This window comes from Elgaria multicarinata, chromosome 6, assembly GCF_023053635.1.
Source record: "Elgaria multicarinata webbii isolate HBS135686 ecotype San Diego chromosome 6, rElgMul1.1.pri, whole genome shotgun sequence".
Classification (NCBI taxonomy): domain Eukaryota; kingdom Metazoa; phylum Chordata; class Lepidosauria; order Squamata; family Anguidae; genus Elgaria; species Elgaria multicarinata.
Window position 1 is genome coordinate 109,980,241 of NC_086176.1, and position 65,811 is coordinate 110,046,051.

Here is a 65,811-nt window from a genome sequence, read left to right on the forward strand (position 1 = left end):
AACACCTTTTAACCTTCTCCTGTGTGAGGAAAAGAAAAGAAAAAAGGTTAGAATTATCAGTTTGTCATAGAGCCAGGGTGGCCCATAAGTGGCTTAGGCCCTAATGAGAAGTGCAGCTTGACTAGGCTCCACAGCCCAGTGGGCCACCCGGAAAGCGACAGATTATGTGGGCATCAGGGCAGCAGAAACAAACTCCATTTTATCCCTGTAGCCATGATGGTGTTATGATTTAAGTGAATTTAAATTGCCAGTCTGTATCTTAACGCAGCTGTCAAGCATAGAATGGTGGTTAGGACCAACGAAAAATGTTAGTTGTGTGCTTCACAACTGAAGTAATATATACACATACCCATCGATGAAAATGTCGATGAAAATGTCCAACCAGTGTGCGGCTGCTTTAAAGAAGGCAAACTCCATCTTAGGCATTATGAGAAAAGGAATTGAGAATAAAATGGCCAGTATCATACCGCCCTTATACAAATCTATGGTGCGACCACACTTAAAGTACTGTGTACCATTCTGGTCACCACACTTAAAAAAGGATATTATGGAGCTGGGAAAAGTATAGAAAAGGGCAATTAAAATGACTAAGTGGCTGGAGCATCTCCCCTATAAGGGAAGGTTAAACCAACTGGGATTGTTTAGCTTGGAAAAAGGAGTCTAATGTTAGACACGATAGAGGTGTACAAAATTATGCATGGTGTGGAGAATGTGGACAGGGAGACATTTTTCTCCCTCTCTCAAAATACTACAAGCCGGGGTAATCCCATGAAGATGATTGGTGGGAGATCCAGAATAAAGGGAAGTACTTCTTCACACAGCGCATAGTTAAATTATGGAACTCACTACCACAAGATGTAGTGATGGCCACCAATTCGGATGGCTTTTAAAAGGGGTTGGATAAATTCCTGGAGAAGGCTATCAATGGCTACTAGCCCTGATGGTTGTGTGCTGTCTCCAGTATTCGAGGCAGTAAGCCTGTGTGCTCCAGTTGCTGGGGAACATGGGTGGGAGGGTGCTGCTGCACCATGTCTTGCTTGTTCATCCCTGGCTGATGGCTGGTTGGCCACTGTATGAACAGAGTGCTGGACTAGATGGACCCTTGGTCTGATCCAGCAGGGCTCTTCTTATGTTCTTAGAGGGGGCCCATAAAAGTCCAGGGTCTAAAATGATCTAGCTGTATCACTACCTGGAAAATCTCCAGATGATTTGCTGTAGAACGTCAAGACTTCATGACTCTCAATCATTTAACCATAGCAACAATGTTAAAAAGCCTCTCTTCTACCCCCCTCTCATTTTCTAAATTAGATTACAGACATGAAGAAATCTTTAAGGGGGGATCAGGAGTGCATGGGGGTGGGTGGGTGAAAAGACTGTGAGCTCAGTTCTGCTACTGAAAACACGCTCCCCTTCTCAAAATGCAACCTGGTCCTTACGTCTGTGTATCTGCCCTCCTGAGCTGCTATTTTGCATCTAGTTCCAGTTGGTTGTCTTGAGATTGTTCTAAAAATAAATAATAATAATTAAGATCCAGAGGGCCTGAAATCTGTCCATCCCTGCCATAGAGGTTTCATACTTCATTGTTGCATCTCTCCCTGAGTTTTGTATGGGATGCCTTCACATGTTCACATGCATGCACTATGCAACTGTGAAGCTCTTAGCCACTGTGGCTTAGTGGTGCCTGACTACTCATTATAAAGAGAAACCGTGCCAGGAATACTGTACTACTTGACTAGAACCATATGACTTCTTTCTTGGAATCCCCTGGAGCCTGAAGACAGCTAGAGGAAACGCTAACTTCCAAGCAGAGGGCATGGGTGCATAGGCGATAAATGTCTTGATCTGTTGTAGGTGGTGATGTGTTGTTGGTTTTTTGTCAACCAGTCTGTAATAGTTCTCAAACCCTTCTCGATCCTCCCAGAGTGCAGGACATGGAATAATGGGCTCAAGTTAAAGGAAGCCAGATTCCAGCTGGACATCAGGAAAAACTTCCTGACTGTTAGAGCAGTACGTCAATGGAATCAGTTACCTAGGGAGGTTGTGGGCTCTCCCACACTAGAGGCCTTCAAGAGGCAGCTGGACAACCATCTGTCAGGGATGCTTTAGGGTGGATTCCTGCATTGAGCAGGGGGTTGGACTCGATGGCCTTGTAGGCACCTTCCAACTCTGCTATTCTATGATTCTATGTAGCAAACAATGGTCTGTATCCAACGTTAGTCCTACTTAGAGGAGACCCATTGAAATGCATGAGACCTAAGTTAGGCCATAGCTAGACCTAAGGTTTATCCCAGGATTGTCCTGGGGTCAAATCTGTTCATCTAAATGCCACACAGGGCATCCAGCGCTGTGAACCCAGGATGACCTTAGGTCTAGCTATGGCCTTAGACTAACATTGGATACAACCCTATGCTTCCAGAATCCAGGCACTTGTTTGGTGGAGAATAAAATGGCCTCTGTTGTGATAAAAGAGCAGGTTATGATAATACAGCAGGTGTAACAGACATGCCATTTTTGTTTTCCAGATTTAACTTAGACATGTTAAGGTCTCTGACTCAGAAAATTTACAGCAGGAGTGGGCAACCTGTGGCCCTCCAGATATTTTGGACTATGACTCCCATCACCCCTACCCAGTGGTGACGGATCATGGGAGCTAAAGGCCAAAACATCTGGAAGGCCACAAGAAGCTACCCACCCTGGTTTGCAGCCTGCAGCTAAAAGGCAAGTCATAGATGAGAGGGCTGGAACAGGGACTGTGATCCACCCCTGCCTGTATTATTGTCTGAATCAAATGGATTCACATGGATTTAAAACTGATTGAGAGGATACCCAACAGTTGAGCTGAAGACTTCAGTTCATTAATTCTGGAGTAGGGTGCGTGTGTGGTGTTCTAGTATAACTCTCTCTTTAATTCTACTTCTCTCTTTGATTATGTTGGGCATCAGCCAGAACATGGTTCATGCACAAGTGCAAGGACTCAAGCAGGTTCAACCAGTGCTAGGTCGCAGAAAGCACCTGTCAGTTTGTTCAATATATAACACTGTTGGCTCTGATAGCTGGCATCAAAACAAGGGTGAAGTCACAAGGAGTGGAATCTATGAGCTCATCCCTAGATATGTAATGCACTAAGCCTGGAGTCAATCACTGGCCCAGTTCTTACTGCAGTGGTAGATCTGTGTCTGGGCTGTCCCACTTCAGACTACAGTTGACAGATGCTCTTCTGTATGAAACAGTTCCCTGTACATAGAAAACTACATTCCATCTCCCTGAAATGCTCTGGAAGTAAGGAGGGGAGATATGGTGGAACATTCGATCTACTTGAGTCCCAGTGTGCAGTCTGAAATCGTATAGTCCAGGGAGGGAGGCCTCAAGTGGACCACACTTAGGATACTGTGTACAGTTTTGGTCAGTACATCTAAAAAAGATATTGTAGAGCTAGAAAAAGTGCAGAAAAGGGCAACTAAAATGATCAAGGGACTGGAGCATCTCCCCTATGAGGGAAGGTTACAACAGCTGGGATTGTTCAGCTTGGAAAAAAGGAGGCTAAGGGGAGACATGATAGAGGTGTGCAAAAGTATGCACGGTGTGGAGAATGTGGATAGGGAGACATTTTTCTCCCTCTCCCAAAATACTAGAAACCAATGGGGTCATCCCATGAAGCTGATTAGTGGGAGATTCAGGACAGATAAAAGGAAGGACTTCTTCACACAGCGCATAGTTCAACTCTGGAATTCACTACCACAAGATGTGGTGATGGCCACCAATTTGGATGGCTCTGAAAGGCGGTTGGATAAATTCCTGAAGGAGAAGGCTATCAATGGCTACTAGTCCTGATGGTATCAGAGGCAGTAAGCCTGAATAAACCAGTTGTTGGGGAACATGGGTGGAAGGGTGCTGTTGCATCATCTCCTTCTTGTGGGTCCCTGGTCAACAGCTGGTTGGCCCCTGTGTGAACAGAGTGCTGGACTAGATGGACCCTTGGTCTGATCCAGCAGGGCTCTTCTTACGTTTTTATGTTCTTATGACTATAGTTGCCTCTACCAATACAAGTTGCCACACACTAGTAGCCATAATTATTAACTTATATGTACTAATTATTGCAATTCTACAATTATGTGTTAAGGTAGATGTTGGTGTATGGTGTGGAATTCATTGGCCTGACAATCTCGTGTGTGTGTGTGTGTGTGTGTGTGTGTGTATGTCTGTCCTTAAAAACAACAGCCTAGTTTCTAGGCCTTATGATTGGAAAGATAAGTTTGAAAGATTAAGGGCAATAACAGGGATATTTCAGTAATGAGGGAGGCAGACAGTGTCTGTCCCCTGCGTAATTCTTTGCCCACACCTAGGACTAACAGAAGGGGGATTTCTGCAGTTTAGAGATCCTGGAGGTGCACCCTTGGGAATATGCAATGCATCTTCGCAAGGTAGTTAGGAAAGCTAGTTTTTAACATGCTACAAGTGTCTGTGTTGTTTTGATGCAGCAGACTAACAGGACTTGCTATTCTGAGATGTGTTCTGATTGGGGCTATAAGTCTCAAGTTTACAACTTAGGCACACTTACCTGTGAATGACATCTACTGAATACTGCTATAGGGTTCACTCCTCCTGAGTAAACATGCACAGGATGCTAACAGTGAGCTACATTATGAACTGTAGGTTGGGGTGGGCAACTTGTGGTCCTCTATATACTTTTGGCCTACAACTCCCATAGGCCTTAGCCAGCATAGCCAATAGTGAGGGATCATGGGAATTGTAGGCCAAAAGTCTGGAGGCCTCAACAGGCCCACCGGTGTTATAGATTATCAAGCACTTCTTTTAGTATCTTAAGGAAGGCTCCAACGCGCTGTGTGTGTGTGTGTGTGTGTGTGTGTGTGTGTGTGTGTGTGTTTATCCAGTGGAGGCTGGTGGCTCCTGTTTCAGTAGGGCTGTGTATCTGCTCAGCATTTCCATCAGAACTCTAACAGAGCTATCCAAAGTGCTGAACCTTACCCCAAAATGGTTTCAGCACCTCGGATAGCTTCTTTGGAGTTTTGGCTGGTTCCGACTGAACCCCAGAGCGGATTCACACACAGAGAGGCGCCCCACTGACATAGGAACCCTTGTTTGCACATTCATTTCCATCGCTGTAAGCAGGGCGCTAGTCCTCACGGCCTGCTTTCTTTCTCCCCTCTGCAGCTTGCCCAGGAGCCTCCCGGGGGCCCAGGACCATGGCCAGCAGCCCCCTGCCGGGTCCTACCGAGCTCCTGCTGGCGGCGCCGAGCAACGCCTTCGCAGCTGACTCCCTGAGCCAAGCGCAAGCCCCGCCGCCTGCCCCGCCACCGCCGCCGCCGCCGCCGCCCCGCGGCTCCGCGCACGCGGGCGCCATGAAGCCCAACCAGGTGGGCCAAGTGATCCTGTACGGCATCCCCATCGTGTCGCTGGTGATCGACGGGCAGGAGCGCCTGTGCCTGGCGCAGATCTCCAACACGCTGCTGAAGAACTTCAGCTACAACGAGATCCACAACCGCCGGGTGGCGCTGGGCATCACGTGCGTGCAGTGCACGCCGGTGCAGCTGGAGATCCTGCGGCGGGCCGGGGCCATGCCCATCTCGTCGCGGCGCTGCGGCATGATCACCAAGCGCGAGGCCGAGCGCCTGTGCAAGTCCTTCCTGGGCGAGAACCGGCCGCCCAAGCTGCCGGACAACTTCGCCTTCGACGTGTCGCACGAGTGCGCCTGGGGCTGCCGCGGCAGCTTCATCCCGGCGCGCTACAACAGCTCGCGGGCCAAGTGCATCAAGTGCAGCTACTGCAGCATGTACTTCTCGCCCAACAAGTTCATCTTCCACTCGCACCGCACGCCCGACGCCAAGTACACGCAGCCCGACGCCGCCAACTTCAACTCGTGGCGGCGCCACCTCAAGCTCACCGACAAGGCCCCGCAGGACGAGCTGGTCTTCGCCTGGGAGGACGTCAAGGCCATGTTCAACGGCGGCAGCCGCAAGCGGGCCCTGCCCCAGGCCTCGCAGTCGCACCACCACCACCACCACCACCACCACGGCCCGCCCGGAGGGCCTGGGGGCGGCGGCGGCGGGGGGGCGGGCGGCGGAGGGGGCTCCTCGGCGCCCCACTGCCACCCGCTGGGCTCCGTCAAGGCCGCCGTGGTGGGCGTCGGGGGCGGCCTGCTGAGCCCCCACCTGCTGGCCGCGCCGCCCCCGCCGCCGCCCGACCTCCACCAGAAGCGCGCCCGCTTCGACGACGACGACGACCTCCAGGAAGCGGTGGCGGCGGCCGCGGCGGCCGCAGCCGCAGCAGCCCACGGCGGCGGCGCCGGCAAGGCGGCGCGGAACTACCCGGTCATCCCGGTGCCCAGCAAGGGCTCGTCTTTCGGGGGCGTGCTGCAGAAGTTCCCCGGCTGCGGGGGGCTCTTCCCGCACCCCTACGGCTTCCCCGCGGCCGCCGCGGCTTTCAGCCTCTGCCACAAGAAGGAGGACGCCGAGGCGCTGGCTGTCGGGGGGCAGGCCGGGCCCGCCGGCCACAAAGCGGCCGCAGGGGGCGCCCCGGCGGCCGGAGCCGGACTCTCGGGGCTCTTCTGGCCGGGCAGCCGCAAAGACGCGGCCGCCGCCGCCGCCGCCGCCGCTTTCTACCCGCCCTTCTGCATGTTCTGGCCGCCGCGTGCCCCGGGAGGGCTGCCGGGGCTGCCCACGTACCTGCAGCCGCCTCCGCAGCCACCCGGCTGCTCGGCTCTGGCCGGGGAGAGCCCCAGCCTGCTGCGCCAAGCCTTCCTGGACCTGGCCGACCCCGGCGGCAGCGAAGGGGGAGCCGTGGCCGGGCTGGGCACTCCGCCCGCGGCCGCGGCCCCTCAGGCCAGCAGCGGGAGCAGCGGCGGCGGCGGCAGGGACGCGCGGGCCTTCGACGGCGGCGGCGATCCCGCGTGTTCCCCCGCGGCCGAGGGCGGAGGCTCCCGCGGCCCCGCGGCTCCCCAGCCCCACCTGCTGGAAGGCCAGCCCCGGGGCAAGGGGGCGCCCTCCTACCACCATTCCAGCGCCTTCCGCCCGGTGGGGGGCAAGGAGGACTCGGAGAGCCTGGCCAAGCTCCACCATCACCACCAGCCGCGCACCTCCTCCTCGCCCCCGCCGCCGCCGCCGCCGCCGCCTCTCTTGCTGCTGGCCCCCGAGCGGGAGCCCGCGGGCTGCGATCGCCCCGTCCAGCCGCCGGGGCACCGCCTCCTTTCCCCGGGGGGGACCAGCTGCAGCTACCCCAGCGAGGACAGCAGTGAGGAAGAGGAGGAGGAGGAGGAGGAGGAGGAAGAGGAGGAGGAGGAGGAGGAAGAAGAAGAGCCCGAGGTGGACGTGGAAAGCCACAAGCAACCTGAGGAGGAGGAGGAAGAGGAGGAGGAGATGGAGGCGGCGGCGGCGGCGGACGGGCGGGGAGAGCCGGAGGCCGCCGTGGGGGCCAGCCGCTACCTCCAGAGCCGGGGACTTTCGGAGAAGGCGGCCGTCCGGGACAGGTCGAACGCTACAGCTGCCTCGGCGGGACCTTACCCTGCGGCCTCTTGCAGGCCGGCTCAAGAGGAGGAGAAATCGGGGGGCCTCAATGCCGAGCAGCTGCTGCCCCTTCCGCCGCCGCCGCCTCCGCCCACCTGCCCCCCAAAAGCGGGGAGCAGCGGTGGGAGCAGCCCGGCTCACCATCCATCAGAAGAGGAGCAGCCGCCGCCCCCGCCGCCGCCGCCGCCCCCGTACAAAGATGTAAATACCCCCCTCCAGGCGCCTCGAAGCCAATTATTTTTATTGAAATGCACCTCTAGGCTGAGTCGCTTCCAGATGCGGGAGGAGGAAGATGGATCGCGGAGGGTCTCCCCACCCCACCCCCCGTCCACTACGCCCCCCCCCCCCCCGCCTCCCCCAGAAATGAAATCTACACGGCTTTTCCGCCATGCTCAGAGAGGGAGCGGGCCGCCGTCGGCTTTCATTGCGCAAAGGGTCAATTTCTCGTGTCAATTTCCATCCGGTCTTCGGCAGCACGGCTCCCCTGATCCCGGGCTCGCCTCCCACCCGCCCCACTTCCCCAAACACCTCTTCTGAGGGAGGGTGGGAGAGGGGTCTGGAAAACGGGGGCCACGATCCAGCCCAAGTTAAGCCCTTTGTTGCCTTATTGATTTCATAGAATCATAGTATCATAGAATAGCAGAGTTGGAAGGAGCCTACAAGGCCATCGAGTCCAACCCCCTGCTCAATGCAGGAATCCACCCTAAATCATCCCTGACAGATGGTTGTCCAGCTTTTTCACCCGTTGTACTTCAATGTTAGTCCGTTTAGAGGAGAACCGTGGAAAAGGAGGTACACTTAAGTCCCGTTCATTTCAACGGATGTATTCTTAAATGAATGGGATTTAAAAATAGATCCATTGAAATGAATAGGAATTAAGAATAGATTCATTGAAGTGAATAGGACTTGAGAGGAGATCCATTGAAATGAATGGGACTTGATAGGAGATCCGTTGAAATGAATGGGGTTTAAGAATATATCCATTGAAATGAATAGGACGAGAGGAGATCCATTGAAATGAATGGGACTTAAGAGGAGATCCATTGAAATGAATAGGACTTGAGAGGAAATCCATTAAAATAAATTGGATTTAAGAACAGATGCATTGAAATGAATGGGATTTAAGAATAGATCCATTGAAATGAATGGGGCTTGAGAGGAAACCAGTTGAAATGAATGGGACTTAAGAGGAGATCCATTAAAATGAATGGGACTTGAGAGGAGATCCCATTGAAATAAATTGGATTTAAGAACAGATGCATTGAAATGAATGGGATTTAAGAATAGATCCATTGAAATGAATGGGACTTAACAATAGATCTGTTGCAATGGATCTACTCTAAGTAGAGCTAAGACAACCCAATGAGACAGCTTTACATACCTGCTTAGCTCCTCGTGCTGCTTGAAATCGATGGGGTTTTAAAAGGGTTAGGCTGGGGGCGGATCATGCTCAGAAGGCTTCTCTCGCACCTGATAACGTTACTCTGAAGTAAATATCCCCATTGTTTCTAAAGAGACTGACATCCCCTCCTACCCAACTGTGGCTGGGCACCATCCAAGCTGCTTCAAGTCCCATTTATCTCCATGGAAGTGCTAAGCGACTGCTTAAATCCCCCCAATAGAAAGCAATAAGATGTAGAAGTGATTAAATCGAGTCGAGCCCATTTCCTCGACCGTGAGGTGGTCCTATCATGTCACTGCCTATTGGGCACAGACCCGAAATAAGGGGAGGGGGCGCTTCGTATTTGCAAAAGTGCAACCCACGGATCTGGTTTCACCCGCCTGGTTTTGAAACAGCTTTTCTGGCACCCATCTAGCAGCTGAGCTAAACCAGCTTAAATCCATTCCGGTTTTGTTGGGCAGAGACCCTATACCCTCTTACCTAGGAGCAAGCTCCGTTGTATGCAATGGGATTCACTTCTGAGTAGACCTGCAGGGGATCGCATTGTCAGGCTGCAGTCCAATACATACTACTTACCTGAGAATAAACTCCATTGGAAAGAGGTGGGACTTACTTGTGAGTAAGCGTCCTTAGGGCTGTGTTCTTCTCTGGCCTCTCAACACACTCTGCCCCATTCTGAAGTAGCCCCTCTAAGTTTAATAGGGCTACTCCGAAGTTCCAATCCGCATAATAATTTCAGCACAGGTTTGTCTGCTGCTGCTGCTGCTGCAGTTTTATTTTTCAGAGCTGGTAAAATCTCTGGAGCCTCTACATCTTAATCACACCTTAATCTTAAACTCCTATCTATATCTTCCATTGATTGTTAGTTCTTACCCACAGCAGTTGAGCCTTCTGGTGGGATCCCTAATCTGAAATCTCAATCTCAATCTCAATCTCTCTCTCTCTCTCTTTTCATGCAGAAAACTAGCCTGTCAGGGGGGAAGCTAGGCTAAGATATTTCTCCCTGAAATGCTAGATGTTGGTGATGAGGATATTGGCATGAAGAATCACTTGCAATATATCAGAGCCTAGAAACAGGATTAGTACCTCTTCTATCGTCTATGACAGTTGTACTATAGCTCAGGCAGGAGTAGAAGATGATTCCGGTTCTACTCTACTAGAAGATCACCAAAGGTTTCCAACTCCCAGTGGTTTAACAGCAGCAATAATATAAAGTCCTTTCCCCCCCCCTAAATTAAGCTGCTAAACTCAGGAAAACTTGAGGTGGGGGCAGGGAAGGAGGAAATTTATGTATGTGTGAAAGGATTTGTGTATACAAGGTGCCGAACATAAATTCTTGGGCTGAGCACGTACACTCAGAGGCACCTTATTCCACGATTCCATGTATACCTTCCAGAGTCTCTCTTTGGCGCTTGGCTCAGGTTGCTGGACCTCAAGGTTCTAGCAAAAAACGAAGTAGATCTCCCAAGTCTGGAGCTGCCCAGTGCTCTACCCTGTTCTGCGTCCATGATCTAGAATCCAGAAGGATCATCCCAGCCAAGTCCAAAGTAGTCTGTGGTTGGGGATGACAGTTTATATATAATTATGCATGGGGTGGGAAAAGTGGGGAGCAAGAAGTTCTTAGAAGCATAGGGTGCTTCTAAACAAAGGGTTGTATCCATAATAAATCCCATTCTTTCAGTGGGTCTACTCTTAAGTAGAGACAACCCTGGAGATGACCCCAGGCTTTTATTGTACAATTACCCTGACTCAAAGACACTGAGGGACTTAGAGTAGACCCATTAAAATGAATTGGGAGAATTCAGGGTTGTCCTCAACGTTAGTCCTACTTAGAGTAGACCCAATGAATGGGTCTACTCTATGTAGGACTAACATGGGGACAATCTTGATTTCCCTCCCCCCCCCACACACACACATAGTCCAGAGGTCTTCCCATTATAACCCTCCAGTGCTTCCTCGCCTTCTTCTGTCTTTTTTCTTACTATCCCACCCCAATCCATTAAGGAGAAAAAGTTGGAACGTCTACCCAACGCCTTTTGATTGGGAGCAGTCAAATCTGTTTGTCCGCTGGAAGCCCCTACAATGCTAGAATATTATGGAGTCCTCCAGTAAAATCGATTGTTGTGAGATCCAGCATAGACCAAAGGGGGGGCGTTCTTTACACCTCGCATGACTGGCCTATGGAACTCTCTGCCACTTGGTGTGGCGATGCCCACTGGCTGAGAAGGCTTTAAAAAGAAATGAGACAGATCGGTGGAAGAAAAGTCTACCAGTGGGTGCTAGTCATGAACGCTGGATATGCAATCACCAAGTTCAGAGACTATTTGTTCTCTGAGTATCTCTGCTGGAAAACAACTAGGGGATAGCTCTGTCCAGTGATGCAGCTGGTAATTTTACACACTGGACTTAATATTCTTCTGGGGGTCCTGCTTTAGACAGCCATGGGCATTGCTTCAGTTCTGAAGCAGACAAGCACACACACCCCGCCACAGCCAATTCCATGCTTTGCAACTGTGTCTGCTTTCCTCATACATTAGAGCAGGAGAGGGCAAAAGGTGTTTCTCCAGATGTTTTGGGCTTCAACTCCCAGAAGCCCCTGCCAGCATGGCCCATGGTGAGGAATGCTGGGAGTTGAAGTCCAAAAATGTATGCAGATCTATTTTCTGCCCATTCTTGTGTTACAGCAAAGACAGACAGAAAGACAGACCGAGAAGCCTCTAATTTTTTTGGCGAACTCTGAAAATAATAATAATAATAATAATAATAATAATAATAATAATAATAATAATAATAATAATAATAATAATAATGTGAACATGTGAAGTTTTGTATTTTAAGCTCTTTTAAAACATAGCATACATCTTGTAAACCGTCCAGAGAGCTTCGGCTTTGGGGCGGTATATAAATTTAATACTAAATAGACGAATCAAATGGAGTTTGCTTCTGCTGACCTGATGCCAAAGGAATTTAGCATGACTTTTTTCCTGTCTAAATATGCAAAAGAGTGCACTTTTACTCGTCATTAAGCACCATTTTATGTTAGAATTGGTTAAGACTTTTTTAAAAAAAAGAAAGCGAGAAGGAAAAGGATGCTACACCAGGTAGGATCCGCCCCCGTAGACACCTGACAGACCAGGTGTTGACGTTAGGACTGTTTGCGACTGTTTCCCAATACCAGTCGCCCTCCCGGTGGTCACTTGGCTTCCCTCTCCCGCCAGCTGCAGGGGGACTAAGGCCACAGCTAGACCTAAGGTTTATCCTGGGATCATCCAGGCTTAACCCCTGCCTGAGCACTGGATCCCCTGTGTGTCACCTAGATGAACAGGTTTGACCCCTAGACGATCCAGAGATAAACCTTAGGTCTAGCTATGGCCTAAGTCGCACGGATGGTTCTACCGCCTTCACACATCCCGCCCGCAACTGATGGGCTACTGTGGAAAAGAAGATGTAGCGCTAGATGGGCGTTTTGATCGCATGATCCATTCAGGGCTCTTCTTACCGACCGCCTGTCGACTTCAGAGGACGAGTTAAAGACCCGCTTAATCGTCTTCTGTAGGAAAATCCTGCAGGGGTGCCGCCTGATCCTTTGAATGGTTACTCAGAAGTACTTTCTATTGCGTTCAATGGGGGTTCGCTGCCAGGGAATATGTGTGCATAAGAACGCTGCCCTGAATTATTTTGGTTGGTTGGTTTGTTGATTGTTTGTTGGTTGGTTTGTTGATTGTTGATTGTTGATTATTGGTTGGTTGCTTGGTTGACTGTTGATTGTTGGTTGGTTTGTTGATTGATTGATGCATTGTTCCCCATATATATATATATATATATATATATGGCACTCAAGGCGGTTTACAATCATCAGTGAAACCGGATTAAAACAATAATAAAGCAAACGCATTAAAATACAAAAACACAACGTTTACAATAAAAGAGACCTAGACTAACAATCCTATACACACAGTTGGGAAATAGCTTTATTAATACCGACCAAAATGGTCCTAATAAAAGTATTGATTGACCGTAATAAAGACATTGGCTAATTGTGGTTTGGGTTTGGGTTTCTTCTTCTTCTTATGGACCAGGGGGGCTCTCTTTGTCTTTTGAAATCCTATACACAGGATCTGGGAGTAAGTCCCATTGAACTCAATGGCCCTCACTGTTCTGAGTAAACCGGTATAGGATCGCAGTGTTAAATATATTTTGGGTGGGGGAGTTAGAGAGAAATCCCCTCGGTCCGTTTAGGGCTCCCCTTCAACAGTTCTTCGTAATCACTTCGTCACTGGTCGTCTTTTCTTTTTACCTTCTGCTAGTAGGGATCGGTAGCCTTTAGCTAGTTCACAGATCAGGGGGAAGGGATCCCCTCTTTGGATCCATCGGTTCCCTTTCCCAATCTGAGCCCTGAGCTAACATATATTCCCTTGTGACTAGAAAGTCCCACTGATTTCAATGGCACTTCTCTGGAGTAAGCTCCTGCATGAACACCGCCTCAGAAGAACCGCCTGTTGCATCAACTCAAACTGTACAGATCAGAAATATTGGGCTGAATCGTCATTCTTATGCTCAATGAAATCAATGGATTGTGACCAATTCGTTGTGCCCACCGCTAGTCTACCTTAAATCCCGTTCATTTCAATAGGTCTATTCTAACTTAAATCCCATGCATTTCAATAGATCTACAAAAGTAGGACTAACATTGGCTACAACCCAATGCAACTTAAATTAGCTAATAGGCCCCTCTCTAAATACGGCTAAGTCTGGATTGAACCCTCCGTCTACAGTAGTGGGTTGAGCAGAGGTTTCCTCGAAGCCCCCAGAAACTGCATGAAAGTAAGCGGGCATCCTGAATTTTGTCTGTTTCCCCAGCATCAAGTATATAAAGAGGTATCCTGCCATGATACATGGAGGCTTTCATAGAGATGGTGAATAACAGCCCTTGATTTTTCTCGGCCATGAGTTCCTCTAAAACCCAGGGGTGGGGCAACCTGTGGCCCTCCATATGGTTTTGCACTACAACTCCCATTATCCTTGACTATCAGCCATGCAATAGTCAATCAGCCATTGACTATCAGCCATGGGGCCGATGGAAGTTGGAGTCCAATGACATCTGAAGACCCACGTTTCGCAGCAAGCTTGCCCCCTCGAAGTGGGGGCCATGGTCTTCAGTGAACGGGATTTTCTTCCGAGTAAACACGGCGAGGCACGATCCGGCGGATCAAGCCCCTCTTTCAGCCCTATGCCGCTTTCAACTGAAAATGCAAGGCACGCTCTCCCATTGATTTCAATCGGGCTTTTCGGGAAGGGACACGAATTGGGGAAGAGGACTTTGGTCAGGACAGGTTTACTCGGAAGTAGGTCCCACTGAGGTCAAGGAGAGTGTGTGCTTTGGCATTACAGCATCCATATTGGGCAGGAACCCATGGGAAGCAATGCAAGCCAGTGGAGAAGAACCCAGTGGAGGCTGCTGAATCCATTCTGAGTTTCAGTCAGAACCAGCGAGAACTCTAAACGAGCTATCCGAGGTGCTGAATCCACCTTGGGTACAACACTTTGGACAGCTCCTTTAGACTCCTGGCTGTTTCTGACTGAAATCCAGGATGCATTCATCGCCCCACCAAATTCGGAGCCACCAGCCTCCGTATGAGAACCGCTTTGGGTCTATCTTCTTCACCTGCGATCACGCTTAAGTGAGACCCCACTTTCCCCATACAGGCGACTCGTTTGGGGCAGTTGCTAATCTGTCCCCCTCAACACCCGGAGGACATGGGAATCGAACCTACATCCCCCGTATTACTGACCGTTTCCCCTCCCCCTCCCCCATACTCCCGCTGTCCTTCCTTTGCTGTTAATTGCTCATCGATGGAACTGGGTTTTTTGTTTTAATTCACGTTTGTCTGTTTGTTTACATGCTGGCAGGTCCAGAAAAGCAAAGAAGGAAACCAAGTCGTCGTATCCACCAAGGAAAATAATTTCTCAGGCAAGACACGAAGGGATTTGTATTTTCTCCTAGATCCATGGTGAAATTGACTAATACTCAATTGTGGGCCTAGATCCGGTTGGGGCCTTGAATGTTTGCCACTGAAATTGTCGCAGTTGAATTTGGTTAGGGGAAATGCTCAAATCCGTATTTATATGTGTGTAAGATTAGATTGACTAACACATACTTAAAATATACTTATCAATATGTATATCAATTAAGTTAACATAATCATTTGTGGATACAGTTTAGCAACCCAATATCACAAGTCTTTCTTTCTGTTTGCCCAGATCATTAAATGCAGGATTGTATCTTTCCAGTTTATTTGGGTGGGTGGGTGGGTGGGGGGAGGAAATATGTCTTGATGCTTTGGAATATTTCGTTTTCATTTTGTTTTCTTTGTTTTTAGAAAAGAACAAGGAACACACTTTTTACATCACAGATTCCGAACATCCAGGAGGAAACTTCTGGAGAAATATAGCAGGTAAACGCAGAAGGGGTTGATTGCAGCTTTAGCCTAGCATGTTTACTTAGAAGTAAGCCCACTGGGGTTGATGGGGCTGCTCCCAAGTTCGTGCACGTAAGACTGCAGCCTTAAAATTCCTAATCAAATGACTGAATATTTTGTAGAAGGATTAAAAAAAACCAACTATCTCAGATAGATATAATAACTAAGGGAAAATGCAAATTGGGAGGGGCGAGAAGGTGTTAATAGCAATAAGATTATTAATTGCTGGGCATATTTCAGCAGGAAATTTCGGAAATATATCAGGTTACACAATGGAGCAGGCTGGTGGGGGAAAAAACATAAAATGACAATAATTGAAATGTTCTCTTTGAAACCTTCCATTAAAAAGGATCACAGCTTATTGCTTTTAATATCTGTCAGAGAGACATTAAAGGTGTTTTATGAGATCTATGGCAACATTTATATTATCTCCGTGATAATGATCTCTACACAAAATGTATAATACATTGACAAAAATTACATTATACAAATTAAATGGAACCACCTTTTACTGATTGCTAAATGTCTCCAAGGGGTTTGGGGGGGGAGGGGGGAGGGAAAGACGTGATTAGAAGTTTTGATACTAAGTTGTCTATTGCCAGGGAGGGTTATAAGGAAAAGGGGTTTTTGTTTCTTGGGAGAGAGAGAGAGAGGAAAAAAAGGGAATCTAATTTTCCATTTATGTAATGCAAACTGTCTTGGCTTTGACTATTCACGGTTAATTGACTGTCAAACGAGGTTGTTATCCTGGGGCTATGTCTGCAAATTTGCCTGTCAAATGAGACAGAGAGAGCAAGCCTGGGAGAGAGAGAGAGAGAGAGAGAGAGATGCAAGTGGAGTCTAAGGCTGCTGATGAAAATGAGATCCTAAAGAAATTTTATATAAGCAAGTACGATTCAGAAACTAAAATTCAAAAAATAAAATTCTGATCCAAGTTGGTTGCACCTTTGGCCCACTGCAAATGGTGACTTTCTTCAAAAGAGTTTACAGGACTAAAAAGCCCAGTTTGAACGGGGCTACAGGAGGAGGAACAGGGAACAAAGTCCTTTTAAATAAAGTGAATAGATGACAAAAAGGGAAATTGACATTAGAATGAGATAAGGGATAATCTGGCCTGATTATTTCCAGGGTGTTTTGAAATGGCTCATCAGGGAGCCAAGTATCAGCAGGAAAATAGTCTGGAGTAAATTATTAAGAAGATTATGTATGTTTCTTGGCTCCTTGTGCTGCAGCACATTTTGATAAAAGGGAGCACATGTTTAGGTGGAAAACGCAGTTCCAGATCCATACTTGTCTTCCTGCTTTATAGCATTGTATGTCATATATGAGTGAGATTACTGGAGATAGATAAACACATAAACACAAACACACACACACACACACACACACACACACACACACACACGTGCGAGGATACCTCAAAAACAAGAAAGAGTCTTGTGGCACCTAGAAGACTATGGAATGTATTTGGGGCATAAGTCCACAAAAGCTTACGCCAAAATGTATTTCTTAGTCTTTAAGCTGCCACAAGTCTCTTTCTCATTTTTGCATCAACGGACTAGGAATGAATACATCAAAGTATCTAGTGACACCTTAAAGAATAACACATTTATTATGGCATTAGATTTCAGATAGAACTGACAAATCTGATGGTATTGAGTGTTGGACTGGCTGAAGGATGCTGGGAGTTGCAGGACTTCTTTCTGTATCAACGTGAATGGAATTGCACCTTTAGTAGCTAGTAGAACCTCCTTGAATTCCTGTCTGCTCCCAGACCCAATACAAACTCCTCATCCTTTTCTTCTAAACCAGCCCTCCACAATGTGGTCCCCTCCAGATGTTTTGGAGTAGAACCCCTGAACATCCCTGAACATTGGCATGCTCGCTGGTGCTGATGGAACCTGGAGTCCAACACATCTGGAGAACACCAGGATGGGGAATGCTGTTCTATTTATTGGCACATTTGGGTCAGCATTTAGTTTGTAAGCTTCTCAGGAGAGATACCTGTCCTGTTGCCCTCTTTGCACAGTGTTGGCGCAAGATTAGGGATGCCAGAGAAATTCTGCAGCAAACCAGGTCTTCCCCTGTCAGTTGGAGTCCGCGAACCTGTGGACTGGTTTCCTAACCTTTGGGAATTTTGCACAAATTTCATCATAGAAAAAAACCCTGCCAGAAATGTGCATTTCCCCCCTAGGCAAAATGTGAAAATGGACATTTGGGGGGAATGTGTGCATCTGCACATGGGCAAATTTGTGCAAATTCAGAAACTGAAAAAGATCCTATTCTGTCGAAGGGCATATTATGGAGCAAAGGGTGCCTGACCATCCATGGAACACAGATGGGACAGATTTTGTACAATCTGTACATCCTTACACAAGATACATACTTAATCCAAAACTCTGTTTGACCCCCCCCCTTTGAAGCTCCCCTCTTTTTAAGTTATGGTTTGCCAGGTGGACCCTGAGATACTCAGTGGTAGTGCACCTGCCCTGCATGCAGAAGGTCCAAGGTTCAATCCTCAGCATCTCCAGTGTAAAAAGGGTCAGATAACAGGTGGTGTGAAGGACAACCACCTGAGACCCTGGTCAGATCAGACAAGACAATACTGGGCTAGATTGAGAAATAATCCCGCATGCTTCAAAGCAGGTTCCTACATTCCTATGCACATAGATCTAGTGTCCATATTTTCCATTATACAATTTTGTGTACATTCATAGACAAAATAATCCACAAGCATGAAAAGGCCCTCTTGCTCCAAGTCATCAGATGAAACACTTTTCAGGAGTTGGGAATGCCTTCCCTTGAAGCATTCAGGAACGGGTTCAGCCCTCTGGCAAAAGATAGGCAAATCCATTTAGTGGCCCGGCAAGCCAAGGGCAGTTCCAAGCAGGAGAAGTCAATTGCCAGGCAAGAGCACAGTACTACCAGACCAGCAAAAGGGACATTCAAAAGGAAAGTCTGATCAGGAGTCTGGATGTCAGCAGCAAACAAGATCAGTCCAAAGAGTAACAACATATTGAAATCTGGGATAAAAGAGTCATTCCAGCAGCTAGTAAGTCCCAACTGAAAGCTTGTGAACTGGAGCTTCCAGAATCCCACCCAGGACTCATCTTTGGCCTATCAAAGCCTTCCAGAAGAAGTCCTCCTCACAAGGAGGGCCCTGTTTACTAGGAGTCCTTTACTCCCAAATACCCAGTTGATGCAGTTCTTGAGATGAGCACTCTGCCTCCACGTGGCGGCCTGTGCCATCACCTTCTGGAGCCGGCATGTTCTAAAGCTGGACAGATGCTTGGACTCCTCCTCTGATTCCACAGTCAAGGTATGGTTCTTAGGGGTCCTGCCTAGGTGTTCCTTGGGATCCACCACTGTTGAAGGGCCTGATATAGCTTCCTCATTATTGTCAGAGGTGTCTGGGGCCTCACTACAGTCAGGGAGTCCCACAAGGACTTTAGGCCTTGTAATGTCAGGATCTTCGTCTGAAGAGTCATCCGGGCATAGCCCTGGGTCAGGCAGGCATGGCAGTTCTGAGTTTGAGCAGGGAGAAAATTGTTCAGTCTGTTGTTCCAAAATCAATCAATCAATCAATCAGAGTTGAAGATGGAGCCAGAATTCCTTGGTGTACCTGCCATAATGTGGTAGGCAGGACATAAACAGGAAGAGGGTAAAGTTACTTCCCCAGCCAACAGGGACAAAGAGTTTAAAACCCAAGGGCGCAATCCTATGTGTATTTAGACAGGAAAAAGACCTACAACTCCCAGCATCCCCAGCTGTCAATTTCCATTTGAAAGGTCTGCTTAATGAACCACAAGTTACGTAGAGGATAACACAGGGATTTTCTCTTTCGTCTTCAAATAATTTCCACATGGTGGATGCCATGTGTTAAAACAGCCCTCAAGATACATAGGAAGAGAGTTCCACATCTCTCATTTAAATATTAGCTGTCAACCAATTAGATCATTTTACTTGATTAAGCATCTTCCTCTCACTTCATTGATCAATTCCATTTAAATGCCGGATTAAATTTTAAATATATTATCAAAACAACCCTCCATTGTGAGAAGGAAGAACCATCTTCAATATTTTCTCTTTCATTCCTGGGTACAGTAATGCACCAGAACCAAAGTAGTTTGTACATCAGGGGTAAGGAATCTTTATCAACCTGAAGACCAAATTGGTACCAAGCAAGCACATCAGTGCCAAGTGCCAGCCGTGGGCAGAACCACACCCACAACAGGCATGTGCCCCTGCCCATGTGCTTCTCTGGGCCCATTAGTGTACACAGATATACTCAAACACAAGTGTATTCTTTGCTCACAGACCCAGTAACTAAAATTCGCTTCCACCAATTATTCAACTCATTCAGTTGATTCATCTACCAATACAAGTTTAGTTGATTATTTATTTACTTATTTATTTATTACATTTATATACCACCCCATAGCTGAAGCTCTCTGGGCAGTTTAATCTACCAATTAAAAAAATCTAGCTCTCATCTAATTCAATATGGAAGAGCAGTGTTTTTGAGGCCCCTTGGCAAAAATGCTCTCAATGACTTCTGAGGGAGTCACCTCCTCATCGCCGGTAGACACTATTGTCGTCCGAATCAGCTCCCTGTGAGTAGTCATACGTGTCGACAAAAGAAATACTCCAGAGGTGGTTTGAAAGAAACTTTATGTCATGTCTAACCCTACTGCCCCTGTTTTGGAAGAAGGTGTTTCAGGTAATCAATCAGAATCAGATTCAGGACTAGAAGATGCAGCGCCAGACACCAGCCAGCCTGTACCAGTGAGGGAGGAAGCTCGCACGGGCGATTCCCCAGCTGGGAGTCAGCCCTCTCCAGAGCTTATCTCCTCAAGGCCAAATCCTACACACTCAGGGGGAAGTGAGCCTTCTTCTGGAGGTGAGCGTCCCGACAAGCTAGCTGATGCTAGGGTCCGCTGGAAGCTCAAATGCACGGGGGAGAAGGAAGGCATGAGAAAGTCGCTTTGATTACGCCAGAACCTGCCTCCAAACCAGGCACTCTGAAGTTACAGGTGTTTGAGAAGTGGCTTCCTATTCTTCTTGAGTGGATAATTGTCTTGCTTAGTTTGCATAGTTTTGCCTAGGGGGACGTTTCCAAGAGGTTAAGCTCCCTTCAGGTAGAAGAGACGTTTGTTGCTTAATAAAAGCTTTATCGATTACTTAGCAAGCCTCGTCATTTGCCTCCCATCGAAAGCAGGAGTTTCCTGAGAAACATGACATTTCCTTTAGGAATGAGTAATCTTTCCATCCTAGGGTAGGATGGCTCAGTTCAGCCATGTGGTCAGCAACCCATGAGGCAGGGAACGAGAGGAAGAAGGAAGTAGAGGGGAGGAGACAGGAAAGGGAAAAATGAACATCCCAGCAATCCCCTCCCACCTTTTTCAGGTAAACATTAACCCTTTAGCTCCAGGTTCAGTGACCTGTAGCCTGAGATCTGCTAACAGACGCCTTCCCAACCTCAGCCGCAATAGACACCTTCTCACCACAATTGTCACCAGCTGCTCCGGCTCCTCACCCGCTTTCACAACATTGTTCCTACTTGCTTGCTTGAGAGGCAGAGAACCAGGGAGCCAGTAGGCGATCATAGAATCATAGAATCATAGAATAGCAGAGTTAGAAGGGGCCTACGAGGCCATCGAGTCCAACCCCCTGCTCAATGCAGGAATCCACCTTAAAGCATCCCCGACAGATGCTTGTCCAGCTGCCTCTTGAAGGCCTCTAGCGTGGGAGAGCCCACAACCTCCCTAGGTCACTGATTCCATTGTCGTACTGCTCTAACAGTCAGGAAGTTTTTCCTGATGTCCAGCTGGAATCTGGCTTCCTTTAACTCGAGCCCGATCACATCTCCTGCTCCTCCTGCTCCACTTCCTCACCACCACTACTGTTGCCTGGGCCAGAGCAAGAGGCAGGAGAACAAGAAGGTTCGAGTGGTAAAGAGGAGAAGCAGCTCCAGGGGGTCTTGTCAGTGGGCCTCTAATGGTAAGTGGCTAGGGTGACCATATGAAAAGGAGGACAGGGCTCCTGTATCTTTAAAAGTTGCATAGAAAAGGGAATTTCAGCAGGTGTCATTTGTATATATGGGGAACCTGGTGAAATTCCCTCTTCATCACCACAGTTAAAGCTGCAGCAGCTATACTAGAGTGACCAGATTTAAAAGAGGGCAGGGCACCTGCAGCTTTAACTGTGGTGATGAAGAGGAAATCTCACCAGGTTCTCACCAGGTTCCCCTTATATACAAATGACACCTGCTGAAATGTCCTTTTCAATACAACTGTTAAAGATACAGGAGCCCTGTCCTCCTTTTCATATGGTCACCCTATATAAAGCAGTAGTGTGGCTCCTGCCTTTTATATATCGCTTTCATAGTGGAATATCCTGCTAGGGTGACCATATGAAAAGTAGGACAGGACTCCAGTATCTTTAACAGTTGTATTGAAAAGGGAATTTCATCAGGTGTCATTTGTATGCATGCAGCCCCTGGTAAAATTCCCTTTTCAGCACAACAATTAAAGCTGCAGGAGCGATACTAGAGTGACCAGATTCAAAAGAGGGCAGGGCACCTGCAGCTTTAACTGGTGTAATGAAGAGGAAATTTCACCAGTTTCCCCGTATATACAAATGACACCTGCTGAAATTCCCTTTTCAATACAACTGTTAAAGATTCAGGAGCCCTGTCTTCCTTTCCATGTGGTCACCCTAAAAGTGGCCCTTCAGCAAGTGACCAAACATGCCTATCCTTGATACCAGCCCTGATTAAGACTGTGATCTACATCCATCACAGCCGGTGGGAATCTCCCATTGATTGTGGTCCTCTTGGGCTACATGATTTATGTCTAGTCATTTGTAATCATACAATTCATAAGGCAGTATTACACGTAGGAATATATTCAGAGAAGTCTTATATAAACATCTTCCTATAGGTTTCTGCGTTGTTATATTATGAGAGGTGTGACTATTACCAAATGGTCGATATTTCTATGGGTACAACCTGTGCCGTGTTGATTGGAATGGATGTGATTTATGGCAGACATATAGAGCCTGTTCAGACAGCACGCTAAGCCATGGTTAGGCCGCTAACCCTTTTACAGCAAATGGTTAGTGAGCACGTTTAAACCATGGTTATGTACCTAGCAATGTTGAGCTCAAAATGCTTAACCACCATGGCTCTGCGTGTCGTCTGAACAGGGTCATAGAATCTTAGAATCATAGAATAGCAGAGTTGGAAGAGGCCTACAAGGCCATCGAGTCCAACCCCCTGCTCAATGCAGGAATCCACCCTAAAGCATCCCTGACAGATGCTTGTCCAGCTGCCTCTTGAAGGCCTCTAGTGTGGGAGAGCCCACAACCTCCCTAGGTAACTGATTCCATTGTCGTACTGCTCTAACAGTCAGGAAGTTTTTCCTGATGTCCAGCTGGAATCTGGCTTCCTTTAACTTGAGCCCGTTATTCCGTGTCCTGCACTCTGGGAGAATCGAGAAGAGATCCAGGCCCTCCTCTGTGTGACAACCTTTTAAGTATTTGAAGAGTGCTATCATGTCTCCCCTCAATCTTCTCTTCTCCAGGCGAAACAGGCCCAGTTCTTTCAGTCTCTCTTCATAGGGCTTAAGGTCATAAGGAAGGAATTCAACAGGATAGATTGACTACTACCAATCGGAGCAAGAGTCCATAGTTAAGAAGTAGGGGAGAAGAGGCTGCAATAGCATTGGGCTGAGCTAATGACTGGATGAGGGATTATGGGGAATACTATGTAAATCCCTCTGAGCTTTCAAAAAGAAGGGTTTGGTTTATACACAACTGAAAGCAAAGTGCTTTGCTTTCTCCTTTCTCAATTGAATCCTAGGCAATTGAGACACCATCAACATAAGGTTTAAGAAATTCTTAGGCCATAGCTAGACCTAAGGTTTATCCCTGGATCGTCCAGGGGTCAAACCTGTTCTTCTAGGTGACACACAAGGGATCCAGTGCTCAGGCAGGGGCAAACCCTGGATGATCCCAGGATAAACATTAGGTCTAGTTGTGGCCCTAGTGTTCTTCTTAAGCACCTTTCCCCCCACTAAGCAGACTTACAATTTAATTGACACAATGCAAAAGGAAAAAGGGAGGAGGAGGGAGAAGGAAAAGTATAAATGGGTCAAGTACCTGTTGTTGAATAATTGTACAGGACGGGTGTACTTCCATTGGCTGTAGCAGAAACCTTTAAAATCCACACACACACACACACACACACACACACACACACACACACACACACACACACACCAATTTTGGGCTCAAAATGTTTTCAGGGTGATTGGGGGGCAATGCTTTTTTTAAAAAAAAATAGCGGTGGTGGGGCTCAGATTTGTGGGGGAGTCCTGCTAAGAGGCAGCTTGTTGCTTTGTGCAGGTTGGACAGTGCTAATCTGGATTGGGCCCCATCTGCTTAAATAAGAAACAGAGTATAAAATTGAATGTGTATGTATGATTGTGTGTAAAAGAGAGACCATCTCCCCTTCACCACTTTACATGAGTAATCTTCATGTTACTTGTCCAGCTTCATTTTGTTGTGCAACAGGCATTATTGTTGAAACAGAAAAAAAAATGTGCTTCTCCGTTGCTTTGCGATCTGCCCTGCCCCCCCACGCTCAAACCTCTGCTTTGCAGGCATGATCTCAGAGCTAATTTGCCTCAGTTTTCCTTTTCTGTGCAATGGGCTGCTGCTGTCAATAAATTTAACCTTTTGGCTCTGCCTACCATGAGTTGCCCTGTTGCCCCACCAGTCCTATTAGGCACCAGAGACTACAGGGCACAATCTACACCACTGCTTTAAAACGGTTTATAACAGTAGTGACAACTGTTGGGGCCTGGACACACGCCATAGACAGTTTTCAAAACATTTAAGTGTCACATTCTGCTTGGTGTAGATCTGGCCCTGGTCCTGCCATGTGCCCTAGAAGGAAGCTTTGCTCCTTCTTTCAGTGGGTGCTGGTGAGGCTTCAGCTGCTTAGTGTTGAGGGGGAAAGTTGCTCTGTACATGCTCAGAGGTACTGTTCACTATGATATCCTCTTAATGCATATCATGTATCTTTAAAATACCCAACCAAAGATGGGAGTGAAGGGTGGTAAACAGGTCTGCTTAGATAGGGTGACCATATAGATAGGAGGACAGGGCTTCTTATCTTTAACAGTGGTATAGAAACAGGATTGCAGCTACTGTCACTTGTATCCGTGCAGCACCTGGTGAAATTCCCTCTTTAGCATAACAGTTAAAACTTCAGGAGCCCTGCTCTCTTTTGTATCTAGTCAAGAGGGCAGGGCTCCTGCAGCTTTAACTGCTGTGAAAAATTCCCTTTCCTACGCAGCTGTTAAAGCTACAGGAGCCCTGTCCTCCTTTTCCATTTGGTCACCCTGGCTTAGAGACGGAGCTCCTTGGCCAAAGCAAACACTACTGACAAGATATTAATTTCTACTTACATCACACACCACTTCCCTTTGAGAGCCACATCTCTTTGCATCTTCCATACCCTTCCCACCTTCCATTCTTCCTAATCCTGGCACAAAGAATCCAAAATTTTCAAAACTCCAAAAAGTTGGCAATGGAATAAATGGTGCAAAAATAGTAAGCTCTACACAAACTTGATTCACATAGGCACAATCCTTGATTCACATAGGCCAAAAAAGGTGTTAGAACTCCCAGCATTCCCCAGCCAGCATGGCTGCCTGGGGGCATGCTGGAAATTCTAGGACTTTTTTTCTGTCTAAACATGCATAGGATTGCACCCTTAGAATCCAGTGCTATGTGTGTTTAGACAGGGAAAAAAGTCCTGCAATTTGCTGGGAAATGCTGGAAGATTTAGGGCTTTTTTGATTGCCCAATGGAGGCCAGGCTGTAGCTGAGCAGTAAGTGTCAGGCTCTGGCATCTCCATTGGTCTCAGATATCAGGAATGGGGAAGCTATGAGCCTGAAGAGTAGCTGGTATCTACAGTAGACCAAAGCTGGCCTGACATGTTCAGAGGAGGGCAACCAGGATGATCAGGGGTCTGGAAACGAAGCCCTATGAAGAGAAACTGAAAGAACTGGAGATGTTTAGCCTGGAGAAGAGAAGATGGAGGGGAGACATGAGAGCACTCTTCAAATACTTCAAAGGTTGTCCTACAGAGGACGGCCAGGATCTCTTCTCGATCCTCCTAGAGTGCAGGACACGGAATAACGGGCTCAAGTTAAAGGAAGCCAGATTCCAGCTGGACATCAGGAAAAACTTCCTGACTGTTAGAGCAGTACGACAATGGAACCAGTTGCCTGTTGAGGTTGTGGGCTCTCCCACACTAGAGTCCTTCAAGAGGCAGCTGGACAACCATCTGTCAGGGATGCTTTAGGGTGGATTCCTGCATTGAGCAGGGAGTTGGACTCGATGGCCTTGTAGGCCCCTTCCAACTCTGCTATTCTATGATTCTATGATTCTATGACTCTGTACAAGGAACTTCCTTTCTAGATATATGGGTTTGCTTGTTTTGGGGCTGAAGAAATTAGATTTTAAAAATTGCATTCATTGATTATTGCCCATTATATTAAGAACAAAAGAAGAGCCATGCTGGATCAGACCAAGGGTCCATCTAGTCCAGCACTCTGTTCACACAGGGGCTGACCAACTGTTGATAGGAAACCCACAAGTAGGACTTGTGTGCAACACCATGTTCTCCAGCAATTGTGGTACACATGGACATATTGCCTCTGATACTGGAGGTGGAGCAGAGACAAGAGGACTAGTAGCCATTGCTAGCCTTCTCCTCCAAGAATTTAGCCAACCCCCTTTTAAAGCCATCGAAATTGGTGACCATCACTAAGCGAATTCCATAGTTTAACTCCTCACTATGTGAAAAAGTCCTTCCTTTTATATCTCCCGAATTTCCCAATAATCAGCTTCATGGGATGACCCTACTGACTTCTAGTATTTTGAGAGAGGGAGAAAAATGTCTCTCTGTCCATATTCTCCACATCATGCATAATTTTGTAGCCCTCTATCATGTCTCTCTTACCCTCCTTTCCCCACCCACAATCTAAACAATTCGAGCTGTAGTAACTTTCCCTCACAGGGGAGATGCTCCAGCCCCTCAATCATTTTAATTTGGTCCATCTAGTATCATATTGTCCACTCTGGATGCCTGTGACTCTCTGGAGCCACATTAAGAAATCCAGTTCCAGATCCTGTTTAACTGGAGACACTTGGGTCTGAATCAGACTGTCTACTGCAGGGTAGCACATAGCCATCAGGACCAGTAGCCATTGATAGCCTTCTCCTCCAGGAATTCATCCAACCCCCTTTTAAAGGCATCCAAATTGGTGGCTATCACTACATCTTGTGGTAGTGAGTTCCATAGGGACCTTGGAGATCCCAGGAATGCTGGACCCCTTTTAACCAGAGGGCTGAATTCAATTTCAGAGAAGGTCTTGAGGGCCACATCCTGCGCTGAAGACAAAGGGGCAAGGCCAAAATAATAATAAAAAGAAAATGCCAGCATATTTTGGCTTAAAGATCTTACTGCCAGTAGCTAACTCTCTTAGGAACAGCATTTCAACCTTTTAAAAGGGGTGGGGTGGGGTGGGGGTGAGGAACTGCACAAAAGCAGAGAAGCAGCAAATGATAGGTCATTAAACTGATTGGTGGGAGATCCAGGACAAATAAAAGGAAGGACTTCTTCACACAGCGCATAGTTAAATTATGGAACTCACTACCACAAGATGTAGTGATTGCCACCAATCTGGATGACTTCAAAACGGGGTTGGATAAATTCCTGGAGGCAAAGGCTATCAATGGCTACTAGCCCTGATGGTTGTGGGCTATCTCCAGTATCTGTGACTGTAAGCCTATATGCACCAGTTGCTGGGGAACATGGGTGGGAGGGTGCTGTTGCACCATGTCCTGCTTGTTCATCCCTGGCCGATGGCTGGTTGGCCACTGTGTGAACAGAGTGCTGGACTAGATGGACCCTTGGTCTGATCCAGCATGGAACTTCTTATGTTCTTATTTGGAGGACCTCAGGAGGCCCACCTTGGGCTCTGAGGGTCCTCACCCTTGATCCAGTCCAACCCAATCCAGTCCAAATACTAAACAAGAGAATAATCCCCTTTGTTGCATTTGGATCCCTTCCAAGTTCCCCAATATTAATAATGTAGGTTGCAATGGAATAGAATAGCCTACTCCTTGCTTCAACTATATTCTTTTTTTCTTTTCTTTTTTTGGCAGGGGGCATAGCGCAGGGCCAGAGCACAGGTTTTATGGATGCACTGGCACTATTTTAACTACCTCTGGTTATACAGGATCAATTGCACTAATACAATAAATATCAAGAGAAGGAGGGGGGAATGTCACTATTGAATATGCTTCAAATGCAATTATATGATTTCTGGAGAGCCTGGACATAAGTGTGCATTGACCAGTGGGGAACTAGGAATAACCCCTTCTCTGTAAAGAGTCATAAGATCTACAAAGCCAAAGTTCAGGTTTTAGAACAATATCTCAGCATGTCCTAATTTTCCAGAAGAACATTTTCCTGGTTTATATCTTACCCTCGCTCCAAAGGGCTCATGCAGGTGTCTGGCGAGTCTCCCTATTTTATCCCGAAAACAACCTTCTGAGTTTGGTTCAGCTGAGAGTTAGTGAGCAGCCCAAGGTCACCTGGTGAACTTCATGGCTACGCAGGGATTTGAACGCAGGTCTCCCAAGGCTAAGGGCAAAAGCTTAACCTCTACGCTACACTGCCTCTAATTCTGGGCAGAGTTACTTAACAGAGAGTTAATAGTCATTTTTAATAAAGTTGGATCCAGAGTAAATATGAGTGAAATTCCTGATATTCCTCCTTTGCCCTGCAGCTGTCTGTAAAGCTGTGCTGGAGGGTTCAGGGATACCCCATGGAAGGAACCATATGGGGGGTCCTGCAGGGGGGGGGGCTCCAAGGGGAAAGGGGAGATCAAAACATTATTTAATAAAAGTGGAATTTCTCCTTGTCAGTACTGAATACTTCACACACACATACACACACACACACACACACACACACACACACACACACACCAGAGATGTGACTGAGTCTGCATGAACAAAGACAGGAGAGTTTGTCTCTCACTATTGCAGTAAAACCATTTTCATAAAATTTATTCCCCCTCCCCTATCGCATCCCACCCTGCCCTTTGACGAGGATGCAAAATGAAACACGGTCACTGATAAGAAGCAGCATATGTATAAATCAATAACTTTGTATTCCTCTCTTCATTAAGGTGAACCCATACAGGAAACCAATCCACCCCATTCTCTGAAAAAGGATGTAGAAAACATGGGGAAAGGTAAAGACGGAAAGATTATATATAGATAATAGCTATAGATCTGTTATTGTAATGCAGCCCTTTGTTTTAGTAGAATACAAAGACAATTGAGGGGGATATATATATATATATATATATATATATATATATATATATATATATATATATTCCCCACCATATTTTAAGCTTGACAAGTAACATATGAATAATATATGGACCTTTTGTGTGGCTATAATTGAGATTAATGCATATGTATCAATCAATACATGACACTGTACTATAATACTTTAAAATAATATATTGCATTGATTTATATTCATGGATTTCTGCACAAAATCTATCCGAGGCCTATGCAAGACATGCCACTGGCACCCTTAAACTGCCAAAAAAATATGTGTGTTTTTGTCTTTGTAAAAATGAATCGCATGAGCAAACACGTTCTCAAGATTTGCTTCAGCTGATGACTAAAGCGGCTCGTTTCCCCCCTCTCTTGGTCTAGAAGAACTTCAGAAGGTCTTGTTTGAACAGATAGACCTGCGGAGGAGGCTAGAACAAGAGTTCCAAGTCCTAAAAGGAACCGCTTCGTTCCCAGTATTCAGTAAGAGAAATATTTGTATTATTGTTTCTCTCGTTCGAAATCAGGCCTGTTGAATCTCAGCCCTGCGAGCCACTCCGGCTTATCCGGCTTTTGCCAGGTGGCCCATGTCCCCTTCTCCTGGCCCAGATTGCTTTCCTCACCATCACCAACGGTTTGGGAATTTCCTGGCTTTTGCACCCCACCCGCCATTCTAAATGCCTCTCCTAAGACTTAGGGCATGTCTACACCAGCCATTAAATCCAGGCTGGTCTTGTGTGAGTCCCGGGAGCAAGCGAGGATGGCCACGGGCTTTCCGCGGGATATCGGGAAGCACGGAAAACCCGATGTTTCCCATGGTCCCGGGAGCATCCCGCGGACTGCAGGTGGTCTGGCTGCCGCTCCCACCTCTTCCTTTCCACCCCATGAGTAGCTGGGCTCTGAAAATGGGCACGGAGTTGTACGGGGAGGCTCCATGCCCATGGGGGGTGGGGTGGGGAAACAACTTAGTTTTGCTCCGTCTCTGCTGGAGGGGGGGGAGAAATGGCGGCCGTGACATCTCTCTTTCCTTCCGGGACATCGCATGGCCATCAAGATGTTAGATAAATGTTCTTCGCCCAGGGACAGGATCCAATCAGCCCCAAAGCACGACTCCACACTTCAGCGACAGAGGGTTCAAAAGCGCTTTATTGATTATAATCAAGATCTGAGTCTCTTTGAAAGCGAGCAGTCAGACAGAGAAGCAAGGAATTCAGTACAGCATTTGAAGCCTGCAAGGGGCAGTGCCCAGTGGCGGCATGAACCAATCAGAACGTAACACTGGAGCATAGCTAATCTTTGTTAAACAATCCCTTTGCTCTACTGTAAGCTAACTTTTGCACTGGAGCCAAGGCTACTGTTTTTGTTAGATAAGACAGACACAAGGAGACACCCAAGGAGACACCCTCGCTTGCTGCATAATGGCTGCTTCATAGTTTCCTTTTGAAAATGGAGTCACCTATGCTAACAAAGACACTGAGGGATTATCACAGAAGCAGGTAAGTCCACCATCCTCCCCCTCCCTCTACACCCTTAGGTGTAGACACGCCCTTTGTAACTGGTTAGTTAAGCTAAAATTTGCTTTTATTTTTTGTATGATTGGTTTTAGGCTCCCCAAATTGGTTTTAGGCTCCTCCTCCTTTTGACTTCAGCCCCGCCCACCACTAGGTCAGAGACCTGAGAGCTTTCCCAAAATGGAATTTGGCTGAAAGTGTTCTATATATTGTAATTTTCACCTGCGACCTAATTATGTGAACAATGTTCAGGAGCTTTCGTGGTACCACGCAAGTGCCTGAGGTGGCGCAAATGTGCTAACGCCACGTTACCAAGTTACTTACATGCAAGCCACGGCCATGTCAGCAATAACACGTGACTCTCATGTTAATCGACACATGTGCCCCTTTTATTTCTTGGTTGTGTTTATTTGTCCTTTTATTGAACGTATGTGTATACTCTCAAGGCAGCTTCCAAAATGTAGTATAATAAAAACCAGGCACAATAATAAAACAGGATAATGTTGAGACCAGTTTAAATCCATGATGTAGCAGTGGAGGCTGGTGGCTCCGATATCAGTGGGGCAGTGAAGCCGCTCTGGGTTTCCATCAGAACCAGTCTGAAATCTAAAGGAGCGATCCAAGGTGTTGAACCCATTTTGATTCTGACTAAGGCTTTAGCTAGACCTAAGGTTTATCCTGGGATCGTTCCAGGGTCGTCGCTGCCTGCTCCCGGGATCCCCTGTGTGTCATTTACATGAACAGGGATGACCCCTAGACGATCCCGGGATAAACCTTAGGTCTAGCTAAGGCCTAAAACCCAGAGCGGATTTACTGCCCCACTAAAATACGAGCCACCAGCCTCCACTGGTTTCTATATTTGTGTTAAAGGAAATAATGACCATTTAAGGCCATTTTAAATCTGTAGTTTTGTAGGCTTGCCTGGAGCCTCTGCAGTTCAGCCATCCACCCAGCCCTGATCTTGCACACCAATGCCTTGACGTTCCTTCCCACCTCCTCACCTCCCACCCTATGAGTGTAATCTTCTTAATCACAATTTTCTAATGAATCCTGTTCTTCCCACACACAAATTTCTGCATAAAGACTGGGGCCTCTGGAAATTGCTTGCAGGTCACAGAAAGGTAAACACCACATTTGCGCCATCTGCATTAAGTGAAAATCAAAGAGATTTGTCCACCCCAAAATGTGACTCCAGGGACGCATTTTTTGAATAACATAATGAATGCAAAAGAGCACATGGCCAGGCTTGCCCAAACTCTGGGTTTAACCTGCAGCGTTAGGCTTTTAGCCTTCTTCTCTCGGGGAAGGGGTTAAATGTCAAAATGAGAAGCTTTGAAAGGTGCAGAAAGGGGTTACCAAAATGATCAAGGGGCTGGAGCATTGGAGCAACTCCCCTATGAGTAGTGGTTGCAAGGTATGGGGCCTTTTAGCTTAGAAAATAGATCAGGTAGGGTGACCATATGAAAAGGAGGACAGGGCTCCTGTATCTTTAACAATTGCATAGAAAAGGGAATTTCAGCAGATGTCATTTGTACACATGGAGAACCTGGTGAAGTTCCCTCTTCATCACAACAGTTAAAGGTGCAGGAGCTATACTGGAGTGCCCAGATTTAAAAGAGGGCAAGGCACCTGCAGCTTTAACTGTTGTGATGAAGAGGAAATTTCACCAGGTTCTCCATATATACAAACGACACCTGCAGAAATTCCCTTTTCAATACAACTGTTATAGATACAGGAGCCTTGTTCTCTTTTTCATATGGTCACCCTAGGTAAGGGAGATCTTGATGGCAGTGTATGAAATGATATCATAGAATCATAGAATAGCAGAGTTAGAAGGGCCCTGCAAGGCATCAAGTCCAACCCAATATAAACTCAATATAAACTATCCAATATAAACTTCTCCTGTTGACCTACAAAGCTTTTCACTGTCTAGCTCCTTCCTATCTCTCCTCTCTCATCTCACACTATTGCCCCGCTCGTGCTCTTCACTCCTCTGACGCCATGTTTCTCGCCTGCCCAAGGGTCTCTACTTCCCTTGCTCGGCTTCATCCATTTTCTTCTGCTGCCCCTTATGCCTGGAACGCTCTTCCAGAACATTTGAGAACTACAAGTTCAACCGCAGCTTTTAAAGCTCAGCTAAAAACTTTTCTTTTTCCTAAAGCTTTTAAAACTTGATTTTGTTCTGACTTTATACTGTTAGTTTTACCGTACCCAGTGCCTGTTGTTTGCATTCTCTTCCCCTCCTTATTGTTTTATTATGATTTTATTAGAATGTAAGCCTATGCGGCAGGGTCTTGCTATTTACTGTTTTACTCTGTACAGCACCATGTACATTGATGGTGCTAAATAAATTAATAATAATAATAATAATAATAATAATAATAATAACCCCCTGCTCAGTGCAGGAATCCACCCTGCATTGAGGGTGGATTCCTCAATATGGTATTAAGAAAGTATGGTATGGAGAAAGTTCTCATTGTCATTCCATTAAGCTGGCCACAAGATGTGGTGATGGCCACCAACTTGGATGGCTTTAAAAGTGGGTTGGATAAATTCATGGGGATTAGACAAATTCATGGAGAATAAAGCAAGCAATAGCTACTTGTTATGATAGCTGTATACTGCCTCCATTATCAGAAGCAGTATGCCTCTCAATACAGTTGCTGGGGAACATGGGCAGGAAGGTACTGTTGCACTCATATCCTGCTTGTGGGCTTCCCATTGAGGCTTCCTGTGGACCACTGTGGGAACAGAATGCTGGACTAGACAGGCCTTTGGTCTGGTCCAACACACTGCTCTTCTGTTCTTATCACAAGCAAGGGGCGAAGCTGTTTTCCAAAGGGCTCATTCAAATGTCCTCTCTCCATCCTAATATTTATACTATCGCCCTTTCCAACAAGTTTTTCCAGCCTTTGCATCTTAGGCCTCATCTACACCAAGCAGGATATTGCAGTATGAAAGTGGTATATGGCCAGTGTCAATGGGCCCCAACAGTTGTCGGTGCACTTCAATACCGCTATAAAGCAGTAGTGTGGCTCCTGCCTTTTATATACCACTTTCATACTGCAATATCCTGCTTGGTGTAGATCAGGCCCTAGTTTACCCTTTCTTTCTGGGTGTGTGGAGTGATGGGGGCAGCAACTGAAGCCTTAGCTAGACCTAAGGTTTATCCCGGGATCATCCTGGGGTCGTCCCTGCCTGCTCCCGGGATATCCTGTGTGTCATTTACATGAACAAGGATGACCCCGGGACGATCCCGGGATAAACCTTAGGTCTAGCTAAGGCCTGAGAGGTGGACACCATTACAGTTCTTGAGGGCAAGGACAATGGCTCAGCGGTTGAGCACACAGAAGGTCCCAGGTTTGTTCCCAAGCATCTCCAAGAAGGCCTAGGAAAAATACCTGCCTGAAGCCCTGGTGAGTCACTGCCAGTTAGTGTTGACAGTACTGGGTTAGATGGACCAATTTCCTGACTTAGTATGAGGCAACTTTCTATGTTCCTATGTACTAATACATCTACTCTGAGAACACCTGGGTGATAATTTTGCACTAGAGATCAGCTAAGAGCAGAAGCTTATGGTCTATTTTTTAAAAATAAATAGATCACCCAATACCTCTAGGTTCCCCACCCACCCCTGATCTGACAGGTCTGACCTGTGAGCTCTAAACACCTCACCTCTGGAGGAGGTCATTTCCACCCATGTGAAGAGGGCTGGCCTTCCCACAAGGCGAGGCCAGTTGACATGACTTATGCAACAGATTTTTGGGGTACCATTGTAGGTAGCTGTGAAGATTTGAGGCCTACAGAGGCAAAGTAAAAAGGTCAGGCCTTAAAGGCCTGTGGTTATTCTTTTGGGAGGGGATATCCCTGAGAGGAGTAGTTTTATTTCTCCAATTATGGTAAGTTTCATTTCTTCAAGGTTCAAACAGTACTTTCTGTTTTGGGGAAGTGGGGTATAAAAACAGAGAGGAGAGCCAGCCAGGGAGAACCAGAAAAGACCACAGCATGAGGAAAGAGCAGGAAGCAGCAGCCTGAAGAAGTAATTGCAGCTAGGGTAAAAGAATTTGCATTTTTTGCAACTTTTATTTTCGTTTAAGGCTTTTGTATGCTAGTAAACTGTTGTGGTACACTTAAAGTGTCTGGAGTGTCACCCACCCCACGTCTACAGGCTAAACCCCACATTATTGGGAACGTGAAGATAAAAAGAAGGAAGATGGGATTCTTAAGGAGGCAAAAGAACCTTAAGGAGTTGCTCAGGGGATCCAGGTCATAGGTGGAACCTTGACAGCAGCAAATTGCCAATTTTAGGATGATGATGATGATGATGATGATGATGATGATGATGATGATGATGCCACCATTGGAGGGGTACCATTCTGCCTCAAGAACCAAAATGTCTTGAACTAGGGTGACCATATGAAAAGGAGAACAGGGCTTCTGTATCTTTAACAGTTGCATAGAAAAGGGAATTTCAGCAGGTGTCATTTGTATATATAGAGAACCTGGTGAAATTCCCTCTTCATCACCACAGTTAAAGCTGCAGGAACTACAGTATACTAGAGTGACCAGATTCAAAAGAGGGCAGGGCACCTGCAGCTTTAACTGTTGTGATGAAGAGGAAATTTCACCAGGTTCTCCATATATACAAATGACACCTGCTGAAATTCCCTTTTCAATACAACTGTTAAGGATACAGGAGCCCTGTCCTCCTTTTCATATGGTCACCCTACTTGAACTATACTTGCATAGCAAAACATTCTTGAGGAGATGGGAGTAATCTCCATTTACTTCAGGTATCAAAATATTTGGCTGAACCTCCTGAATTAAAATGGACTTCTATAGTTGTGCAATGCACACACCACTTAAACATCAAATTGATCCCCAAAACGAGCCCACTTAAATAATTGCTTGGTAATGACTTCGGTTTCCAAATCCCGCCACGTGTTCATTACCTGCCAGGTAATGTCAATACAGCAGCTTGGAATTTTGCCGTCCGCAGTTCCCTGTGTGCATCCTTTGGCACCACAGTAAAATTTAAGACGTGCCTCCCTCTCATGTAAATAAAGCCTGAGATGTAACCACACAAAATAACAATTCAAACGAAAATGGATCGTCGCGTACTGCTGACCAAGGAAGTGGTGGCGGAGGCGTTCGCCGGCTTGAAGAATGTGTGGTCTTGACGTACCACAAAGCAGTGGTCAATTTTGCTCCTAGATTAAAGCAGAAAACAAATACCAGGCTATAAACAATTGTGGAGAATGGAGGGGGGCAGAGAGGCTAATGCCAGCTTAATTTTTTGTATCCTGATTCTACATGCATGTTGCTATTTTCCCAGAGGCAGGCAAAACCTTTCTTTTTCCAGCAGGCCTTTAGGGAATAGTCTGAGTCTCTGTTTATGCATTGGATATTTTTTTAAAAAAAACACCACACACACCAATAAGCATTTTATCATCATTTGTATTTTAAATATTTTAATATTACAGCAGGTTTAATTATATTTTTAACTTTTGTATATTTCTATTTATATGTTTTAATTGCATATGTTTTAATTTTGTAAAGCTGCTCTGAGTATTGGGGAAAAGGTGGTAATAATAATAATAATAATAATAATAATAATAATAATAATAATTTAGAAGCAAGAGCTGAGTGGGATCTCCTCCCACATAAAGATGCACAAGGTTACAGTTAAGCATGCGTGGAGTTGCATATTTACTTACAGCCCCATGCTATACATATTTACTCAAAAACATGGGTCCTGTCATGGGTAGGCATGGTTAAGTTGACCATATGAAAAGGAGGACAGGGCTCCTGTATCTTTAACAGTTGCATAGAAAAGGGAATTTCAGCGTGTCATTTGTATGCATGCAGCACCTGGTGAAATGCCCTCTTCATTGCAACAGTTAAAGCTGCAGGAGCCCTGCCCTCTTTTAAATCTGGTCACTCTAGTATAGGTCCTGCAGCTTTAACTGTTGTGATGAAAAGAGAATTTCACCAGGTGCTGCATGCATACAAATGACACCTGCTGAAATTCCCTTTTCAATGCAACTGTTAAAGATACAGGAGCCCAGTCCTCCTTTTCATATGGTCACCCTAGACATGGCTGGGCCAGGACCCCAGCAGGGGCCCACTGGTAGCAGCCCCCTGGAGCTGCTCCTCCTCTTCACCACTGCAGCCTGCTTGTTCACCTGCCTCTCGCTCTGGGCCAGACAACAGGGGTGGTGAGAAGGAGAGGCACTAGATTAGGGTGACCATATGGAAAGGAGGACAGGGCTCCTGTATCTTTAACAGTTGCATAGAAAAGGGAATTTCAGCAGGTGTCATTTGTATATATGGAGGACCTGGTGAAATTCCTTCATCATCACAACAGTTAAAGCTGAAGGAGCTATATTAGAGTGACCAGATACAAAAGAGAGCAGGGCTCCTGCAGCTTTAACTTTTGTGGTGATGAGGGAATTTCACCAGGTTCTCTATATATACAAATGACACCTGCTGAAATCCCCTTTCATGAATACAACTGTTAAAGATACAGGAGCCCTGTCCTCCTTCCCATATGGTCACCCTAGTCCTTTCCATCTATGGGAAGAACATCATGCTTGAGAAACAGAAAATGATGGGATCCTGTTACAAGCAAGAAAACATGGCTCATCCCACGAAAATTATTGGCCTGGGAGATTCAGGACAGATTAAAGGAAGTGCTTCTTCCCATGGTACAGAGTTAAACTATGGAACTCACTACCACAAGATGTGGTAACGGCCACCAATTTGGATGGCTTTAAAAGGAGGTTGGATAAATTCCTGGAGGCGGAGGCGATCAATGGCTACTAGCCCTGATGGTCATGTGCTATCTCCAGTATCAGAGGCAGTAAGCCTGTGTGCACCAGTTGTTCTTTAGCTCGTGTCCTACTTGTGGGGGCATGTCTACACCTTAAGGGTGTAGGAGGGGGGAGGATCTAGACTTACCTGCTTCCACGAGCCTCCCCCAGCGTCCTGATGGTCGCACGACGTCTCGGAAGGAAAGAGGAATGTTGCAGCCACCCTTATTTTTTTTATCGAAGGAGAAGGAGCTTCGGCTTTTGGGCGGTATAAAAATGTAATAAATAAAATAAATAAATAAATAAATTGCACTCCACTGGAAAAAGTGTGTAAACAACAACAACAAAGCTGCTCCCCACCCCTGGACCCCCCATCCCCAGGAGCCCACGCCACACCAGCCGCGGTCCTTGGGATGGTCCCAGGCCCACGGCGAAAATCAGGATAACTGGGCAACCAGTTATCCTGGAGAAATGGAGTCTCTGCCTGTCCCCAGGATCCCCTGTGCATCATTTGGACACACAGGGACAATCCAGGGATGACCCAGGAAAAAAAAGATGGTGTAGACATGCCCTGGGTTTCTATCTGGTTGGCCACTGAATGCTGGACCAGATGGACCATTGGTCTGATCTAGCAGGGCTCTTCTTATGTTCTCGAGACACCCAGATTCCCCACTCTTGCATTCCACATGTGGAAACCCACAAGGGATCCTAGATGTGCATAACGAAAGAATCCCATCCTGATTGGCAGAGTGGATCTACTGATCCACGTGTGTAACTCATAATTAAGCTGAGCTGTTCGCAGCTGTGCAGCCTAAAAATCTCTCTCTCTCTCTTTCTTTCTTTCTTTCTCCTGCTGGAGCATTACCAATCCATGGCATATGTTTGCTTGGCACAGTATCAGATCTTTCCTTGGGTACCAAATCTAATTATGTATATCAATGGGAGTTATTTCTGAGCAGTTCTGTATAGAATTGTGCTGGAAATGGGCTTTCCAATTCTACAGGCTTGTTCAAGAAGGCAGCTTAAATATTATTTCGTCAACCACCCAGAGAGCTTCGGCTATTGGGCGGCATAGAAATGCAATAATAAATAAATAAATAAATAAATAAATAAATAAATAAATAAAGGTATATCGTACAGTTGTTGGTAGAGCTGAGTTCATAAACTTTTGCTATTTTGAATAACAATTTTCTCCACCAGTGCAAAATCCCCACAGACAGAACTTCAATAGATCTTGTTCAGAATAGTCAACTGCATATTGCTGTTGTGTGTTTTTTAACTGAATGTCTATTTGGTTGGTTTGAGGTTATACAGATTTTTTTTTCCTTTTGAAAAAATATTTTTAACGGAACTTCCTTTCTTTTTTTCTTGCCCCCATAGATAATTTTCAAGATCAGATGAAGCGGGAATTGGCCTACAGAGAAGAGATGGTTCAACAATTACAAATTGTAAGAGATTTCGCCTTTACTAAAAATGTTTTAAGATTGAAATATTGAACATTTCTTAAATAAGGGTGCAATCCTATCTGCTGCCCCTTACGCCTGGAACGCTCTTCCAGAACATTTGAGAACTACAAGTTCAACCACAGCTTTTAAAGCTCAACTAAAAACTTTTCTTTTTCCTAAAGCTTTTAAAACTTGATGTTGTGCAGACTTCTACTGTTACTTTCTACTGTTAGTTTTTCCCTACCCTGTGCCTGCTTACCCTACCCTGTACCTGTTTGCATTCTCTTCCCCTCCTTATTGTTTTACTATGATTTTATTAGATTGTAAGCCTATGCGGCAGGGTCTTGCTATTTACTGTTTTACTCTGTACAGCACCATGTACATTGATGGTGCTATATAAATAATAATAATAATAATAATAATAATAATAATAATAATAATATCTATTGCGCTCTCAGTGATTGGAAGCCCCCAAACTTGGAGGAATCCGTTGCAGGATGGGAGTAGTAGTGGAGGTGATCTCCACCTCCCTGTTCACCTGCTCTGCAGATTTTGCTAGATGGGCTTTTTAGCCCATCTAGCAAAGGCCCTTCAGAGGGGGGCGGAAGGAGGCTGGAGGAGGCTCAGGATATCCTGGCCTCTCCAGTCTCCTTTCGTCCCCGCCCACCAGAGCGCCCCCTTTCCTCCTCCTCTGAGGACACTTTTCTGACCTTGAAGGGCAGTAGGCATGGCTCTTTCCAGGCCAGCTATGAAGGGGAGGGGTCTGGGTTCAGATCTCTAACTCCCCTTTCCGAGGTCAGAGCGCTGTCTCCAACCTCGGAAAAGGGAAGCTGAGCAGTCATATAGTCCCTGGGTCGCTAAAACTGGTAAGGCGCCAGGCTGGCAAATTCCTCCTATGATTATTTGCAGAGAGCTGAACGTATGAACCTGGTACCTTCCGTATGCAAGGCACCCGGTTTGGGCAAGCCATAGACTAATAACAAACTCATTTCATTGAGTGCAGATCCTTAATTTTGCCAAAATGGCACTGCCCACGCACAATGAAGGTGGTAACAGCAGGCTTGGGGAGAACCCAAACCTTTGCAGTAGCACAAAATAATAAGAACCTGTAGCAGGAGACAAAGGCCTCAGCTAGACCTACCGGTCTAGCGTAATGGAGGGGTGAAGATCTCGCAATCTTTTTATCACGAGATCTCCCCCTCTGTTTACACGCAGCGTGCGAACACCTCTTTTTTTAAAAGAGGGAGGAGTGAACAAGCACTCGTGCGCAAAAGGTAGGGTTTTTTTAAATAATAATAATAATTTTCCTGCTCACCCACCCCACCCCCAATGGGTGCAGTGCTCCTGAGGAGCTCTGCACCCCATACGCAAGTCCCAGCTCCTCGTGAGTAACCATGAGGAGCCGGGACAAACCGTGACACCCCCCCAAACGTTCCACGGTCTCGGGATCAGCCTGAGACCGCAGAAAAAGTGGGCCTAAAGTGTAGGGCCATATCCTGGAGCAAGGGAGAGATCATCCCTCCCTGATCCCGGGATCCCCTGTGCATCATGTGAATGCACAGGGATGATCCCGGGGATTGCCCCAGGATAAAGCCCCATCTAACTATGGCCTAAGGGGGAAGGAACCCCAAAACAGGCAAAGAAAGAGTGAGTACGCTAGGGTGACCATATTTGGGAAACCAAAAAAGAGGACACCTAGTGTGTGTGTGTGGAAGCAGCTTTCTGAGTCCTGCAGAAAGTACGTTATTCCCCCGCCACCTTAAAGAACCCAATTGGAGTGGAGGAGGGGAAAGGATTTCATTCTGCACCACCACCATCCACTCCAATTGGGGCCTTTTCTATAATGTCCACGAATGACCCACTTTCCCCTTTAAGACCTCAATTGGAGCTCGGGGTGGGGGAATGATGTGCCTCAAGAAAGCATGTCATTCCCTCCTGCCATGCTAATGGAAGCCTTAAAGGGGAAGGTGTGTCATTCCAGGACATTATTGAAAATTATAGAAAATCCCCCCTGTCACTATGGAAAGAACAAAAACCAGGACAAATCTGGGGAAATCCTGGCAGTTGGTCACCCTAGAGTACGCTCAGTGGCCACAAAACGCTGCCCAATTATTGCAGGGAGAGGGATGTAACAGATTACCTGAGAAGAGGGCCTGGTTGAGCAGCTGGAATTCTGAGCAAAAGCTGTTTGCACAGCAATATTTTGTTACAGTTTCACACATGTTTCCTCTGCTATAGAGCGGTAGTTCTTCTTGGTCTTCATCAGTATGTGCAGTGGTGCAGACTTGTAGAGATCTTGTTCTTCATCAGCATCCTGTCCTCTTTGGGGGCTTTGGGACTCAGCACTTGATACACGTGAATTTCGGTATCACTCGTGCACTCCAAGCGCTCCGAGCAGTCAAGGATATAAGCAGGGCAGCTGCTCTCTGACTGGTCTTCTGCAACTGTGCCTGTAACCGCATATTGACAAGCAGACACGAGCCAGCGATTGTGTTAATTTTCATGCTCCGAAAAGCTTGACCTGCTGATTTCTACAGGCAGTTGTTAAAGACACACAGTGGGTGCTCCCGTACCCCACCAATCATAAAAATAAGTTCCAACCAAATTGGGGCCCACAGTAAGTCAGGATTAAGGATCAGTACTCGGAAAATGACTTTGTTATTAGTCTATAGCAGCCGTTCTGCAAACAAATGTGTTGGACAAGAACTCCCGTTATCTTTAGCCAGCAGTAAAAAAAAAATACACAACCGGATTTTGGCAAGGCTAGTAGGAGCCATCTCTGGCAAGAAAGAGCCATTCTTTATATTCTGTGGGTGCTGATGGATCAGGAAGAGCTAGAAAGTGCTTTCTGTAACCATTCAGTCTCCGAGTGCCCCCTTCTGCCTCTGTGTAATTACTACACCCTCTAGCAGCCGCCCAGCAGGGAAGGCAGTTTAAAGCTTGCAATTAAAATAACGCTCGATCGATAGGTTTCATTTTTCAGCTTTCGTCCACCGTGGACTTGTAAAGATTCTTTTTATGATTTCCTGAGCGCCTTCCTTCCTTCGCTTTCCCAATAATTGGGAAATTGGCAATACAGTCTTGCTCCTCTGCTGCACATGCCTTGCCAGGGGAAATTACAAACGTTTTAACTAACTAAATAAATAAATTATGTTCGTGAATAAAATGACGAGCTTGTGATGCGGCTATGGAAAAAAGGTGCAGGAACTACTTGTTGAAGGAAACACTCTGAGATCATCTGATTTCAGGATCTCTTCTCGATCCTCCCAGAGTGCAGGACACGGAATAACGGGCTCAAGTTACAGGAAGCCAGATTCCAGCTGGACATCAGGAAAAACTTCCTGACTGTTAGAGCAGTACGACAATGGAATCAGTTACCTAGGGAGGTTGTGGGCTCTCCCACACTAGAGGCCTTCAAGAGGCAGCTGGACAACCATCTGTCAGGGATGCTTTAGGGTGGATTCCTGCATTGAGCAGGGGGTTGGACTCGATGGCCTTGTAGGCCCCTTCCAACTCTGCTATTCTATGATTCTATGATTCTATGATCTAAGAACATAAAAAGAGCCCTGCTGGACCAGACCAAGGGCCCAGCTAGTCCAGCATTCTTCTCACACAGTGGCCCACCATCTGCTCACAGGGAACCCACAAGCAGACACAAGTGCAACAGCATCCTCCCACCCATGTTCCCCAGCAACTAGTATGTCCTAGGCCACCAATTTGGATGGCTTTAAAAGGGGGATGGATCAATTCCTGGAGGTGAAGGCTACTAGCCCTGATGGTTGTGTGCTATCTCCAGTATTCAAGACAGTAAGCCTGTGTGCACCAGTTGCTGGGGAACGTGGGTGGGAGGGTGCTGTTGGACCATATCTGTTTGTTCATCCCTGGCTGATGGCTGGTTGGCCACTGTGTGAACAGAGTACTGGACTAGATGGACCCTTGGTCTGATCCAGCATCAGGGTACTTCTTATGTTCTTATAAGCATACTGCCTCTGATAGTGAAGCTAACACATAGACATCAAGACTAGTAGCCGTTGACAACCTTCACCTCCAGGGATTTATCCAACCCCCTTTTAAAGCCATCCAAATCGATGGCCCTCACTACATCTTGTGGCAGCAAATTCCATAGTTTGACCATGCACTGTTTGAAGGAGTCCTTCCTATCTGTCCCGAATCTCCCACCAATCAGCTTCCTGGGATGACCCCATTGGGTTCTAATATTATGTGAAAGGCCTGGGGTATGCAATGTGACCCCCTCCATGTGTGAAGCCCAGAGCCATTTTATTTATTTATTTATTTATTTGTGGCATTGATATACCACTGAATGTTATAAAATCTCCCAGCGGTTCACAATATTAAAATACAATATTAAAGCCACAGCATTTAAAGCACCACATTAAAAACACTTCCAACTACAATAAAAATATCAAGGAGCAGTAAAATGAAGCAACATAATTAATTTACTTACAGGCCAGGGAACGCCTCAGTGAACAAGTGTGTTTTATTCTATTTATTTTATTTATTACCTTTATATCCCACCTTTTTTCCTCCAAGGAACCCAAGGTGGCATACATAATCCTCCTCCTCTCCGTGTTAACCTCACAGCAACCACCCTGTGAGGTAGGTTGGGCTGAGAGTCTGTGATTGGCCCAAAGTCACCCAGTGGGTTTCCATGGCTGAGTGGGGACTAGAACTCAGATCTCCCGACTCCCAGTCCAACACCTTAACTGCTACACCACACTGGCTCTATTTAGGAGGCATTTAAAAGATGTCACATATTTTGCCTTCCATACGAGGGAGGGTTTTCCAGATGATGGGTGCCGCTGTCAAGGTTCTTCATGATGGCATTTTGTTCGTTTTGGAATGACCAGCAAGATCTTCTCTGAAGATCTTAAGTGTCATCTGGGTGTGTATAACAGAAGGCGATCTGCTATGTATCCTGGACCCAAATTTTTAGAGCTTAACATGACAGCTCGATATCCTTGTACATGGCTAATAGGAAGCCAGTGCAGTTCTTTTAACACAGGTATTATGTGCACATAGCTAGGTGTCCCACTGAGCATGGCTCCTCCAAAGGAGTATGAGCTGAGCCAGTTCATTTCCCCCTGACCTTTTCTTGCTCCTTGGAATTCTTAACCATCTAATCCAGATTTGTCTACTCAGGCTAGCAGTGGGATTCCAGGCAGAAAAAGGCCTTTCCTGATACCTCCTACCTGATATCCTTTTAACTGGAGACATCATACAATCATAGAATAGCAGAGTTGGAAGGGGCCTACAAGGCCATCGAGTCCAAACCCCTGCTCAATGCAGGAATCCACCCTAGAGCATACCTGACAGATGGTTGTCCAGCTGCCTCTTGAAGGCCTCTAGTGTGGGGTAGCCCACAACCTCCCTAGGTAATGGGTTCCATTGTCGTACTGCTCTAACACTCAGGAAGTTTTTCCTGATGTCCAGCCGGAATCTGGCTTCCTGTAACTTCAGCCCATTATTCTGTGTCCTGCACTCTGGGAGGATCGAGAAGAGATCCTGGCGCTCCTCTGTGTGATAACCTTTCAAGTATTTGAAGAGTGCTATCATGTCTCCCCTCAATCTTCTCTTCTCCAGGCTAAACATGCCCAGTTCTTTCAGTCTCTCTTCATAGGGCTTTGTTTCCAGACCCCTGATCATCCTGGTTGCCCTCCTCTGAATACGCTCCAGGGGGGGATCTACACTACTGCTTTAAAGCGCTTTAAAGCGCTTTATAACAGTTTTGACAACTGTTGGGGCCCAGGACACACTGCATATACAGGTTTCAAAACGTTTTCAAAGTGCTTTAAAAGCAGTAGTGTAGATCCCACCCCCCATCTTATCTGCGTCCTTCTTGAATTGTGGAGCCCAGAACTGGACGCAATACTCTAGATGAGGCCTGACCAGGGCCGAATAGAGAGGAACCAGTACCTCATACGATTTGGAAGCTATACTTCTATTAATGCAGCCCAAAATAGCATTTGCCTTTCTTGCAGCCATATTGCACTGTTGGCTCATATTCAGCTTGTGATCTATTCAGTGGTTGAACCTGAGACCACCTGTGTCCAAAGCATGTGGTCTATGACTGAACTACGGCCAGTCCTCACCCACTGATCCCCAAATATCTGATACTGCAAGCTGAGAAGACGAGGACGCCCCTATCCACCCAACCACAGAAATTCAAACTTAGGCGCCTGAAATGCTATGTGTCTAAGGAGCAACTGATTAGAAAAGAAAACGAATTTTAGAAACTTTTTTGGGGGGGAAATCTGGATTCCTGTTGAACCGAAGGGGACTTACTTGCATAGGACTTCACAGTTAGGAATCCGCTCTGTTTCAACTTGAACTTTACATCTGTAGAATGGGGACATTAAGACTTATCTACCTTACAGGGCTTGTGCAAGAGTTAGTAAAAGTGAAATCCTGTACGTGTTTAGACAGGAAAAGGCCTACAACTCCCGGCATGACCCCAGGGAGCCATGCTATCCTTTATTAGGGGTGTGCACGGACCCCCACTCCGCTTCTCTTCCAGATCTGCGATTTGCGGATCGGGCCGCTTCGCTCCACCCCTGCTCCGCCTATGTCCGCTCCGCTGCGCTGCGGAGCTTCGGATCCGGATCGGAGCTCCGTTTTTCCCCCCCCATAGGCTTGCATTGAAAGCTAAAAAAGTATACAACTTTTTTTTTGTTAAAGTTAGAAACCTCAAGTTTGGCACCATGACACCTCATGGAGGTATACACACGCACGCCAAGTTTCAAGCCAATCCCATCATCCCTTGATTTTTGGGGAATTTTTGAAAATCGGGCACCCCATTCACACCCCTTTCGATAGCTCCGTCAATTTGCACGTTAGAAACCTCAAACTCGGCACCATGATAGCTTATCCAGGGATACACATGCACGCCAAGACTCAAGGCAATCCCATCATCCCCTGATTTTTGGCAGGGCTTAAACCTTTTAACTCACCCCAAATCAAGTCCCATTTTACAACTACGTCAATTTGCATGTCAGAAACCTCACCTTCAGTACCATGACAGCTAATCCATGTGTCCACATGGACGCCAAGTTTCAAGCCAATCTCATCATCCCCTGATGTTAGGGGAATTTTTGAAAATCGGGCACCCCATTCACACCCCTTTCGATAGCTCCGTCAATTTGCATGTTAGAAGCCTCAAACTCGGCACCATGATAGCTTATCCAGGGATACACATGCACGCCAAGACTCAAGGCAATCCCATCATCCCCTGATTTTTGGCGGGGCTCTAACCTTTTAACTCACCCCAAATCAAGTCCCATTTTACAACTATGTCAATTTGCATGTCAGAAACCTCACCTTCGGTCCCATGACAGTTTACCCATGTGTCCACATGGACACCAAGTTTCAAGCCAATCCCATCATCCCCGGATTTGGGGGGAATTTATGAAAGTCGGACATCCCAGTATCTGCAGACAGCTCAATGGGCCCATTTCAAAGGAAATCCCAACATGCCATGAATTGGGGAGTAGAGATAAACCTAAATATGAATCTTCTTCCACACTTGAAAAATTGATTTGCAACTTGAGCACAGGAAGGACTTCTCCCCTGAGTCAAAGCAAAACACACAAAAACCATCCCTGCGAGGTGGGCAGGGGAGGAGGGAGGGAAGGCAGGCAGGCAGCAGACATTTCTGGGGGCACAAGGAAGTGAGCCAAGGATAGTTTCAAAGCCAGTTATGCATATAAAATGGAATAAATAAATAAATAAATAAATAAACAAAGGAGAGGTGGAATTAAAAGCAGCAGTGTTGCTGAATAAACAAGAAGATTTTTTTTTAAAAAGGCTATATCTGTCTTTTACCAGTAAGAGGGGAGTGGACATGCCCAAGGGGAGGGGGAATCATCTGCCAATTTGACTGGTCCTGTCTAGGTACTAGTCTTTAAGAAGCAAACGATCACTTCAACTCATGATAGGCATTCTCTCCAGTGATTTACCTTTGGAGGGCTCTGATGGCCCTCCAAGGACAGGAGAGTGCACAGGGCACGTCCACATGCCCTAGGGGAGCTCATCCCCTTGCACCACATCTATTCAGTTGTTCCCCAAAGTTAGGGTGGGTAGCAGTGCTGTGTTTTCTATCTCTTATTATTGGCTTAGTATATGATTTCAGGTTGTGTTTGTGCATTTGGTGGGGCTACTGTTTTAAAAAACACTGGGAAAAGTCCGTTCAGACTAAGAAAGAGAAGTTCCCAGAATCACAAGTTACCCGTTTTGCCTATCCCCTCCTCCAACTTTGGGATCATGTGATCATGACCGGGAGTTGACTCTGCCCCTCAGCCCTTCGAAAAAGGTACATTTTCCCGCTGTTTTACCCGATTTTTCCAAAAATTCTAGCAAGCGAACCGCAGCACGCAGAGAGCTGAGAGTAGGCTCAAAATGACCCCCAGCCACGACTCTCTAAACACAAGAAGTTTCAGAAAGATAGCTTTAAAAACAACACAGTTATCCCCTATTCTTTTCCGCAATGCAATCCTATGGGCGAAAATTTTCAAAATGGCGATCGGATCGGTCCGCGAAAAGAGAAGCGTTCCGCGTATGGGCGCTTCTCTTCGCTGTGCTTCTACGGGTCCCCGGTCCGCTTCTACTCCGCCTCTGGGCAAGGCGGAGCAGGCCAATTCGCTTCTGATTCTCCGCTTCTAATCGGAGCGGAGCACATCCCTACTTTATTTACCTATCCTTTATTTACGCTTGCATCTTTGATATTTCATCTCCCCCTGATGATTTATCCTTGCAGATCCCCTATGCAGCAAGCTTGATCAGGAAAGAAAAACTTGGCACACATCTCAGCAAAAGCTAAAAGGTGAGCTAGCCTGAGTGGAGGACGACCTGTCATTGCTGCCTGCTGCCACTGCAGGTGTTAAATTCATTGTACAAATTCTGATGAGATCTCTGTGAAAGAAAACCTACAGTCTTGCTGGATTTTAAACCCTGGAAACCAGATAATCCATCCAGGGACTTTCAAAATCATGAGTCTAAAGCCTGTAGTGTGAAGTGGTCCCCTAAGAGTGCAATCAAAAGTTCAAAACATTGTCTCAATGCTACTCTCATAGGTTCATTTAAGGCCTTATTCTCTGTGCTGCTGCTATGGGTCTTGCCCCACGCCAACAGGGGAGAAGAGCAAGGGAAGGAATTGACGGAGGAGCAAAATGGGGGGTGCAACAGTCAGACCTTCTATCAACTATTTTGGCACCTTGACTTTTCCGTGGAAGAACTTACACCTCCAGCCAGAGTGAAATAACAGCTATGAATGCATTAGATCAGGGGTATCGAACTCTTTCACCCTGAGGGCTGGATTCCATTTTGGAGACGGTGTTGGGGGGAGCACCTTCCAGTGGGGGCCAAAGGCCAATGGCAAAAGGGGGCTTTATGCTCTTTCTGCCAGTAACTAAACCTTAGGAGAGGCTTTCAACCTTTCAGAATGGGATGGGGAGACTGCACAAAAGCTGGGACACCACAGAACAATTTGTGGTTGAGGAAAGAGGGTGGGACCAGGGGAGGGACACATAGAGAATCAGTCAATTGAAGTGATTGTTTATTAATCTACCTATTAAGCTTATCAGGCTAATTTACGTTTTATTTGAATGAACTGATACAAGGTTTGCTTTAGCTTTTAAAATGATTTTGTCGTTTTGGAGCCTTGTATTTTAAAGAGGTAGACTGACTGCCCATCCAACACAAATTCAAGTGCACCTGAACTGACTGACCTGGGTTGGATTGTGGCTGGAGTATTTTTAGTTAAAAGTTATTAAATTTAATGAATTCATGTTATTAGATGTGTGGCTTGCTCCTCCAATGAATGGGATCAGTGTTCCCTAATGTTTCTTTTTCTTTTTCCTTACAGCAGGAGCACAAGATCCTCTTGTAAGATATAACACCCATCACTCTGAATTCAGACTTACCTAAAGACTGAAAATGGAAGGGCTTTGGGTAGTAAAACAAACAAACAAACAGAAACATAAGGAAGAAAAAAAAAGGATCAGGTTCCATTGAACCTAAGGACAAGTGACCTCAAAGCTTCATGGACAACCATGTAAATTAGAATGTAGCAGCCATTTGTTAATTTAAAAACACACACACACACAAGGAAAATGTGGAACAATTCCAGATTGCCTGTCTTGGATCTTTTTGGTGGTACCAAAGTTTGGTTTGGCGTTTTTAGAAGGACTCCTGAACTTGATAGAAACTGTGAAAAGGCTTTGACTGAGTCGTGTGGATAAACCCATGCAAAGAACCTCCCAGTGCTTCCCAGTCCAATGCCACAAAAGCATTTAAGAATTCAACTGTTTCCCTTTTGAAGAGTGATTCTTTATGGAAAGGAATGCGATTGAGAAAAATGTGGGTGGGTGTTACATCAAGATGTATTGATGGAAGAGCATTAGCCATATCCAGTGCTTTCTAAAAGCAGACTGGAAACTTCAAGGACCCCCAATGCGCTCCCCCCACACCTCTCCTTCCCAAACTCCGTCCATTCTCTCCTGGTATTTTGCCTGCTGTATGAATGAAGATTGTACTCTTCTGGAAATATTTTACAATTTATTATTGAGTGTAATTAAAAAAATATAACCACTGAGATTAAAAGCAAAGGTATTTAACTCTGTTGTAGTTTCTTTAACATTCATGTGGATAAAAAAAAAGTCTATAATAAAAACAGAAAACTATATGACGTAATAGTTGATGCTTTCCTACAATTTGGTTGTTGAATGCATTTGCTCACTCTCCGTCTTTCTCCTGTCATTTCTCAAGGCTGGTGAAAACTGTCTTGGTTGATTTATTTATTTATTTATTTATTTATTTATTTATTTATTACATTTCTATACCGCCCAATAGCCGGAGCTCTCTGGGCGGTTCACTGGTTGATGATCTAAAACGTATATGAACACATGGAGCTGTCATATTCTGAGTCAAACTATTGATCCATCTAGGTCAGGGGTGGTAACACGCAGCCCATAGGGTGCAAGTGCCCCCCTCCTCACTGCCACCCCCCCAAACTGCCAAAATTCCCCCCTCCCCAAAGCTGGGGGAGAAAATCAGTAGTTTGCTGCCAAAATTCAATGGCAAACCATTTTGGATTCTTAAAACAAGCAAAATCTGCCCTTTTTAAAGGTCCATAGCAGTTTCCCTTTGAATTTCAACAGCAAACCATCACAAAAAATTGCCTCCACCCCACCGAATTTTGGTGGTGCAGTGGTGGGGGAGTTCTCCCACCACCACTGCTGGTCATGGTGACCCAGCACCGAGACTCTTCCTAAGAGTGGATCAGGAGGAGACAGAAGTAGTACCCGAAGCACCAATCCGTTCCTTAGCACATTATAACTTTAATAGTTAAATATATAACGGCACTCCATCCAATATGTGAGTCACATTCCTTCACAAAAATATATCCTAGGTCTTATTTATTTATTTATTCATTCATTACATTACATTTTTATACCGCCCAATAGCCGAAACTCTCTGGGCGGTTCACAAAAATTAAAATCATGAAGAGCATAAACACAACCAACAATCTAAAAACACAAATACAAAATACAATATAAAAAGCACAACGAGGATAAAACTACACAGCAAAAATTGATATAGGTTAAAATATGGAATTAAAACAGCAAAGTTTTAAATTTAAGTTAAGAGGTGTTAAAATACTGAGAAAATAAAAAGGTCTTCAGCTGGCGATGGAAGGAATACAATGTAGGCGCCAGGCGAACCTCTCTGGGGAGCTCATTCCACAGCCGGGGTGCCACAGCAGAGAAAGCCCTCCTCCTAGTAGGCACCTGCCTCACTTCGTTTGGCAGGGGCTCACAGAGAAGGACCCCTGTGGTCCTTCTTAGGTAGGAAACCTTTTTGGGCCATGGGCACAGTTAAAAACTGTCCTGGGCGCCACAAAATGGCTGCCATGGGAGGCATAGCAAAGGACAAGTAATCTGCACAAAAGACTAAGTACAAAGCAGAAGTAGGCTGTGTCTGAGCCCTAACCCACAAAACAACTCCTTTGGACTTCGTTTTCAGCTCCAACACAAAACAACTCCAATCCCAGCTGCTGGTTAGAAAATACGTTGATAAAAAAAAAATGGTGGTATGGCACCTAGGCTGGATGCCAAGAAAAATGTCTGGGGCCTCATTTATTCCCATGGACACCATGTTGCCCACCCCACCCTAGGTTCTCTTACAATGCAGATGTGATTCCTGTCTTCACCATTAGGAGCCTGCAGCCGACATTTTTATGATGCTCTACACATGATTAAGGAACCTGTGGATTTTGATCTGGGAGAGACACCTCTCCCACCCCGCAAATGCCCTTCCAGTACAAGGGAGAAGAGACCTGGTTCAACACTGCAAGTTCTGGATCCAGCCTTTGTACCTAATTCTGATGAGTGTGACTTGCATGTTTGAATGAGCTATGCCCCTTCAAAATCACCATGTTCACAGGTATGTGCTCTCTGTTACAGCTACAGCTTCACCACGATTATGCTTTAGGGTGGATTCCTGCATTGAGCAGGGGATTGGACTCGATGGCCTTATAGGCCCCTTCCAACTTTACTATTCTATGATTCTATGTAATCATTGTGTAGGATCTTTACACCATTAGTTACGTTGACTGAAGTTCTTTAGGTGAAACTCAGGAAGTCGTTCACTATTTATGCAGGGTAAGAATGTGATGAAGTCCAACTGTACGTCTTCAGCTGGGAAACATATCCGTAAAACAAACACTCTATGAGTATGGAGTTCTTATTTTATCTTTGTACTAAACAGCTTCAATGAACAAAGAGTAATCTGCGAAATCCTTGAGCATTCCCTTTTGAAGAAAGATATTGGGTTGCATCCAAGATCTGGCTTATTTATTATTTATTTATTATTTATTAATTACATTTCTATACCGCCCAATAGCCAGAGCTCTCTGGGTGGTTCTCAAAAATTCCATCAGAGGAAGGGCTCCACTCATGAAAGTTCCATCTGTCTGAAATGTTGACCCACCTACATAGCTCACCCCATTTAGCAGAATTTCCTGACTCTCTGTGTAGCATTTTTAGGGGGCTGGAGAGGCTACCATGGAAAGGTCTGGGCGGAGAAGTCAACTTCCCCTAGTGCAGTTGATCCAGATTAAATCTGGATCCAACCAACCACTCAATGGGGACAGTGAGCAAGGCCAACTGAATGTCCCATCTTTGTGTATGTATCAGTCGCCAAACTCAACTGCAGCTTATGTTTTGAAGAAGTTGATGCCAGAACTTTTCAATTCAGGTCTTCAAAATAAGGATTGGTATTCCACAACAGTACGAAGGACCAAGTGATGGGAAAGGCAGGAGAAGCTGCTGGGTAGATGAACAATTGCTAATTTCTGGGTGATAGCCACACTTTCATGCTCTTGCTATTACTACTGGTAATAGTTCCATAGGTGCAGAATTAAGCCTATAGAGGGAGTCATGTTATTTATACAAAGCACCATGAAAGAAATTAATTGAGTGGCAAATTGTAAGAGGTAGACCCACCTCTCTATTATGACTGTTCAATAAAAGGTTAAGGGCAGTTGAATTCTTCATACAAACCAGGACTATGAGAAAGCAGCAGCCTAAAGACAAGAATATGAGAGCTCAGCATGTTGACACCGTGGCAAGATCCTCTTTTATTTAGGCCCATTGAGAGAAGCCCATGGAAGGATACTTTACAAGTGAAAGGTAGGTCCATACTTCTTTTTTGTTCTGTCTAACATAGGGTGACTATATGGAAAGGAGGACAGGGCTCCTGTATCTTTAAAAATTGTATTGAAAGGGGAATTTCAGTAGGTGACATTTATATGCATGCAGCACCTGGTGAAATTCCCTCTTCATCACCACAGTTAAAGCTGCAGGAGCTATACTAGAATTATCCGAAACAAAAGAGGGCAGGGTTCCTGCAGCTTTACCTGTTATGATGAAGAGGGAATTTCACCAGGTGCTGCATGCATACAAATAACACCTGCTGAAATTCCCCTTTCAATAGAACTGTTAAAGATACAGGAGCCCTGTCCTCCTTTTCATATAGTCACCCTAATCTAAAATAGTGTTCCATTTTGTTTGTTTTTCCTCCCCGGGTAATTTGTTCCACTGGGTACTTTGGGTACAAAGTCCATGGGTACTTTGATCTATTTCCAAAATAGCACCTATGTGTCCCAGACATGGCCACTTCATTGGGGCAATAGGTTTGCAGAGGTTGATGAAAAGCTTTGGAGAATTGTCTATCAATGGTTCTTATTAATAATAGCAACTAAATGGAGCTTGCATATTTAGTACAATCTACCTCTGTGTACCAGATACTGGAGACTAGGAACAGGGGACAGCTACCTCTATCTAGCTCTCCCTGTGAGATTTCCAAGTGAAGTCTGGTTGTCCATTGTTGGAAGCAGAATGATGGTTAAGATGGACATTGATCTGATCCGTCAAAGGCTCCAATGGGTCCAAGCTGCATAATACTTTATTTATGATAGCACTCTTCAAGTACTTAAAAGGTTGTCACACAGAGGAGGGCCAGGATCTCTCCTTGATCATCCCAGAGTGCAGGACACGGAATAATGGGCTCAACTCACAGGAAGCCAGATTCCAGCTGGACATCAGGTGAACTTCCTGACTGTGAGAGCAATACGACAATGGAACCAGTTACCTAGGGAGGTTGTGGACTCTCCCACACTAGAGGCATTCAAGAGGCAGCTGGACAACCATCTGTCAGGGATGCTGTAGGGTGGATTCCTGCATTGAGCAGGGGGTTGGACTTGATGGCCTTTTAGGCCCCTTCCAATTCTACTATTCTATGATTCTATTTATATATTTATTTCATTTCATTTCTACACCACCCTATAGCAGAAGCTTTCTAGGTGGTTCACAAAAGTTAAAACTATAAGTACAGCGTAAAATATAATATGAAAGCTTAAAACCACAATACAAAAATACAACCAGAATAAAACCGAACACCAATGCAGAGATTTAAAATGCAGATTTAAAACAGAGCTAAAAGACTAGAGACAGCATGCATCTCCTATATCCATTTAGGGTGCAATCCTATGCATGTTTAGACAGGAAAAAAGTCCTACAACTCCCAGCATTCCCTGGCCAGGCATGCTGGGGGTTGTAGGACTTTTTTCCTGTCTAAATATGCACAGGATTGAGCCCTTAATCAACCTGGGTTAATTCTGAATTTAGTTGCTGCTTTACAGATAAATGCCCCCTATACCTGAATAGTTGGGCTACAAGCTTTATAGTGCAATACTATATATGTCTACTCAAAAGTAAGTCTCATTGAGTTCAACGGTGCTTATTTCCAATTAAGTGTATATATAGGACTGCATCCTCAATTGATTTAATCAGTAGTGAGTCAACTAAATCTTTAGCTGATTAATCTGGTTCAATTTCATTGGCAAATTTGAATCAATGGAGCAGCAAATTAAGAGCTAGTGTGTTACTGTAACAGGGAATGAAAAATAACACATAAAAGATAGTCTTTCTGTTTAACAATAAGTGTCTATGACAGAGTAACATCACATTTTGCTAAGGCACTTCGAATGAAATGTGGGCAGTTGGCATATATATTTACATTTTATAGATTAATCTGTTACAAAGCCAATCAAAATAAATGTAAGTTATTTAGGGTGCAATCCTATGCATGTTTAGAGAGAGAGAAAAGTCCTATAATTCCCGGCATTCCACAGCTGGAGAATGCTGGGAGTTGTAGGTCTTTTTTCAACACGCATAGGATTGCACCCTTAAACTGTTGACAGACTCAACAAGTATACTTACATAGAACTAAGGGCTAGACTAGGGTGACCATATGAAAAGGAGGACAGGGCTCCTGTATCTTTTAACAGTTGTATTGAAAAGGGAATTTCAGCAGGTGTCATTTGTATATATGGAGAACCTGGTGAAATTTCCTCTTCATCACAACAATTAAAGCTGCAGGTGCCCTGCCCTCTTTTAAATCTGGTCACAGTATAGCTGCAGTATAGCTCCTGCAGCTTTAACTGTTGTGATGAAGAGGAAGTTTCACCAGGTGCGACATGCATACAAATAACACCTGCTGAAATTCCCTTTTCTACGCAACTGTTAAAGATACAGGAGCCCTGTCCTCCTTTTCATATAGTCACCCTAGGCTAGACCCCTATGTTAAATGTCCTTGTATTCAAGACCTATTCATTGTTATCACTTGGTATTTTTTTTCCAAGCTAGAGACATATCATAAACCTACAAAAACTATACAATGGCCTGAAATGCTGAGATCCTGTAAGCAGAACTGTACATAGTTGTAATTGTTTTAATTGGTTTTACTGTTTTAAATTCTATAGTGTAGGGTGACCATATGAAAAGGAGGACAGGGCTCCTGTATCTTTAACAGTTGCATAGAAAAGGGAATTTCAGCAGGTGTCATTTGTATATGGATGGAGAACCTGGTGAAATTTCCTCTTCATCCCAACAGTTAAAGTGCAGGAGCTATACTAGAGTGACCAGAGAGGTCCGCCTGGCAGCTACACTGTACTCCTTTCGTCGCTAGCTGAAGACCTTTTTATTCTCTCAGTATTTTAACACTTAATTTTAACTTAAATTTAATTTTTACTGTTCTAACTCTGTATTTTAATCTTATATCAATTTTGTTGCATGGTTTTATACTGGTTGTGCTTTTTATACTGTATTTTGTATTTGTGGTTTTAACCTGTTGGTTGTTTTATTATTGTTTTAATTTTTGTGAACCGCCCAGAGAGCTTCGGCTATTGGGCGGTATAAAAATGTAATAAATAAATAAATAAATAAATAAAGAAAGAACCATGTAAAATTTCCTCTTCATCACCACAGTTAAAGCTGCAGGTGCCCTGCCCTCTTTTAAATGTGGTCACAGTATAGCTGCAGTATAGCTCCTGCAGCTTTAACTGTTGTGATGAAGAGGAAATTTCACCATGTGCTGCATGCATACAAATGACACCTGCCGAAATTCCCTTTTCTACGCAACCGCCCTGTACTCCTTTTCATATGATCACCCTATTTTAACTTATTGTTTAATTTGTTTTTTAGCTGTGGATATTTATTGTTTTTATGTTGTTCGTCTGGCTTTACCTGTACGCCCCCTGAGATCCTTGTGATATAGGTCGGGATAACAAATGTTTTAATAAATAAATAAATAAATAAATAAATAAACAAACTCCATCCACAAGATTTTCTCGCTGGTGTCAAGAGATGGGAAGCAATATTTTCACCAATTTCCTCCATCCCTCTGCATCCTTGGAATAGCTACTCCAGAGTGTTGGGGACCCTCCAGAACCATGTGGGAAGTGACATAGGTGCTGCAGGTGGAAAGGAAATGGGCAAACATTACCTCTCTCCTGCCCCACATCCAGCAGCAGGAAGCTCTGCAGCATCTCAGGCCCTTCTGCGAATGAAAGGGCAACTCAAGATCCAAACCATTATCTCTAATTGCACGCACTAATACATGCCCTAAAGAAACACGCAGCATTAAAGGTAAGGTAGGATGGGGATAGAGAAGAGAAACGAAACGAAAAGAAACAGCATGTTCTTCCTCTCCTTCCAACTAGTTTAAGGGAAATCAGTGATATTATAGTAAAGGCAACCATTGCCTCTTTACATTACCTTGTACAAATCTTGATGCCTGCAATGTGTATATATTTATTCATGATGATGTGTTTATTTATTTGAAGCATTTATACCCTGACCTTTTCTCAGTGTCCAAGGAAGGGCACAAAATACAAATTTTAAAATGCACTAAAAATGCCATCATTTTTATTAAGAAGAAGAAACAAAGCAAAAGAAGGCCGGAAAATCATACCATAATCTTGGATCGAATCCAATGGCATCCTTTCGTTTGCAAAAAGGCTTTTCCCCACCAGCAGAATCAATATGCTAGTGGAAGGGAGGAGATTTGATGGCGTGTGTGTGTGTTGGGCCTGGGTGACCATATGGAAAGGAGGACAGGATTCCTATATCTTTAACAGCAGGTGTCATTTGTATGCAGGACCTGTCGAAATTCCGTCTTCATCACAACAGTTAAAGCTGCGGGAGCCCTGCCCTCTTTTGTATATGATCACTCTAGTATAGAATCATAGAATAGTAGAGTTGGAAGGGGCCTACAAGGCCATCGAGTCCAACCCCCTGCTCAATGCAGGAGTCCACCTTAAAGCATACCTGACAGTTAAAGCTGCTGCTGCAGCTTTAACTGTTGTGATGAAGAGGGCATTTCAGCAGGTGCTGCATGCATACAAATGACACCTGCTGACAGGAGCCCTGTCCTCCTTTCCATACGGTCACCCTAGAAGCAGCCCTGAAGAGCTTCTCCAAAATGGATTTCAGCTCCTCGAGCTGAAAGAGGCGCAACACCTCTAGTAGTAGGGTGACCATATGAAAAGGAGGACAGGGCTCCTGTATCTTTAACAGTTGTATTGAAAAGGAAATTTCAGCAGTTGTCATTTGTATATATGGGGAACCTGGTGAAATTTCCTCTTCATCGTAACAGTTAACGCTGCAGGTGCCCTGCCCTCTTTTAAATCTGGTCACTCTAGTATAGCTCCTGCACCTTTAAATGTTGTGATGTAGAGGGAATTTCACCAGGTTCTCCAAATATACAAATGACACCTGCTGAAATTCCCTTTTCTATGCAACTGTTAAAGATTCAGGAGCCCTGTCCTCCTTTTCATATGGTCACACTATCTAGTAGAATCACTCAGGGATGGACAAGGTGCCCAGATGGAGAGACTGCAGAAGATTTGAGAACTTTTTAGGAGGAAGCGGCATGTGAATGGCTGTCTTGGTTGACCTGACTACCAGGAGGATTCTGGGAAATGGTGCTAGAGCTTTGGCTCAAAGCAGCTGCAGTTCCCTTTTTCAACCAGATGGATCAGGATCAGATCGATTTGGGACCTGCACAGCTCCTGGTTCAACCTCGCGGTACCTTTTTGGGGACTTTTATTTCTTTGGCCAGGCCAGGCCTTACAGATGATTGAGTGAAAGTCATATCCAAAAATCTAGTGTATGATTTTCATATATGCAACTCATGGCTAATGGCTTATTCCCCACCCCAATAAATCCGTTTTAACTGAAGGTTGTCACTGCAAAGAGAATGGAATTTAAAGTACCCCATACATAACGCAAGGCACAAACTCTTCGACACCCGGGGACATGCTGTAGAGACAGTTGATTAACATATTTATTAAAGGTGTGCTATCAGGATACACATTCTGTAATTCCACACCTCATTTATAATCTGGAATAAGGGGCAGCCGGGGTCAGTGCGTAAATGCCACAAGGAAAGCACTATATTAACGCACAAGTGACAAACGAAAATGCCTTGGGATGAATTGATGGGAAAGGAAGGCCTTTAAATCCCAAGGCTTTAAGGGAGGCTCAGAACTGAATCGAGCTCTGAAATTATTTGCTATAATGTTTAATGGGAGTTTTGTTGTCACATATATTATTTTTCCTGGTAAGTAAACACTTTCACGTGCACACGTGCGCACACACGCACACAGATTTTTCCTTCAGAAAAAAGATAATGATATTGTAGGTGAGAATGTGTCTTGATGGTCACAATTTGACGCAGCTTTGCCAGAGATGGGGCTGAATAGGGAAAAGAGCATAAAAACAGAGCCCCACCTGAATCAGACCAAAGGTCCATCTATTCCAGGCATATGAAACCTGTGGCCTAAAAACTGCATGCTTCCCCCCTCCCTGCCATACCGTCAAAATTGCCTGCACTGCACAGTAGGAAAAAAAACACTCAGGTTTGCCAATGAAATTGGATGGCAAACTGCTACGTACGGATACTTTAAAAGTACAGATTTTGGCAGCACCCCGGCCATTTTTATTTTTTGCTTGTGCTCCGCTGAATTTCGGCATTGCAGTGGCGGCAGACAGCCCACAGGGAATCCGAGGGTTGGGAGCAGTCCTAGAACCCGTTTCATCAGATGCAAAAATAAACATCGCCAGTTCCTGCTGCTGATTTGCATACATTTAGGCTTTGGTTGAATCATCATAGAGGCTAGGGTGACCATATGAAAAGGAGGACAGGGCTCCTGTATCTTTAACAGTGGTATTGAAAAGGGGATTTCAGCAGGTGTCATTTGTATATATGGAGAACCTGGTGAAATTCCCTCTTCATCACAACAGTTAAAGCTGCAGGTGCCCTGCCCTCTTTTGAATCTGGTCACTCTAGTATAGCTCCTGCAGCTTTAACTGTGGTGATGAAGAGGGAATTTCTCCAGGTTTTCCATATATACAAATAACCCCTGCTGAAATTCCCTTTTCTCTGCAACTGTTAAAGACACAGGAGCCCTGTGCTCCTTTTCATATGGTCACCCTATCACAGACTGTACTTTATGCATTCCACTGCCATTTAATTCCAACCACTACATTTTTCTCCTTTCACACCTGTGTGTGTGTGTGTGTGTGTGTGTGTGTGTGAGAGAGAGAGAGAGAGAGAGAGAGAGAGAGAGAGAGAGAGAGAATTGATCACACCTCACACATACATTGAAGTGGGCCACCAAAGCTTTTCCATGAAAGCTTGTGCCATAATAAGATGTGCTAGTCTTTCTGGCTTTCTCCTAGTCAGTTTAGACTTACGCTATCTCTAGAAGCTGCTAATTACAGGTTAGAAATCTACTTCAGATACTTTTGGACATAGAGTCCAACATTTTTCTCCAAGAAGCAATCAGTCTACCACGGGGGTTAGAACTTGCAGCCATTATACCAACCCTATATGTCTATGTTATGGTGAATTCTTAACTTTTGTAAATTGAAAACGTTCATTACTGACGAAGGTGGAAACGGTGTATACAGTCCGGAATCATCGCTTAATACAACATTTATACGTTTTCCCTTGTTTATATTCTCTCATGTCTATGACATGTTTTTGTACTTGTTAATAACCAGTAACTCTTTAAACTTCTATTTGTGCATGTACGTTATGGTTGCCAATTATGTGGCGATGTACATTTCTGTGGCTTAGAGGATTATGATCCCACAGCTGTGAGATATTGGCATCCAAGCACACACATGTAACCTGTGATTCATACACATTGTTCTTTAAATGTTTGCTAAATGTTTGCTAAATGTTCATTAAATGTTTGCCAGATGTATTTAAAATCTTTATTATATGAGTGCTGACTTTTTCAGTTTAGATAAATTATATTGAGGCTTTTGGTATGCGTACAACACACTGGGCTTCCCAGGTATAGTGTGCTTAACTTTAGGAGTGTTGGTAGATCCTTTCCCTTTCTTTTCAGTCTTTATGGTGCCACAAGACTCTTTATTTAGTTAAGAACATTGTCTATCTATGCATCTTGCAGTGCGATATGGCTGCAAGAAAGGCAAATGCTATTTTGGGCTGCATTAATAGAAGTATAGCTTCCAAATCGTGTGAGGTACTGGTTCCTCTCTATTCGGCCCTGGCCAGGCCTCATCTAGAGTATTGCGTCCAGTTCTGGGCTCCACAATTCAAGAAGGACGCAGATAAGCTGGAGCGTGTTCAGAGGAGGGCAACCAGGATGATCAGGGGTCAGGAAACAAAGCCCTATGAAGAGAGACTGAAAGAACTGGGCATGTTTAGCCTGGAGAAGAGAAGATTGAGGGGAGACATGATAGTACTCTTCAAATCCTTAAAAGGTTGTCACACAGAGGAGTGCCAGGATCAATTCTTGATCATCCCAGAGTGCAGGACACGGAATAACGGGCTGAAGTTACAGGAAGTCAGATTCAGGCTAGACATCAGGTAAAACCTCCTGACTGTTAGAGAAGTACGACAATGGAAACAGTTACCTAGGGAGGTCGTGGGCTCTCCCACACTAGAGGCATTCAAGAGGCAGCTGGACAACCATCTGTCAGGGATGCTTTAGGGTGAATTCCTGCATTGACCAGAGGTTGGACTCGGCCTTATAGGCCCCTTCCGACTCTACTATTCTATGATTCTATGTATCTATCTATATCAATATATCTATATCACTGTATTACATTTATTTATTGTCACTCCAAATCTTCCATGGTAACATCCTTCAAATTTCTAAGTGCAATCGGTTCTCTTTTCTTTTATACAACATTCTTGTGCCTGAGGAAGATGAACCCCATGGAGCACATCTCTCCAAAGAATCAGGTACTCTTCTCTGCAAAACTCTGATTGCTCCTTCAATTAGTGATGAATTAATTCCATTCACATATGCATTTGAAGGCCTTAATTGCCATTGAAGCCTCTTGTGCTGGTTAAGACCAAACTGTAAACAAACACACTAATATGTTTTCTGTCTCCCTCTCCCTGAAGGATATATTGCCGATCCCTGGTTTCAGAGGTAAGCATTATTAAAGACTGCCCACCACCATGCACACGTAATGTGGTTTTGGGTTGCATCTTGATGGGATCATAGAATCATAGAATAGCAGAGTTGGAAGGGGCCTACAAAGCCATCGAGTCCAACCCCCTGCTCAATGCAGGAATCCACCCTAAAGCATCCCTGATTCCCCGTCCTCTGGCTGCCTCTTTCCTTCCCGTAGTTTTCATGTTCAATTAAGATGGAGCTTTAAAAATGAAAACAAAGAGGGGTGAACAGGCAGCGAGAGACAGGAGACGTGTTCAGTCCCCTGCTCGCATCCTCCTTTCCCCACTCATTTTCCCTCTTCTATGCATCTGTGGAGCTTCGCAGATAAAATATATAGCTTGCCTCGTCTATAATCCATAGCCTCGTATGTGTGAATGTGTGTATGTGCACATATGCGAATTAATAACTGCACTATAAAAAAAATCAGGAGATAAATCGCTGCTGCTTCTTCAGCGTGACGCTCTTTACCTAGATTTGAATCAACGAAAATTCGGGTTAAAATTAAAGGAGAAGATATGCTGCTGTCGTATAGATGGGGACCTAGTATGACATCACAAAGTCCGTGGTTCCCAGATGATGAAACACAGAACCCCTCAAGGTCCTGTGTGTGCAAAGTTCCAGGGAGGACTAAGATCCTGAGTGTGCAGGTGGAGCCTTCATCCCAAGCAGCATTCAAGACAAGATAGTTGACTTGAATGCCGCTCTTTCAGAGGAGCTTCAGTGATCCAGGTAAGGTTGTTGGTGGTGGGGGAGTTGCTTGCTCTTCCAGTTACCCCGTTCTCAACATCTGATTTGGGAAGAGCTTCTCTTTTGTTTAATAAGGCAGACTGTGACTGGGTTCGGACAACAGAATAGTCAACGGTTGATTAAATAGTCAACAGTTGCTTAAAACAGTTGTTTTACTCTGGTTTTAATTTTTGTGAACCGCCCAGAGAGCTTCGGCTATTGGGCGGTATAAAAATGTAATAAATAAATAAATAAATAAATAAATAAATAAATAAATAAAATAGTCCACCATTGACTATTGTGTCGCCTGTCAAGCCTTTTCCACACCATGGTCGGCTATTTCCTCAAAACAATCAATGCAAATACTCAATGGTGTGCAGTGTGGACTATCTGCAAAACCGTTGATTACTAGCTCGCTTGAAAATCTCGCTTGAGAACGTTTCTTTTCTCAAAAGCTTTTCAATTGTAGTCTATATTTTAGTTTTAATGCCCCCCGACCCTGGTTGGCTTTTTCCCCTCCCTCCCCTGTCTGTTACTGTGATTTAGATCGTAAGCCATATGGCAGATTGTCTTGTTTTGTTTTATTCTGTACAGCTCCATGAACATCGACAGCCCTTTATAAATAAATATTATTAATAATAATAAATAATAATGTCATGCGTCGGGCTCTGTTGATTATTTCACATGCCTACAGAGTCTCAAGGCAAGAGTGGCAGAAAACCCCTGCTGCTCTTGCCCTGCAGGACTCTATAGGCATGTGAAATAATCCCGTCCCGGGAAGCGTGTGGGTCACCGCGATTGGCAGCTCCCCACATGCTTCTGACAGCGTCCTTCTTCCTCTGCCCCCTCCGCCCTCCCCACCAAATGGTGGTTTTCTCCATGTTGTCCCAGTATGGAAAGTGGGAACCAGTGCCACCATTCAATGGGAAGGGCAGAGGGCAGGGAAAAGCAATAATCAACCCTGTGTTAATAGTCTACTCCACAGATGGCTATTAGCATGTTGCATTGGGAGTACCCCAATGTGTCATGTCAATAGGCATCCGTGGAGTGGACTATTAACACAGGGGTCATAGAATAGTAGAGTTGGACCTCCCCTTCCTTCTATGATGGGACCCAACTCCCTGCTGCCCTACACAAATAAGACTCCTGGCTTACCTGTTAGCAGGGCCAGTGCCAGACTATTTTGTGCCCTAGGCAGGTGAGCTGCTTTCACCCACCCACCCCCAGCGTCCCCACCCCCACGTACCTGGGCGCAGGGCGTCATCTCGCCCGCCCAGCTGAAGCGAAGCCAGGACGCTGGGGTGGGGGGCGACGTCCAGCCAGCTTCAAAAAGGGGCGCCCGGAAGCCGCTCTTCCAGAGCGGCTTCCAGCCAGGGGCGCCGTTCCGAAGCCACCCGCCCACTCCCCCACCCCAGCGTCCTGGCTTCAAAGCCAGCGCCCGGCCGGAAGCCGCTCCTGGCTTCGAAGCCAGGACACTGGGGGGGTGGGGTGGGCAGGCGGCTTCGGAATGGCGCGCCCGGAAGCCACCCTCTCAGAGCCGCTGTGGGAGAGCGGCTTCTGGGCGTGCCATTTGGTGCCCCCCCTTACCTTGGCGCTCTAGGCCGCCGCCTGAGCTGCCTCTATGGCAGCGCCAGCCCTACCTGTTAGCAAGGTTCTAGGGCACCTGGTTCCAGCAGGGAGGAAGGGAGCAACAGGGTGGTGGGTACCCATTCCTCCCTGCCAGAACCTCACACTCACACAACCTTGCTCTCAGGTAAGCCGGGAGCTTTATTTTCAGCTTTGCAACAAGAGAATCATCTGAGATCTAATGCAGCGTCTTGTGTAGACATGTATATTATTGAACGTGAATAATACTACCTATCCTAATGATAGAGCTAAAGCTTTCAAAGCACAAAATTATCTCTCTCTCCTCCCCACGCCACCACTCACATGCACCATGTTGTAATGCTGTGCATTACCTGTCCATCCTTTCTTGTGAGTCTATCTTACCCTCAATATATACACATTTATATCCCATTTACACTAATGGGATTCACACATGTGTATCGAGGGGAGCAAATATAACTTAGCTCTGTCATCCTTTATGGCACTCAGGCTGAATTTCTTAAAGTAGGGTCTCCCTGCACTGATGATCCTATGAGAGAGGAAGGAGGGTGCCTTCATGAGCTAAAACCTTCCCTCACCAGCTGCCACCAGGCCAAAATCCCCCCCCCCCCCGGCACAAATGGCTCCCTTTTTTGTAAGCTGCACAAGAATGGGAATGTTTGGGGAAAGAAGGGTTAAACTCCATGAGGTTAGTCTAGCATGCTAACCTTTACTCTGCATGTGAAACTATCCCAAGGCCTTTTGCAAGAATGGTCAAAAATGTATATCCCCCTGTTTCTCACATCTGCTTAATGACAGTAACCCCCTGTTCTATTAGAACTCATTAGCTGTGTCTAACAGAAGCTGCAGGTCCACCAATGCATGCTGGATAAACAGCGTTCATTTATAAGTGAATGAAAATTAGCATGATAAATAGTTAACACGAATGCTACCCTGACACAGAGAACTGATTAAAAATAGGGGTTGGATCTAGTCAGAGTAGACCAACTGAAAGCAATGGGAGAAGTTAGTCCTGACTGACTTAGGTCTAGCTCCTGCCTATCTCTCCTCTCTCATCTCACACTATCGCCCCGCTCGTGCTCTCCGCTCCTCTGATGCCATGCTTCTTGCCTGCCCAAGGACCTCCACTTCCCTTACTCGGCTTCATCCTTTTTCTTCTGCTGCCCCTTACGCCTGGAACGCTCTTCCAGAACACTTGAGAACTACCAACTCAATCACAGCTTTTAAAACTCAGCTAAAAACTTTTCTTTTCCCTATAGCTTTTAAATATTGAGTTTGTTCTGACTCTATACTGTTAGCCTCACCCTACCCAGTGCCTGTTTACACTTCCCTGTGCCTGTTTGCATTCTCTTTCCCTCCTTATTGTTTACTACAACTTTATTAGATTGTAAGCCTATGCGGCAGGGTCTTGCTATTTACTGTGTAATCTGTACAGCACCATGTACATTGATGGTGCTATATAAATAAATAAACAAATAATAATAATAATAATAATAATAACAATCGATTTCAATGGGTCCACTGTCAGTCTGAATATGTCTGAATCCAACCCTGAGTTGTATAGTCACAACACTGGACTCAATTCTATGCGCACCTTCCTGCTCCAAAAACAGGGCAAGGAAAAACACATTTTTATTATCACTTATGAAAATGCCTTAGGAGCAAATGCTTTCTGGGGTTAAAGCGCCCAAAGACATTGGAAGCACTTTAAATACCCCTAGAAAGATGTGATTACCCTATTCAAGGTCCGCAGGAGGCCTCTGGCTGGGAACACAATGAAACCCCATGTCTCATGTTTTCCGTCCTGCGTCTTCACCGCTAAATGAGCCTTCCGATCAAAACAGAAAGATTTGATAGCAGCTATCAAAGCACAGCAATATTGCCAGACATTGTGCTCTGATTGGGTAATAAAACCTGTCAACCATTCAGAATTAAGGCGTTCATACGCGGTATGATTACTGCGAAATAAAATCACTGTGATGATGCAAATCAGGACCCTGCCGCCAATCAAAATGGAAGATATAAGTGAGAAAAATGTGTCTATTTATGCATCGCTAGCTGTATAGTATCCCTGAGCTCCGGTTATTATTTGCTTTGTTATCTGTATTACAGTAGTGCCTAGAGGCACTACTTTTGATACGATACAAAACGTAATTGTTTTAGCTTGGAATCCGTTATTAATCTTGACACCTGCATTTTGGGTAAATAACAATTAGGACCTGATGAGTTTTTTAATTACTATTTCAAACTCTATTTACATCACCAACAAAATAAAAATATTAAAAGAGACAATAATGAAATTAACCAGCTAAATAGCATAGTAATACTAACTACTCGAAGCAAATGCATTAAAAACAACAACAACCTTACACAACTATTAAGTAATGAATGCATGAACAGTAATTAATGCATAATTTTGTTTGCTAGTTTAAGTGCATACAAAAATGTATTCCACACTCTCTTGCACTCTCAGAATTAACTCTGGATAGCGAAAGGACTGTTTATTTCCTCTTTTGTGT

General features: G+C 45.4%; 1 protein-coding gene across 1 annotated transcript; it reads left to right on the forward strand.

Annotated features, from left to right (window-relative positions):
* The first annotated feature begins 5,194 nt into the window (after positions 1 to 5,194).
* On the forward strand, positions 5,195 to 48,713 carry SKOR2 (SKI family transcriptional corepressor 2). The gene is made up of 8 exons (XM_063128413.1): positions 5,195 to 7,721; positions 14,833 to 14,893; positions 15,303 to 15,377; positions 28,677 to 28,742; positions 29,221 to 29,319; positions 38,540 to 38,607; positions 47,375 to 47,440; positions 48,482 to 48,713. Exons 1-7 carry the CDS (start codon positions 5,205 to 5,207, stop codon positions 47,435 to 47,437), a joined length of 2,949 nt encoding a protein of 982 aa, XP_062984483.1. The 5' UTR covers positions 5,195 to 5,204; the 3' UTR covers positions 47,438 to 47,440; positions 48,482 to 48,713.
* Positions 48,714 to 65,811: the final 17,098 nt, after the last annotated feature.

Bases quoted from the DNA above. Each gene is read 5' to 3' on its own strand.
- SKOR2 (XM_063128413.1), top strand. From the start codon at position 5,205: ATGGCCAGCAGCCCCCTGCCGGGTCCTACCGAGCTCCTGCTGGCGGCG. The intron at 7,722-14,832 runs GTAAATACCCCC...ACATGCTGGCAG, and splicing joins CGCCGCCCCCGTACAAAGAT to GTCCAGAAAAGCAAAGAAGG. The intron at 29,320-38,539 runs GTAAGAGAAATA...TTGCCCCCATAG, and splicing joins CGCTTCGTTCCCAGTATTCA to ATAATTTTCAAGATCAGATG.